Source organism: Salvelinus namaycush, chromosome 25 (genome assembly GCF_016432855.1).
Source record: "Salvelinus namaycush isolate Seneca chromosome 25, SaNama_1.0, whole genome shotgun sequence".
Taxonomy (NCBI): Eukaryota; Metazoa; Chordata; class Actinopteri; order Salmoniformes; family Salmonidae; genus Salvelinus; species Salvelinus namaycush.
Genome location: NC_052331.1, coordinates 5,796,575 through 5,868,663, shown reverse-complemented (window position 1 = coordinate 5,868,663; position 72,089 = coordinate 5,796,575). Strand labels below are relative to the sequence as shown.

Genomic DNA, 72,089 nt, shown 5'->3' with positions numbered 1-72,089 from the left:
TTTCCAGGATACCCGGGCCAGGTCGATTAGAAAGGCCTGCTCGCTGATGTGTTTTAGGGAGCGTTTGACAGTGATGAGGGGTGGTCGTTTGACCGCAGACCCATTATAGATGCAGGCAATGAGGCAGTGATCGCTGAGATCTTGGTTGAAAACAGCAGAGGTGTATTTGGAGGGCAAGTTGGTTAGGATGATATCTATGAGGGTGCCCGTGTTTATGGATTTGGGGTTGTACCTGGTGGGTTCATTGATAATTTGTGTGAAATTGAGGGCATCAAACTTAGATTGTAGGATAGCCGGGGTGTTAAAACCTCTCTGGGATCGTTCGGGACGTGAGCGTCCCACCTCGCCAACAGCCAGTGAAATTGCAGGGCGCCAAATTCAAACAACAGAAATCTCATAATTAAAATTCCTCAAACATACAGGTATTATACACCATTTTAAAGAACTTCTTGTTAACTTCTCTGCGCACGGATCCCCTTTACGGGATCATTTTCCTAAACAACCGCTGAATTGCAGGGCGCAAAATATTACAAAAAATATTTATAATCATGCAATCACAAGTGAAATATACCAAAACACAGCTTAGCTTGTTGTTAATCCACCTATCGTGTCAGATTTTGAAAATATGCTTTACAGAGAAAGAAATCCAAGCTTTTGTGAGTCTATCAATCAATGCTACAACAGCTAGCCCCAAATTAGCATGGTCACGAAAGTCAGAAAAGCAATAAAATGAATCGCTTACCTTTGATAATCTTCGGATGTTTGCACTCACGAGACTCCCAGTTATACAATACATTTTCTTTTGTTCGATAAATATAACTTTTATAACAAAAAAACGCCATTTGGGTTGCTCGTTATGTTCAGAAAACTACAGCCTCGTTCCGGTCCTGAAAGGCAGAAAATTCCCAAATGTATCAGATTAAAAAAATATTACAAAAAATATTTATAATCATGCAATCACAAGTGAAATATACCAAAACACAGCTTAGCTTGTTAATCCACCTATCGTGTCAGATTTTGAAAATATATTTTACAGCGAAAGAAATCCAAGCTTTTGTGAGTGTAGCTTTCAATGCTACAACAGCTTAGCCTTATATTAGCTTGGTTAGCTTGGTCACGAAAGTAAGAAAAGCAATAAAATTAATCGCTTACCTTTGATAATCTTCGGGTGTTTCCACTCACGAGACTCCCAGTTACACAACAAATCTTCTTTTTGTTCGATAAATATTACTTTTTTCACAAAAAAACGCCATTTGAGTTGCGCATTATTTTGAGAAAACAAAAGCCATGTTCCGTTCGACAAATCCCAAAAAGTATCCGAAATGTTCGTAGAAACATTTCAAATGTTTTTTATAAACAACCTCAGGTTGTCTTTAACAAACATAATCGATAATATTTCAACCGGACCATAACCTATTCTTTAAGAGAGAAACGGAAAATGGGGAGCCCCTCTCTCGCGCGCAGGAACTATTCCCAGGACACTTGACTAGTTTTGAAAAAACTCGTTCATTTTTCAAAATAAAAGCCTGAAACTATGTCTAAAGCCTGGTCACAGCCTGAGGAAGCCATTGGAAAAGCAATCTGGTTGATACCCCTTTAAATGCAGGATAGACGGGCCAGTAAACAAAGATTGTTAAAAAAATTTATCACTTCCGGGTTACTTTTTCTCAGGCTTTCGCTTGCAGAATAAGTATTATTTTTCTCACAGACAATATTCTGACAGTTTTGGAAACTTTGGAGTGTTTTCTATCCTAATCTGTAAATTATATGCGTATTCTACGATCTGGGCCAGAGAAAATGTCCGTTTACGTTGGGTAAGTTATAAAAAAATTAAAATAAAAATCTGACCCCTAGCGCTAAGAAGTTAAACTACTTCTGTGCTGGCTTCGAGGTAAACACTGAAACATGCATGAGAGCACCAGCTGCTCCGGCAGACTGAGTGATCACAATCTCCGTAACAGATGTGACTAAGACCTTTAAACAGGTCAACATTCACAAGGCCACAGGGCCAGACGGATTACCAGGACGTGTGCTGCGAGCTTGCTCTGACCAACTGGCAAGTGTCTTCACTGACATTTTCAACCTCTCCCTGTCAGAGTCTGTAATACCAACATGTTTTAAGCAGACCACCATAGTCCCTGTGCCCAAGAACACTAAGGTAACCTGCCGAAATGACTACAGACCTGTAGCACTCACATCTGTAGCCATGAAGTGCTTTGAAAGGCTGGTCATGGCTCACATCAACACCATTACCACGATTTCCTAAACCCACTCCAATTTGCATACCGCCCTAACAGTTCTACAGAGGATGCAATCTCTATTCCCACCTGGACAAAAGGAACACCTATGTGAGAATGCTATTTATTGACTACAGCTCAGCATTCAGCACCATAGTGCCCTCAAAGCTCATCAATAAGCTAAGGACCATGGGACTAAATATCTCACTCTCCAAATGGATCCTTGACTTCTTGACGGGCCGCCTCCAGGTGGTAAGTGTAGGTAACAACACATCCGCAACGCTGATCCTCAACACAGGGGCCCTTCAGGGGTGTGTGTGCTCAGTCCCCTCCTGTACTCCCTGTTCACTCATGACTGCACGGCCAGGCACGACTCCAACACCACGTTTGCTGATGACACAACAGTGGTAGGCCTGATCACCAACAAATAGACAGCCTATAGGGAGGAGGTCAGAGACCTGGCCTTGTGGTGCCAGGGCAACAATCTCTCCCTCAACGTGATCAAGACAAAGGAGATGATTGTGGACTACAGGAAAAGGAGGACAGAGCACGCCCCCATTCTCATCCATGGGGCTGTAGTCGAGCAGGTTGAGAGCTTTAAGTTCCTTGGTGTCCACATCACCAACAAACTAACATGTCCAAGCACACCAAGACAGTCGTAAAGAGGGCACGACAAAACCTATTCCCAAAGAAAATATTCAGATTACAAAGTTATAATTTTCCTAATATAACTTTCAGATATTTTAATATCTGATCACACAGCCATTTTTCCAGCCAAAGAGAGGAGTCACAAAAAGCAGAAATATAGATCAAATTAATCACTAACCTTTGATGATCTTCATCAGATGACACTCATAGGACTTCATGTTACATGTATGTTTTGTTTGGTAAAGTTCATATTTATATCCAAAAATCTGAGTTTACATTGGCGCGTTATGTTCAGTAGTTACAAAACATCCGGTGATTTTGCAGAGAGCCACATCAATTTACAGAAATACTCATAATAAACATTGATAAAAGATACTTCTCCTTAATGCAACCGCTGTATCAGATTTCAAAAAAACTTGACGGAAAAAGCAAACCATGCAATAATCTGAGTACGGCGCTCAGACGACAAAGCAAGCCAAACAGATATCAGCCATGTTGGAGTCAACAGAAATCAGAAATAGCATTATAAATATTCACTTACCTTTGATGATCTTCATCAGAATGCACTCCCAGGAATCCCAGTTCCACAAAAAAAAATTGTTTTGTTCAATAATGTCCATCATTTATGTTCAAATTCCTCCTTGTTGTTCGCGCGTTCAGTACACAACCTAAACTCACGACGCGCGTGCAAGTCCAGCGGAAAGTACGGTTGAAAAGTCCAAAAAGTTATATTACAGTCCGTAGAAACATGTCAAACGAAGTATAGAATCAATCTTTAGGATGTTTTTAACATAAATCTTCAATAATGTTCCAACCGGAGAATTCCTTTGTCTTCAGAAATGCAATGGAACTCAAGCTAACTCTCACATGAACGCGCATGGTCAGCTCGTGGCAGTCTGGGAGAGACCTTACTCAATCCCCTCTCATTCTCCCCCACTTCACAGTAGAGTCATCAAACAGGGTTCTAAAGACTGTTGACATCTAGTGGAAGCCTTAGGAAGTGCAACATTACCCCATTTCCACTGTATCTTAGATAAGCAAAGAGTTGAAAAACTAAAAACCTCAGATTTCCCACTTCCTGGTTAGATTTTTTCTCAGGTTTTTGCCTGCCATATGAGTTCTGTTATACTCATAGACATCATTCAAACAGTTTTAGTATATCCAAATATACTAATAATATGCATATCCTAGCATCTGGGCCTGAGTAGCAGGCAGTTTACTCTGGGCACGCTTTTCATCCGGATGTGAAAATACTGCCCCCTACCCCAAAGAACTTAAACAGTCTAAAATCACATTACATAATTTCACAAATAGTTTCATCTTTACTCATTTATTTTATACAACCATTAGATGTAAGCTTCATAACTGAGACTCTTCTATAAACAGTTTCACAAAACTGTACCAAATGGGCCAGTTCGTAGCTGGATTCTTCACCGACCTTTTATACCTTCTCCAGAACATGAATATTGTTCGGTTGTCAAGTTCTGTGAGGTGGAAGACATTAATTTTTTCTCTATGAAAACTCACTCTCTCTGCTCTGGCCAGGAGAGATTCTACTCCAGGAATTTACGACCTCTCTGACCACAGCAGCCTGAGTGTAGGAGACAGAGAGAGGGGGATTGTGCAGAGGTAGGGGGATGGTGCTAGCTGTGTCCAAAGAGGGCAACGTCATGACAGTTCTTGCCCTCACTCTAGTCTTCTCACATAAATTAGTGAATAGCCTTCTCATAAGACTATGGGTACATTTGAATTCAGTTTTATTGTTCATTTTATTATTTTTTATACAGATTCACTTATATTGACTAAATGAAATTCAGTCACCTTGTCCCTCAATTGTTTGTGGATGATGTCTCCTCCTGGGCAGCTCACAGTAAGGGTCATCGTCGTCTTTTGGTAAGAAGGGAATTTCCCTCACGCTTCATAAAATGCGCCACCGGTGTTCCTCACAGACCCCCACTGGACAGCTCTATAGGTAGAATCAATCATCCTGTTCATTGACGCAAAATTGTTGTGGAAATTCTACACATGGGACACTCGAAGTCAATCTGAAATTAATCATTGTTTAGCTGGAGAGGTCACAGTCAAACTTAGACGCAGTCCCATTAGATCTCTTATAGTGACTACAGACAAGTTACATCGGTTTGGTTCATGCATGTGTCTGGCACACCTATCTCCTATCTTTACTTACGGAACATATTCTGGGCATTTTGCCAGATGGTCCTAAGGAGGGGTTCATGTTGCCCCCCTCAAATCTTTACCAAGCACAGGCAGGAACCAATGATTTTTTCCGCGCGCATGCGCCATCATTCGCATGTTGGTTTTGTTCATCCACACCAGACGTAATCAGGACTGAAACATCAAAACGAACTCTGAACCAACTATATTATGTTGGGGACAGGTTGAAAAGCATTAAACATTAATGGCAATTTAGCTAGCTAGTTTGCTGTTGCTAGCTAATTTGTCCTGGGATATAAACATTGTGTTGTTATTTTACCTGAAATGCACAAGGTCCTCAACTCCAACAATAATCCACAGATAAAACGCTAAACCAAGTTTGTTTCTAATAACCTCTCCTCGTCTTCATCATCTTTGGACTTTATATGCGTGTTGGCAACCAACATTAAGGTGCATTACTACCACCAACTGGAATGGAGTGTGGACCTCAGTTCATCGTTCAATCACCCACGTGGGGTATATGCTCCTAAAAACCAATGAAGAGATGGGAGAGTCGGGACTTGCACCGCATTAAGCCTCACAAATAAAACCAAGTTCTATTTTAGTGCCTGTTGACGCAGACGCACAAGCAGTTTTGATGCAACAACTGAATAACATATGTGTAAATGTATTTTGTGTAAATGTATTTTGCAATGCTCACGCACGTAGCGCAAGTGGTATGGTCGGCATGGCTAAGCTTGTATGTATATTGCCAGTTCTTGCAGTCTAAATGAGACTGACATAAGAGAATGTGATACCAAAAAAAGTTTCATTTTTAAGATGGTCACAATTTTGTAAGAGTATGATTTGGCCAATTTATATATTTACCATACATTTGTAATAATAAAAACTATATTTTCTTATTTAAATGTATGTTAGAAAATATTTTCTAAAACATTTCCAAATACATGTTTGTATATATTCACCCAATATATTGATATATCCATGTGAAAACATATTTTCTAGATTTAGCTAATTTCAACAAAAAAAATAAATGAAATATTACATTTACATATGTTTTCAGACCCTTTACTCAGTACTTTGTTGAAGCACCTTTGGCAGCGATTACAGCTTCAAGTCTTCGTGGGTATGACGCTACAAGCTTGACACACCTGTATTTGGGGAGTTTCTACCATTCTTCTCTGCAGATCCTATCAAGGTCTGTAAGGTTAGATGGGGAGCGTTGCTGTTCAGCTATTTTCAGGTCTTTCCAGAGATATATGATCAGGTTTAAGTCCAGGCTCTGGCTGGGCCACTCAAGGACATTCAGAGAATTGTCCCGAAGCCACTCCTGCGTTGTCTTGGCTGTGTGCTTAGGTTTGTTGACCTGTTGGAAGGTGAACCTTCGCCCAAGTCTGAACCTGAGAGCTCTGGAGCAGGTTTTCATCAAGGATCTCCCTGTACTTTACTCCGTTCATCTTTTCCTCAACCCTGACTAGTCTTCCAGTCCCTGCCACTGAAACACTTCCCCACAGCATGATTCTGCCACCGTACGAATGGTGCCAGGTTTCCTCCAGACATGACGCTGACATTCAGGCCAAAGAGTTTAATCTTGGTTTCATCAGACGTAATCTTTTTTCTCATAGACTGAGAGTCTTTAGGTGCCTTTTGGACATTCCAGGTGACTACCTCATGAAGCTGACTGAGAGAATGCCAATAGTGTGCAAAGCTGTCATCGAGGCACAGGCTACTTTGAAGAATCTCACATGTAAAATATATTTGGATTTGTTTTACACTTTCTTGGTTACTACAAGATTCCATATGTGTTATATGTATATAGTTTTGATGTCTTAAAGAAAAACCCTTGAAGGAGTAGGTGTGTCCAAACTTTTGACTGGTACTGTATATCAGGAAGTAATCACGCTCTCTTCCTGTCAGTTTGTTGGGGTAGAGGGCTTTGTCAATGGGGTCATGGACATGCTGTCGCCCAAATCGTTTCGATGTTTTAGTGCCGATATGCAACATCACCTGCTTCTTCATTGACCTCTCTATGGTAACAAAGGTAAGGGAGTCAGGAGAAGAGGAGAAGGAGTCTGTGAGAAGAGGAGTTTGAAAAAGTTAAGGGGAAGATAGGAAGTGTGAAGAAGGCAGTTATTGGTAGTTATTATTTTGTTACTCTACAAGCCAACACAATCTCAGATTCTTCCTCCACTTCTCTACCCTCTCTCTCTCTCTCTCTCTCTCTCTCTCTCTCTCTCTCTCTCTCTCTCTCTCTCTCTCTCTCTCTCTCTCAATTCAAGGGCTTTATTTGCATAGGAAACATATTTTAACATTGCCAAAGCAAGTGAAGTAGATAATAAACAAAAGCGAATTAAACAATACAAATTAACAGTAAACATGACACTCACAGATATTCTAAATGAATAAAGACATTTCAAATGTCATGTCTCTCTCTGTCTCTGGGAGGGATGTATGTGTTCCAGCTGTTTTACTACTACTCTGCCAGTGGGATGACATTGCTCTGTACGCCATACCCTCTGTACTGCCTTACGGTCGGATGCTGAGCAGTTGCCATACCAGGCAGTGATGCAACCAGTCAGGATGCTCTCGATGATGCAGCTGTATAACTTTTTGAGGATCTGAGGACCCATTCCAAATCTTTTCAGTCTCCTGAGGGGGAATAGCTCTGTTGCTTCCCGCAGTGTGTGTGACGTTTGGTGTGGCGTTCTTTATGTTTCTAATTTGTACACTTAGTTAACAAACAATCTGCCATCTGTCAACGATGGATTTACAGGGGTGGGGTGTTGGACTGATCTTGTTGATCGTGTACATACCCGCTACAAACGGAGTAAATTATGAAAACGCTGCTGGCAGCGGAATCTAATACAGCAGAGAGTTCCTACTACAATGCAACTCAAACACAATGGATGGATGGATGGATGGATGGATGGATATCACAATGGACCATCTAATCCCCAATTGTCTGTGAGTGGATTACAAACCCAAATGTAGAAAACGCGGGGGGGATCAGACAAAGTCTTAAAAAATATAGGCACAAACTTCCCTTACCCACCTACTTGCTGATCAATGCCCAGTCACTGAGTGGGAATGAATACCGGTAGGCCTGTTTGCTGGCGTTTACTGAGACCTAGCTGGATGACAGAGTCCCGGGCAGGAAAGTGGAGCCGGCCGGCTCTGACCGAGCAGACCGTGATCTGACCGTCACAGGGAATGATCACTGCTTGTCAGTGGTGTAAATCGATCCTGGTAAGAGAGGCCCCGGTCATTGAACTGCTTTCTGTGTCACTGCGACCCTACTATCTGCCCCGTGAGTTCCCCCAATTGTTTGTTACCGTTGTGTACATTCAAATGAAAGCTAATATAACAAAGGCATCAGAGATTATTTATAATCTGTCACAGAAACTGGAATCCATGTCCCCGACGCACCCACATTTTTGGGGGGGGATTTTAACAACTGTACTTTGCACAAAGTCCTGCGCACATGCCACCAGTATGTGAAATGTCACACAAGGAAAAATAAAACTCTTGGTTTGTGCTATGGGACCATACCAAATGCGTTCTCTGCCACCACCAGACCTCCCCTGAGGACATCAGACCACAATGTTGTATACCTGTCGGCTCCTGGAGAGGGAGAAACCACAGTTAAAACTACCTCAGGCCAACCTACTGTCGTCTCCTGGAGTTGGAGAAACCACAGTTAAAACTGTCCAGATCTGGAACGACAAGTATGACAGTATCCCTTGTACCCAGGGGTGTTTTGACTGTACTATGTGGGAGGTATTTGAAGAGGGCAGCTCTGATCTTGATGAACTCACAGATGTTGTTTTAGACTATGTAAACTTTTGTGTTGACTCAGTTGTGCCTACTAAAACCTGTAAAATCTTCCCTAACAGTAAGCCTTGGGTATCAACAAATCTAAAATCACTACATAACAGAAAAAGGCAGTTTGTGCTGAGAGTGATAGACAGGCTTTAAGAGATGTACAACGTGAGATCAAAAGACAGATACAGGTGGACAAGGAGGCATACAAGCAAAGGGTGGAGAGGACCCTCTCCTCAGGAAACTCAAGGGTGGCCTGGCAAGGGATTAAATCCATGGCTAGTGCCCCCCACATAGGCAGGGGAAAAACCAGTGCTGACCTTGGGAGACATGAGGGTCAGAACATGGCTAATGAACTGAATGTTTTCTTCTCAAGATTTGAATCAGAAAACTTTCTGTCGGGGGTAAAACAAATGGAAGCATCATTACAAATGTTTGAGAGGGTTATTGTTAAACAGGCTGATGTTTTGAAGTTGTTCAGGGTATGTAACGCACACAAAAGCCCAGGCCCAGACAAAATAAGTGGACATATATTAAAGCACTGTGCTGAACAATTGGCTGGTGTTTTTACAGACATTTTCCAAGCCTCGCTTGACCAGCAAGACGTGCCAGTATTGTGAAAAAACTAAAAAATTATACCAATTCCTAAAGCATCTAATCTCTCTGTACTGAATGACTACCACCCTGTCGCCTTGACATCCTTAGTAATGAAATGCCTTGAGAAAATTGTGAAAAGTCATAATCTCAGAATCAACCAGAAGTTCTTCGACCCATTTCAGTTTGCCTATCAGCCCAGCATAGGAGTTGATGATGCCATTCTTACTCTCCTCAACATGGTCTATAGACATCTAGAGGGTGCCAAATCCCATGTCAGGGATTTGTTTGTTGACTTTTCTTCTGCCTTCAACACAATTCAGCCTTACAATCTGGCACAGAGACTCATTCGGGACTTCTCCTTAGATGGGGGTCTGGTTTTGTGGCTGTTGGACTTCCTGAGTCAACGGTCACAGTGGGTCAAAATTGGTCCCCACGTGTCGGACATACGCAACACCAACACAGGCTCTCCTCAGGGATGTGTTTTGTCCCCACTTCTGTACATTTTGTACACTAATAGTTGTACTAGTTCCCATCCTGACACACCTTGTTAAGTTCGCTGATGACACTGCCTTGATCAGCCTGTTGCATGATGATGAGGAACACCGTGGCCCGGTCCTAAATGACTATGTAGAGTGGTGTGATGAATCAGACGTGGTCCTCAATACCAATAAAACCAAATTGTTGTCCATAGACTTCATGAAGCATACAACACCTACCTCTGCTGTTACATCTGCTCCTTCCACACCCTCTACTGCTCATCCTGGGTCTGCTCATCCTGTGTCTTCTGCTCATCTTCTTCTTGACTGCTAATCCTTTGCCATTCTCCCTCTCTCTGTGTGTGATTGTGTGGGTGGAGACAGGTGTGCTGGAGTCAGAGCAGATCCCCACCAGCTGCAACCTGTTCCATAATCAAGACCTCTGCAAATACTCAGCCCTGCCAGATCGTAGCCTCTGCTTTGTCAGTCTGCGTTTTAGCCATTGGCTCATGCATAGATCCTGTTTTCATGTTGTGCCCGTTTTCCCTTGCCTGATGCTGTTTTTCGCTCCACTAAAGTTCCGTCCGCTCTGACTCTGGTCCCTGTCTCCAACCCCACGTCTCGTCAGTCCTGCCACCCTGCCCAGAACACCCACTCCACTGCTTCCTTGGATTCCACTCTGGACCTACTTACCCAGCCCCAACTCCCCTCACCTCAGCCTCAGAACCTGGCTTCCTGCAACCCTCCCAAGCTTCCCCTGGTCTGCAACCCATATTTCCCCTGTTTTTCAATAAATAACATTGGGTACCTTATCCCAATCTCCTCGTCTGAGTTTGCTCTTGGGTTCATCTATCAGAGGTCAGAACATAGAGATTGTAGAGGAATACAAATATCTGGGTGTCCTCTTGGTCAATAAGCTTCACTGGAGCAAATGTACAGACCTCATCTACAAAAAGAATCAACAGAGAAGGTACTTTCTCAAAAAGCTGGGATCTTTTAATGTTAATTGTACTATACTGACTCTTTTTCAAATATTTCCTTGAGAGTATTTAAACTTTTTGTATTGTTTGGTAATGCCACTGTCAGCCAGATATTGATTGATTGATTGCTGAGAAGGATTATTACCACAGCAAGCAAGGTACTTGGAGTCAAACAGACAGACCTGGATAAGATCTTTAAGGGCCCTCCGCAAGGCTCACAATCATTTTAGACCCAAGCCACCCCCTGTACCTGGACATTGAACTACTCACCTCTGGGCGCAGGTATAGGGCACCCCTCAGCAGGGAAAACAGAACTAGACAATAATTTGTGCCAGGTGTGATATGCTCTTAAATTGCTCGGGCTAATGTTCCTATCGACCAAGTAAGGCCAGCAGGCGTGTCTCTTTTATTGGTATGTAACTGTTACGAAAGTTGTGTTGTCCACTTGTTTTGTATTTAAACGCCACTTTAAATGTGTACATGACACTGCAACAACATTTCCACATGGGGACAATAAAGTCAGTAAAGTATAGGCTTTGTTGTGCCCTCTTCACGACTGCCTTGGTGTGTTTGGATAGTTTGTTGATTTGGACACCAAGGAACTTGAAGCTCTAAACCTGCTCCACTACAGTCCCATAGATGAGAATGGGGGCATGCTCGGTCCTCCTTTTCCTGTCGTCCACAATTTGTCTTGATCACGTTGAGGGAGAGGTTGTTGTCCTTGCACCACACGGCCAGGTTTCTGACCTCCTCCCTATATGCTATCTCATCATTGTTGGTGATCATGCCAACCACTGTTGTGTCATCGGCAAACTTAATGATGGTGTTGGAATCGTGCCTGGCCGTGCAGTCATTAGTAAACAGGGAGTACAGGATGGGAACTGATCACTCACCCTTGAGGGGCCCTCATGTTGAGGATCAGTGTGGCAGATGTGTTGTTACCTACCCTTACCATCTGGGGATGGCTCGTCAGGATGTCCAGGATCCAGTTGCAGAGGGAGGTGTTAAGTCCCAAGGTCCTTAGCGTAGTGATGAGTTTTGAGGGCACAATGGTGTTGAACGCTGAGCGTTCTCACATAGGTGTTCCTTTTATTCAGGTGGGAAAGGGCAGTGTAGAGTGCAATAGAGATTGAATCATCCTTGGATCTGTTGGGGCGGTATGCAAATTGGAGTGGGTCTAGGGTTTCTGGGATAATGGTGTTGATGTGAGCCATAACCAGCCTTTCAAAGCACTTTATGGCTAGAGACATGAGTGCTTCGGGTCGGTAGTCGTTTAGATAGGTTACCTTGTTGTTCTTATGGTCTGCTTGAATCATGCTGATATTAGACTCAGTCAGGGACAGGTTCTCTCCACTGGGATTCTCTGCCTCTAATCCTATTACAGGGGCTGAGTCACTGGCTTACTGGTGCTCTTTCATGCCATCCCTAGGAGGGGTGCGTCACTTGAGTGGGTTGAGTTACTGACGTGATCTTCCTGTCTGGGTTGGCGCCCCCCCTTGGTTTGTGCTGTGGTGGAGATCTTTGTGGGCTATACTCGGCCTTGTCTCAGGATTGTAAGTTGGTGGTTGAAGATATCCCTCTAGTGGTGCGAGGGCTGTGCTTTGGCAAACTGGGTGGGGTTATATACTTCCTGTTTGGCCCTGTCCGGGGGTATCATCGGATAGGGCCACAGTGTCTCCTGACCCCTCCTGTCTCAGCCTCCAGTATTTATGCTGCAGTCGTTTATGTGTCGGGGGGCTAGGGTCAGTTTGTTATATCTGGAGTACTTCTCCTGTCTTATCCGGTGTCCTGTGTGAATTTAAGTATGCTCTCTCTAATTCTCTCCTTCTCTCTTTCTTTCTCTCTCTCGGAGGACCTGAGCCCTAGGACCATGCGTCAGGACTACCGGGCATGATGACTCCTTGCTGTCCCCAGTCCACCTGGCCTTGCTGCTGGTCCAGTTTCAACTGTTCTGCCTGCGGCTATGGAACCCTGACCTGTCCACCGGACGTGCTACCTGTCCCAGACCTGCTCTTTCAACTCTCTAGAGACCGCAGGAGCGGTAGAGATACTCTTAACTTCTTTGGGCTGCAGGGGCAGTATTGAGTAGCTTGGATAAAAGGTGCCCATTTCAAACGACCTCGTACTCAATTCTTGCTCGTACAATATGCATATTATTATTACTATTGGATAGAAAACACTCTCAAGTTTCTAAAACCGTTTGAATTATATCTGTGAGTAAAACAGAACTCATTTTGCAGCAAACTTCCTGTCAGAAAGTGACAAATCTGAAATCGAGGCTCTGTTCCAGGGCCTCCCTATAAATGTGCTTGAAATCTATTAGTATACATGCACTTCATACGCCTTCCACTAGATGTCAATAGGCTGTGAGAAGTGAAATGGGGTTTCTAGGTATTTCTATGGTCAAAAGAGAGAGCTTGGAATGACATGACCCCCGAATTCCTTTGTTCAGGAAGCGCATAAAGGTCATCAGTATTGGCTTCTGAAAAGCATTCGCTATAGACGTCTAATATCTCTGGCTTTGATTTTATTTGATAAATGTGATAATATCATCGTAAAGTATGTTTTTTCAATATAGTTTTATCCGATTATTGAATTTTTTTCGGGAGTTTAGGCGTGTTGCGTTCTCTGCGTTTGGTGACGATGGACAGCTTAGCGCCACTTGGCTAGTTTTGCTTGCTAATTCGAGAGGGAAAAAGGCCATTCTAAAACCAAACAACGATTGTTCTGGACAAAGGACCCCTTGTACAACATTCTGATGGAAGATCATCAAAAGTAGGACCCATTTATGATGTTATTTCATATATCTGTCGAACATGTTTACTATTAGTTTGCGCCCAGATTTTGGGCGCTCTCTCGCTATAACGTAAGCTGCATGTCGTACTGAAGTTATGTTTAGAATTCTAACACGGCGATTGCATTAAGAACTAGTGTATCTATCATTTCCTATACAACATGTATTTTTTAGTAAAGTTTATGAATAGTTATTTGGTCAGAATAGGTGAGTGTCAGAAATATATCCGGACATTCTGGGAAAAAGATGCTAAGTTTTTACAATGTATAACCACGGATTTCAGCTCTAAATATGCACATTTTCGAACAAACCATATATGTATTGTGTAATATGATGTTATAGGACTGTCATCTGATGAAGTTTATGAAGGTTAGTGAAATAATTAATATCTTTTGCTGGTTTTGTCGCTATCGCTACTGTTGCCTTGAATCAATGTAGCTGTGTGGTTGGCTATTGTAGTAAGCTAATATAATGCTATATTGTGTTTTCGCTGTAAAACACTTAAAGAATCGGAAATATTGGCTGGATTCACAAGATGTTTGTCTTTCATTTGCTGTACACCATGTATTTTTCATAAATGTTTTATGATGAGTATTTAGGTATTTCAATTTGGTCTCTGTAATTGTTCTAGCTGCTTCGGTGCTATTTCCGATTGTAGCTGCAATGTAAAACTATGATTTATACCTCAAATATGCAAATTTTTCGAACAAAACATAGATTTATTGTATAACATGTTATAAGACTGTCATCTGATGAAGTTGTTTCTTGGTTAGTTTGGTTGGTTCTTGGTTAGTTTGGTTGGTTTTGTGCATGCTACCTGTGCTGTGAAAAATGTCTGTGCTTTTTTGTATTTGGTGGTGAGCTAACATAAATATACGTGGTGTTTTCGCTGTAAAACATTTAAAAAATCGGACATGTTGGCTGGATTCACAAGATCTTTATCTTTCATTTGCTGTATTGGACTTGTTAATGTGTGAAAGTTAAATATTTCAAAAAAATATCTTTTGAATTTCGCGCCCTGCACTTGGACGGGCTGTTGTCATATTGAGCCCGACACCGGCCTGCAGCCATAAAAGGTTAATGATCAGCTATGAAAAGCCAACTGACATTTACTCCTGAGGTGCTGACTTGCTACACCCTCTAAGTACTGTGACTATTATTTTTTGACCATGCTGGTCATTTATGAACATTTGAACATCTTGGCCATGTTCTGTTATAATCTCCACCCGGCACAGCCAGAAGAGGACTGGCCACCCCTCATAGCCTGGTTCCTCTCTAGGTTTCTTCCTAGGTTTTGGCCTTTCTAGGGAGTTTTTCCTAGCCGCCATGCTTCTACACCAGCATTGCTTGCTGTTTGGGGTTTTAGGCTGGGTTTCTGTACAGCACTTCGAGATATTAGCTGATGTACGAAGGGCTATATAAAATAAACTTGATTTGAGGTTGGAAATGTCAGCGAAGGCACTTGCCAGTTGGTCAGGACATGCTCGGAGTACATGTCCTTGTAATCCGTCTGGCCCTGTGGCCTTGTGAATGTTGACCTGTTTAAAGGTGTTACATCGGCTATGGAGAGCGTGATCACAAATTCATCCTGAACAGCTGATGCTCTCATGCATGTTTCAGTGTTCCTTGCCTCGGAGTGAGCATAGAAGTAATTTAGCTTGTCTGGTAGGCTTGTGTCACTGGGAAGCTCTTGGCTGTGCTTCCCTTTGTAGTCTGTAATAGTTTGCAAGCCCTGCCACATCTGACTAGCGTTGGAGCCGGTGTAGTACGATTCAATCTTAGTCCGGTATTGATGCTTTGCCTGTTTGATGGTTCGTCGGAGGGCATAGCAGGATTTCTTATAAGCTTCCGGGTTAGAGTCCCGCTCCTTGAAAGCGGCAGCTCTACCCTTTAGCTCAGTGCGGATGTTGCTTGTAATCCATGGCTTCTGGTTGTGGTATGTACGTACAGTCACTGTGGGGACGATGTCATCGATGCACTTATTGATGAAGCCAGTGACTGATGTGGTGTACTCCTCAACGCCATCAGAAGAATACCGGAACATATTCCACTCTCTGCAAAAACGTTCTGTAGCTTAGCATCTGCTTCATCTGACCACTTTTTTTTTTGACCGAGTAACTGGTGCTTCTTGCTTTAGTTTTTTCTTGTAAGCAGGAATCAGGAGGACAGAATTGTGGTCAGATTTCCCAAATGGAGGGGGAGGGAGAGCTTTGTATGTGTCTCTGTGTGTGGAGTAAAGGCGGTCTAGAGTTTCTTTCCCTCTGGTTGCACATTTAACATGCTGGGAGAAATTAGATAAAATGGATTTAAGTTTCCCTGCATTAAGTCCCCGGCCACTAGGAGCGCTGACTCTGGATGAGTGTCTTCCTGTTTGCTTGTGGCAGTATACAGTTCATTGAGTGTGGTCTTGTGCCAGCATCGGTTTGTGGTGGTAAATAGACAGCTACAAAGAATTTAGATGAAAACTCTCTTGTTAAATAGTGTTGTCTACAGCTTATCATGAGATACTCTAACTCAGGCGAGCAAAACCTTGACACTTCCTTATATTTCTTGCAACAGCTGTTGTTTACAAATACACATAGCCCGCCATCCCTTGTCTTACCAGAGGCGGCTCTTCTATCCCGCTGAAAAAGAGTAAAACCCGCCAGCTGTATGTTATTCATGTCATCGTTGTTATGAAGGATCGGGAGACAGGTGCAGGAATGGGTAATGAAGGCTTTTTATTTACAGCGTGCCATGTAAAGGCACAGGGACAAAGACCAAAGAAATACGTATACAGAACACAGGGTAGAAACCCAAACACAAGTGCAAGGAGTACCTCGAATAAATAACACTAGCGCACAATGATTATCACACGGGACGAGACCCGTACTCATTTGCGTATTCCACATCGGCACGAAAACCAAAACAACAAGGCACAGGTACTCACACGACCAACGGACATTGTAACAATAATCGACAGGACAATGGTTAACAAAGGGAACACTTATACAATTACTAACCAATGGGAATAGGGGCCAGATGTGTGTAATGGCAGTTCCGGAGGGATCCGTGACAGTTGTCCAGCCACGACTCAGTGAAACATAAGATATTACAGTTATTAATGTCCCGTTGGTAGGATATACGTGCTCGTAGGTCATCTATTTTATTATCCAATGATTTTACGTTGGCTAATAGGACCGATGGTAAAGGCTGATTACCCAGTCACCGTCGGATCCTTACAAGGCACCCAGACCTACATCCCCGATATCTCTATGTCTTTCTCCCTTGAATGATGGGGATGAGGGCCTTGTCGGGTGTCTGGAGTAAATCCTTCGCATCCGACTCGTTAAAGAAAAAATCTTCCAGTATGGGGTGAGTAATTGCTGTCCTGATATCTAGAAGATCTTTTCGGTCTTAAGAGAATGTGGAAGAAACTTTATGTACAAAATAAGTTATAAATGACGCGAAAACTCACAATTGCAATCCAGTAGCCACACAATCCTTCATTTTCTCTCTTTCCCTCCTTTGATCTGGGCTTCAGTGCTGTCTGGTCCTGTCTCATTTTGTGATTGTGATGTCAAACACATTTGCAATATCTTGCCCCCATATCTCATCTCTTACCACTGTGTCTCTCCCTTTCTCCTCTCTCCTGTGTGTGCGTGTTTGTCATTCCTTCCTGTGTAAGTGATTTTGTGGGGCTGTTCAGAGCTGCTGACCCAGTCTTTGTATTAACCCAACAGTCCCTGCTAATGGTATTGAATTAATGTTACTGATCCCAAGCTGATAAACACATCTGTCTACTGTACTGTAGATGTGAGCGTTTATTTGTGTGAGCACGTGTGTGAGCTTGTGTCTGCGTGCGTGTGTGCATGCGACTTAGGAAGAGATGTACTGTTCTCTGTGTTTTCTGTGTTTGTGTTCCCCTTTGACTCTGAGCTCAACCTGTCACCCAACTGCCATTTTCTATCCTCCCTCACCTTTCAAACTGTAAAGAAACTTCCCTCTGTAAAATCAAAAAAACAAAGCACCACCACTTCCAGTGTAACTAACTAGGAGGGAGAGAGAAATGTGTCTTAACGCCAAGCCAAGAGAGAAGCAATAAAATACAAGATGGAAACACTTTATTCTTTAGTCTCTTTATTTAAATAGACAATATTATGTATTTATACAACGGGTGGGTCTAATCCTGAATGCTGATTGGTTAAAACCGCATTCTAGCCGGTGTCTATTCCACAAGTTACCATAGGCTAAATCTAAGACGTTAATAAGGCTATTTACTCTGTTCTGTCTGACTGTGCAATACACTCTCATCAGCCCAGCCAGGCACTTTAAGAACTTGATCTCCACAATAAAAAGCATCTAGACATTATCTCGCATTTCTTTGAGACTAACATTTAGTTTCAAAAGCAGAGATTTGTATAAACCTTACGGTCTGTCCGGCATTTGCAACATTGTTCAATATTCAAATTCAATCTCCAGCTGTCCCATAGTGATGAACGTGTCGAGACGAGACAGACAGACAGGCAGCGTTTCTCAGCCAGTCGAAGTCATGAATCAACTGGCATCATTTGTATGGATATATACAAAAATGTACATTGAAAAAAGTGCAGCTAGTTTGCAGTCTTTCCAGATTCAGTATGAAGTGATTGTGTTAGCTGTGTTGTTGGCTAGCTCCTCTGAACAACAGGGTCCTGACGAGTGAGCACATTTTCTATGGCAGGCGAAATCGCACCTCCTTAGCTCATTGTTATAGATGTATCCAAATAAATGTCACTAGAAAACAGTTTAAACATATGCAGGTGTGGCTACTTTGCTGTTATTCTGGCTGCACTTTTTGACGTGACTAAGTTAGCCGTAGTTGTCTAGCTAGCAGGCAAGGGATAAGAATGTTACCAGCCAGTATGGCAATGGAACATTTAGAACAAACAACTGGGTCGCATCCATAGATACAGAACCAAAAGACTGAACGACTAGGTTGCATCTCTGGCAACCGAACCGATAGAACGATCAACCATTTGGCTTGGGTAAAACTCTAGATTTGTGTCGGGACTATATTTTGTGTAAGGATGAAATAGAATTAATAAATGTATGAAAATATCTCAATCATTATTTGAATATGTTGGTCACCCGTTGTATAAGAGTGACAATGCCCTCGAAGCTGGTGTTTGGAGGATATATTGGCACGGTTGACTGGCCCCTGACACCCGTGCAAATATATCCTCCAAACTCCAGCTTTGAGGGTATTATCACTTAAACAAATATATGTATTTGCAGATACTCTCAAAGCTCAATCACTGACGGTTACTATCAGAGAGTCACACATTCATAGCCTGGTCTCAGATCGGTATGGTCTTGAACCAACCATGTCATGATTAGTCAGGAGAGATGTTTAAAGCACATAAAGATATGATCTGGGACCAGGCTAAAACATTTACATGTACATTTTAGTCATTTAGCAGACACTCATATCCAGAGCAACTGCAGGAGCAATTTGGGTAAAGTGCCTTGCTCAAGGACACAACAACAGATGTTTCACCTAGTTTGCAATGTGAAACTAATGATGAAACTTGTAGGAATTTTTTTGGGAGAGAATAAAGAGTGCAGCTATGCTTCAGAAGTGTATTCAATCATACAAGTGCTGAATATGAAACAGATACGCACAATAAATCACACAATAGATCTGCTCATTTTACTGACGTTTATTTAGCCATGTACTCAGAAACAAGAATTTTTACTTTAAGATATTGGAGTGTGTTCGATCAATGCTAGAATTTTACAAGTCGTATTCAATGTATTCAAAGTAGATTAACTTCATGACATGACATGAACAATTTAGTAAAATGTTCAAAATGCACATTAACATGAATTATTCACATCCTCTTTAGAAAAATACAGAAAGATACAAAGAGATTAGCTCTATAACAGTGTTCAAACTAGGGGAGAACTATACTCCCTTTGGCATTGATTTGACCTTGAAATACATGATGATGTATAGATGTGGCTCAAAGCTACGTGATGCCAACCTGGACTCAGTGGTACAAAATGTAAATCTGTCTCCCGTCATTTAGTATGATATGTTACGAATTCCAATTTGTTGTGGCTTACGTTAGCTAGGCTAGGGGTTAGGGGAAGGATGCTACCTTGTTTCAAAGTAGCTAACATGTAGTAAGTAGTTGCTAATGAACTAAAATGCGAAAGTTGTCAGTGATTTGATAGAAACACCTTTGGATAACAGACTGAGTAGCTGCTAGTCATACTCATTCAGTGGATATTGAACTACCATGTTTCTGTCTTAGGATGATTTACATAATTTTCCACATCATTATGATTACATTATCAGCAGTGAGGCTTAAGAAATAACCCAGTGTATGTTTTCCCCTTTGCAATGAAACCATATAACCCTAGCTTATGAGAGACAGAGGACTTAGCTAGAGCTAATTTTATTAAAGCAATTGTAATTTACATGAACATTTTAGTCATTTAGCAGACACTGTTATACAGAGCAACTGACCATTAGTGCATTCATCTTAAGATAGCTATGTGGGACAACCACATATCTCAGTCATAGTAAGTACATTTTTCCTCAATAAAGCAGCTACCAGCAAAGTCAGTGCTAGAAGGGGAAAAAGGGCAAGTGTGAGTGTTAGTTCATGAAAGGCAAGGGTGTTATATTTATATATACAGTACCAGTCTAAAGTTTGGACACACTTACTCATTCAAGGGTTTTTCTTTATTTTTTACAACACAACTGATTGGATCAAATGTATGAAGAATGAAATAAATTACACAAATTAACTTTTAACAAGGCACAACTGTTAATTGAAATGCATTCCAGGTGACTACCTCATGAAGCTGGTTGAGAGAATGCCAAGAGTGTGCCATCAAGGCAAAGGGTGGCTACTTTGAAGAAATTCAAATTGAAAATATATTTTGATTTGTTTAACACTTTTTTGGTTACTACATGATTCCCTATATGTTATTTCATAGTTTTGATGTCTTAACTATTATTCTACAATGTAGAAAATAGTAAAAATTAAGAAAAAGCCTTGAATGAGTAGGTGTGTCCAAACTTGTGACTGGTACTGTGTGTGTATACGTGTACATATATATGGGAGAAGGCCCCTGAGGTACAGGACATACTACTGTCTGGGTCACACTGGCCCCAGGAGGAATGGATTAAATAGGATGAGGGAGATGGGTATGGGGGAAGTGAGTATGGGGGAAGTGACTAGACTACACATCTCAGGTGGCTGACAAATAATTAGGGGAGTCTTATAGTTTTATTTCGGGGAAGAATTTTGTGTTCAGTTATTAAACATTACATGAATGGGGAACTGCCTTGGTCCAACCGGCCACACACACACGCACACGCACACGCACACACACACACACACACACACACACACACACACACACACACACACACACACACACACACACGGTGGTGGTGCATTCTCTTTCACCAGAGAGGGAAGAGGTGAGGGGAACCAATGGGAAGCCAGGCAGCGAAAGGCGAAGTGACGAGAGGAGGAGAAGGAGGAAGGTGGAGCAGAAGAGGAACAAAGTGACCTCTGTTGGTTACATCTTGGTAGTGCAGGTCAGGTCCTAATAGAAGAGGAGATATCAGAAGTGTCAGAAGGAACATAAGATATGATTCTGTGACTATATGAATGAATCCATTCCTAAGAAATAATAACAAGAAAGTAGCTCATAAAGTCCGCTCCACTCACCAGAGCATACTCGTAGATGATGGGTACGTCTGAGGCCCCATGCAGTCGGAGGCTGTGTAGCACCGCGTCGTGGATCGTAGTGAACACACAGCTCTTAGGGATGGACTCAGAGAAGAAGCCTGCACTCGATAACTGCTCCACCACACAGACTGGAGGAAAGACAAATCAGGTTAGACAATACACACGTGAACCACAAACACACACACAGACAACACAAGCTAAGGCCAGAGTGACGAGCCTGAATTACCACACATACCAGTGGCGGTCGGTGCCGTTTAAGAAGAGGGATGGCGATAATTTTTTTATGAGCATGGCCTAACAGTGTTTATATTACAGCATATTGGATGACTGTCATTCATATTCTATTCACCCAGCGAAACATAACATTGATAGTTTTAGGCTACTACATGATACTCAAATGTTTCCTATACCCATCATGGGGTTGATACAACCTAGCATATGAATGAACTTTTACAACGTAGGTGCACAGGTTGAGAGAAATTTTAGTAATCAAGGTAACAGACATTGACACATTCAATACCGCCTTACACACTCTTGCCAGCATCTAGCTGATCTGGAGCGTAATCATTAGTCCAACAGTTGCAAATTATAGTTTTAATTGCAGAAATTCAGGTATGTTTACAATTGGCTCATTCATCCTCCCTCCTCTTCTCTTTAACTATTCCCCAGGTCGTTGCTGTAAATGAGAATGTGTTCTCAGTCAACTTATCTGGTAAAATAAAATAAATGTTTCTCTGTTCGCATCTACGCGCTTTCCTCCTCTCACCTTTCCCTTCGCATGTGGACTTCAGTAACAACACATCAGCTGTCTAAAACCAGGAGATAAAATCTTTCCAAGCCAAACCTTAATATAATAACCACTAACCTCTACACACAGCCTACATTGTTGTCACCATATTAATGTGAGTCTGGAAGTCGAGTTTACAGTCTAACCAGACACCTAGGTATTTGTAGTTGTCCACATATTCTAATTCAGAACCGTCCAGAGTAGTGATGCTGGACGGGCGGGTAGGTGTGGGGAGCGATCGGTTGAAGAGCATGCATTTAGTTTTACTTGCATTTAAGAGCAGTTGGAGGCCACAAATGGAGAGTTGTAGGGCATTGAAGCTCGTCTGGAGGTTAGTTAACACAGTGTCCAAAGAAGGGCCAGATACAAAATGGTGTCGTCTGCGTAGAGGTTGATCAGAGACTCACCAGCAGCAAGAGCGACATCATTGTTGTATACAAAGAAAAGTCGTCCCGAGGATTGAACCTTGTGGCACCCCCATGACCAGCTCTGAAACCAGATTGCATAGCGGGGAAGGTACGGTGGGATTCTAAATGGTCGGTGATCTGTTTGTTAAGTTGGCTTTCGAAGACCTTAGAAAGGCAGGGTAGGATAGATATAAGTCTGTAACAGTTTGGGTCTAGAGTGTCTCCCCCTTGGAAGAGGGGGATGACCGTGTCAGCTTTCCAATCTTTGGGGATCTCAGATGATACGGAAGAGTGAGGAAGGCACTTTTAAAGAATAACCAGGCATCCTCTACTGACGGGATGTCAATATCCTTCCAGGATACCCGGGCCAGGTCGATTAGAAAGGCCTGCTCGCTGAAGTGTTTTAGGGAGTGCTTGACACTGATAAGGTGTGGTCGTTTGACCATTATGAACACTGGCGATCACTGAGATCCTGGTCGAAGACAGGGGAGGTGTATTTGGAAGGCAGGTTGGTTAGGATGATATCTATGAGGGTGCCCGTGTTTACGAATTTGGGGTTGTGCCTGGTAGGTTCATTGATAATTTGTGTGAGATTGAGGGCATCAAGCTTAGATTGTAGAATGGCCGGGGTGGTAAGCATGTCACAGTTTAGGTCACCTAACAGCACGAGCTCTGAAGATAGATGAGAGGCAATCAATTCACATATGGTGTCCAGGGCACAGCTGGGGGCAGAAGGTGGTCTATAGCAAGCAACAATGTAGAGAGACTTGTTTCTGGGAAGGTGGATTTTTAACTGTAGAAGCTCAAATTGTTTGGGTACAGACCTGGATAGTAAGACAGAACTCTGCAGGCTATCTCTGCAGTAGTTTGCAACTCCGCCCCCTTTGGCAGTTCTATCTTGTCGGAAAATGTTAGAGTTAGGGATCGAAATTTCAGGGTTTTTGGTAGCCTTCCTAAGCCAGGATTCAGACACGGCTAGGACATCCGGGTTGGCAGTGTGCTAAAGCAGTTAACTTCTTTGGGCTGCAAGCCCGAAGCCGGGCACAATATGACAACAGCCACTTCAAGTGCAGGGCGCGAAATTCAAAATATATTTTTTAGAAATATTTAACTTTCACACATTAACAAGTCCAATACAGCATATGAAAGATAAACATCTTGTGAATCCAGCCAACATGTCCGATTTTTTAAATGTTTTACAGCAAAACACCACATATATTTATGTTAGCTCACCACCAAATACAAAAAAGGACAGACATTTTTCACAGCACAGGTAGCATGCACAAAGCCAACCTAACTAACCAAGAACCAACCAAACTAACCAAGAAACAACTTCATCAGATGACAGTCTTATAACATGTTATACAATAAATCTATGTTTTGTTCGAAAAATTTGCATATTTGAGGTATAAATCAGTTTTACATTGCAGCTACCATCACAGCTACCGTCACAAATAGGACCGAAGCAGCCAGAGTAATTACAGACACCAACGTCAAATACCTAAATACTCATCATAAAACATTTCTGAAAAATCGATGGTGTACAGCAAATTAAAGACAAACATCTTGTGAATCCAGCCAATATTTCCGATTTTTTAAGTGTTTTACAGCGAACACACAATATAGCATTATATTAGCTTACTACAATAGCCTACCACACTACCGCATTCATTCATCAAGGCACGTTAGCGATAGCAATAGGCACGTTAGCGATAGCGAATAAACCAGCAAAAGATATATAATTTTTGACTAACCTTGATAAGCTTCATCAGATGACAGTCCTATAACATCAGGTTATACATACACTTATGTTTTGTTCGAAAATGTGCATATTTAGAGCTGAAATCAGTGGTTATACATTGTGCTAACGTAGCATCTTTTCCCCACAACGTCCGGATATTTTTCTGACACTTTTTCTGACACACATATTCTGACCAAAAAACTATTCATAAACATAACTAAAAAATACATGTTGTATAGGAAATGATAGATACACTAGTTCTTAATGCAATCGCCGTGTTAGAATTCTAAAAATAACTTCATTACGATATGCAGTTTACGTTATGGCGAGAGCGTGCCCAAAACCTGGCCGCAAACTACTAGTTCACATGTACAACAGATATATGAAATAACATCATAAAATGGGTCCTACTTTTGCTGATCTTCCATCAGAATGTTGTACAAGGGGTCCTTTGTCCAGAACAATCGTTGTTTGGATTTAGAATGTCCTCTTCTCCAGTCAATTAGCACGGAAAGCTAGCAAAGTGGCGCGAAGCTCTCCTTCCTGAACATACGCAGACAAAGCAACACGCCTAACGTCCCGAAAAAAATTCAATAATCTAATAAAACTATATTGAAAAAACATACTTTACGATGATATTGTCACATGTATCAAATAAAATCAAAGCCGGAGATATTAGTCGTTTATAACGACAGCTTATCAGAAGGCAAATCCAGGTCCCTTCACGCGCTCTCCAGAAAACAGGAAACTGGTGACACGTCATGCAAAGAGCTTTTATTCGACCCCAGATCAAGTAATTCACTCCATTTCTTCTCTCCCTGCCTGTCGACATCTAGTGGAAGACGTATGAAGTGCATGTATACTGATATATATCAAGGACATTTTTAGGCAGGCCCTAGAACAGAGCATCGATTTCAGATTTTCCACTTCCTGTCAGAAAGTTTGCTGCAAAATGAGTTCTGTTTTACTCACAGATATAATTCAAACGGTTTTAGAAACTAGAGAGTGTTTTCTATCCAATAGTAATAATAATATGCATATTGTACGAGCAAGAACGAGGCCGTTTGAAATGGGCACCTTTTATCCGGCTACTCAATACTGCCCCTGCAGCCCAAACAGGTTAATTGGCAAAATTGGTATAGTAGCCCAAGAAATTGGCTGATGGACCTCTTCATCTAACAGTCCGACATGCTCTAGACAGCTAGTGGGCCGCGGCTAGCAGGCTAGCAGATTTGAAAAAAAACCTCTGGCGGATTACATTGGTAGTCCAGTCGTGATGAAACGGCGGGGCTCCGTATCCGCAGTAAAAGGGGTCCAGGCCAATTGGCAAAATAGGCAATGTAGACCAAGGATTGGCTAATGGACCTCTTCAGCTAGCATGGGAGATGGGACTAGAATAGGCTAGCTCCAGGCTAATTGGTGCTTGCTACGGGACAAAGACATTAGCCAGGAGGAGCCAGGAGGATAGCAGCTAGCTAGCTGCGATGATCCAGGTGAAAAGGTTCAGAGCTTGCGGTAGGAATCCGGAAATATGAAGAAGAAGTCCAATATGCTCTGGGTTGAAGCGCGCTGTGCAGACTTGCAGGAGTTGTCTGGGTTAAAGGTTAGCTGATGACCGCTAGCAGTGGCTAGCTGACTACTAGCTAGTAGCACGTTAGCTGGATAGCTTCTGTTGTGGGTTCCGGTTCTAAAGTAAAGAAAATAGCAGATACATACCACATTGGGTGAGGGAGTTGCAGGAGAGTATGTTGAAACTGAGGTTTCAGAAAAGAAAAAATATATAAAAATATATATACACGGGACACAACAAGACGAAGACAAAGCTGCCTGACTGCTACGCCGTCTTGGATTCCCCCTAACATAGCACCCCTCTCTGATTGAGTTTGAGCCGGGTGTTTGAGTAGGCTAAACTAGCTAGCTGCATTCGCTAGCTAAGTAAGTGAAAGTAAAAAATGTAAAGTCTAAATATCTCTCTCTTTCTCGCTTCTCCTTCACATCTTAATTAATTAATTTGTTCAAAACTGTACAACTATTGTCTTTCTCACTCTTCGAGTCAACTACTCACCACATTTTATACACTGCTAGCTAGCTGTAGCTTATGCTTTCAGTACTACGTTCATTCTCTGGACAACATGTCAGTTCATACTGCAAGAACTCTGATAGGTTGGAGGATGTCCTCCGAAGTTGTTATAATTACTGTGTAAGTCTATGGAAAGGGGTGAGAACCACATGCCTCCTAGGTTTTGTATTGAAGTCAATGTACTCAGAGGAGGACGGAAACTACGCTACAGAGTGCTGTTGAATATACTGTAGACCTTCATTGCAAAACATTGTGGTTTATTAAATGATTTGGTGACGTGAATATATTTAGTATAGTTTAGAACTTCACTGAGAACTTCACTGAAGAGGATGGTCCTCCCCTTCCTCCTCTGAGTAGCCTCCACTGACACATACTCACCTTGGCATCCAGTTAAATAAATGTCAATGTCGATCTTTCTGTAGTTTAGGAATATCTGCAAAAAAAGAAAGTGAGAGACAGAGAAGGTCAGAAAATAAGTCAATTTTTCTCTCAGGGACTGTTTTTGTTAAACAGTTTGATTTATCTTGTTTTTCTCTTCCATCCCACCTCCTCTTTCTATCTGTGCCTCTTTTATGTACATAGGGTACATACAAATATAATTTAGGCCTGCCAACTCACATAACACAAGACCTTTGTTTGTTTTGAGCACAAGGCCACACAGGAGAACGACTGCAAACAATGTTACATAAGAGACTAAACTAATAATAACACATTTCTGAAAACATCTGTTAACCTAACCTCTCTTTCTCTCTCTCCCTCTCACTTTCCTTGTCTCCTCTTCATCCCCTTTGCACTCAAACCCCACTCCTTCATCACCATTGTTCAAAAACAGACACTCTTACGTTTTTCAGCGTCTTCACAGTGGCCGTGTCAGCAAAGTTGGTTGTGGATAGGTCCAGGATGATGGTGTGTGTGTTGTTGACGGAGGTCCTCCCCATCTCTCCTTCTTCTCCGGTACTGGACGTCTGTGTTATGTGATCATCGCCATGAATACCAGTTTTAGAGTCCTGGTCGAACCCGTTACCTTGCTGCTCAAAGGCCCAGTTCACCTTAGATTGACAGATTGACAGAGTTTCAATCTTTACTCTGCTCTGATAAAATACAAATTTCAAAAGCATTATGGGCTAGCCTAGGTGCACCTGGAGGTTGTACTGAAGCTCTAAATTTAGCACAGCGGTAGATTTATGTAAACTGAAAAATTTCGATATGGAGCCACCCTAGATTTGGCCCATGGGGGAACGTGGCAGCAATTTTTAAAAATAGCCGTATACGATAACACTATTTTACAATTCAGAAGGTCTATTTTGAGAAAAACACACAGATTTATCTAGCATGAAAACATTTAGATATGGAGCCACCACAGATTTGGACTACGTAACATTGCAAAAATCTGAAACTTTCTGTCCAAAATTGATGCAGGAAAATGAATCCATGCATTTGTCACTTATAGGTTAGACTACTGCAATGCTCCACTTTCCGGCTACCCAGATAAAGCACTAAATAAACCTCAGTTAGTGCTTAAACGGCAGCAAGAATCTAGACTAGAACCTAAAAATTGTATCATATTACCCCAGTGCTAGCATCTCTACACTGGCTTCATGTTAAGGCTAGGGCTGATTTCAAGGTTTTACTGCTAACCTACAAAGCAATAAATGGGCTTGCTCCTACCTACCTTTACGATTTGGTCCTGCTGTACATACCTACACATACGCTACGGTCACAAGACGCAGGCCTCCTAACTGTCCCGAGAATTTCTAAGCGAACAGCTGGAGGCAGGGCATTTTTATGGAAGTGTCTGCCTATCCATGTGAGAGAAGCAGACTCGGTCTCGACCTTTTAGTCTTTATTTAAGACTAATTTCTTCAGTAGGTCTTATGATTTAGTGTAGTTTGCCCCAGGAGTGTGAAGGTGAACGGAAAGTCACTGTAGCAACGAACCGTCCTTGCTGTCTCTGCTTGGCCGGTTTCCCTCTCTCCACTGAGATTCTCTGCCTCAAACCCTATTACAGAGTCACTGGCATAGTGGTGCTCTTACATACAATCCCTAGGAGGGGTGCGTCACTTGAGTGGGTTGAGTCACAGATGTGATCTTCTTGTCCTGGTTGGCGCCCCCCTCTTGGGTTCGTTCCGTGGGGGAGATCTTCGTGGGCTATCCTCGGTCTTGTCTCAGGATAGTAAGTTGGTGGTTGAAGATATCCCTCAGGTGGTGTAGAGTTGTTCTTTGGCAAAGTGGGTGGAGTTATATCCTGTTTGTTTGGCCCTGTCCGGGGGTATCGTCAGACGGGGGCACAGTGTCTCCCTACCCTTCCTGTCTCAGCCTCCAGTATTTATGCTGCAACAGTTTGTGTCGGGGGCAAGGGTCAGTCTGTTATATCTGGAGTATTTATCCTGTCTTATCTGGTGTCCTGTGTGAATTTAAGTATGCTCTCTAAAATTATCTCTCTTTTTCTTTCTTTATTTCTTTCTTTCTTTCTCTCGGAGGACCTGAGCCCAAGGACCATGCCTCAGGACTACCTGGCCTGATGACTCCTTGCTGTCCCCAGTCCACCTGGTGGTGCTGCTGTTCCAGTTTCAACTGTTCTGCCTGCGACTATGGAACCCAGGCCTGTTCACCGGACGTGCTACCTTGTCCCAGACCTGCTGTTTTCAACTCTAGAGACAGCAAGAGCGGAAGAGATACTCTGAATGATCGGCTATGAAAAGCCAACTGACATTTAGGTGCTGACCTGTTGCACCCTCTGTGATTATTATTATTTGACCCTGCTGGTCATCTATGAACATTTGAACATCTTGGCCATGTTCTGTTATAATCTCCACCCGGCACAGCCAGAAGACCACTGGCCACCCCTCATAGCCTGGTTCCTCTCTAGGTTTCTTCCTAGGTTCCGGAATTTCTAGGGAGTTTTTCCTTAAACACCGTGCTTCTACACCTGCATTGCTTGCTGGGTTTTAAGCTGGGTTTCTGTACAGCACTTTGTGACATCAGCTGATGTAAGGGCTCTATACATCAAATCAAATCAAATCAAATTTTATTTGTCACATACACATGGTTAGCAGATGTTAATGCGAGTGTAGCGAAATGCTTGTGCTTCTAGTTCCGACAATGCAGTAATAACCAACAAGTAATCTAACCTAACAATTCCACAACTACTACCTTATACACACAAGTGTAAAGGGATAAAGAATATGTACATAAAGATATATGAATGAGTGATGGTACAGAACGGCATAGGCAAGATGCATTAGATGGTATAGAGTACAGTATATACATATGAGATGAGTAATGTAGGGTATGTAAACATAAAGTGGCATAGTTTAAAGTGGCTAGTGATACATGTATTACATAAAGATGGCAAGATGCAGTAGATGATATAGAGTACAGTATATACATATACATATGAGATGAGTAATGTAGGGTATGTAAACATTATATTAAGTGGCATTGTTTAAAGTGGCTAGTGGTACATTTTTACATAATTTCCATCAATTCCCATTATTAAAGTGGCTGGAGTTGAGTCAGTATGTTGGCAGCGGCCGCTAAATGTTAGTGGTGGATGTTTAACAGTCTGATGGCCTTGAGATAGAAGCTGTTTTTCAGTCTCTCGGTCCCTGCTTTGATGCACCTGTACTGACCTCGCCTTCTGGATGATAGCGGGGTGAACAGGCAGTGGCTTGGGTGGTTGTTGTCCTTGATGATCTTTATGGCCTTCCTGTGACATCGGGTGGTGTAGGTGTCCTGGAGGGCAGGTAGTTTGCCCCCGGTGATGCGTTGTGCAGACCTCACTACCCTCTGGAGAGCCTTACGGTTGTGGGCGGAGCAGTTGCCGTACCAGGCGGTGATACAGCCCGACAGGATGCTCTCGATTGTGCATCTGTAGAAGTTTGTGAGTGCTTTTGGTGACAAGCCGAATTTCTTCAGCCTCCTGAGTTTGAAGAGGCGCTGCTGCGCCTTCTTCACAACGCTGTCTGTGTGGGTGGACCAATTCAGTTTGTCCGTGATGTGTACACCGAGGAACTTTCCACCTTCTCCACTACTGACCCGTCGATGTGGATAGGGGGGTGCTCCCTCTGCTGTTTCCTGAAGTCCACAATCATCTCCTTTGTTTTGTTGACGTTGAGTGTGAGGTTATTTTCCTGACACCACACTCCGAGGGCCCTCACCTCCTCCCTGTAGGCCGTCTCGTCATTGTTGGTAATCAAGCCTACCACTGTAGTGTCATCCGCAAACTTGATGATTGAGTTGGAGGCGTGCATGGCCACGCAGTCGTGGGTGAACAGGGAGTACAGGAGAGGGCTCAGAACGCACCCTTGTGGGGCCCCAGTGTTGAGGATCAGCGGGGTGGAGATGTTGTTACCTACCCTCACCACCTGGGGGCGGCCCGTCAGGAAGTCCAGGACCCAGTTGCACAGGGCGGGGTCGAGACCCAGGGTCTCGAGCTTGATGACGAGTTTGGAGGGTACTATGGTGTTAAATGCTGAGCTGTAGTCGATGAACAGCATTCTCACATAGGTATTCCTCTTGTCCAGATGGGTTAGGGCAGTGTGCAGTGTGGTTGCGATTGCGTCGTCTGTGGACCTATTGGGTCGGTAAGCAAATTGGAGTGGGTCTAGGGTGTCCGGTAGGGTGGAGGTGATATGGTCCTTGACTAGTCTCTCAAAGCACTTCATGATGACATAAAAAAACTAAATACTGCATATTTTCCAAGGAACGCGAAGCAAGGCGGCCATCTTGGTCGGCGCCGGAAGTGTACATTTGATTGATTGATTGGACCCTGGGGGCTGTGGCGGTCATCTTACAAAAAGGCCACTGTCAGTAATACAATGTTAGATAAACACACCAAATTTGGCACAGAGGAAGATGCATGTATCCTGTAAAGATTTAGATATAGACCCATCATAGATCTGGCCCTTGGATCGTGACAGACATTTTACTAAAAGGTTGCAGACTGTAGCACTACTTTACTAACCTTTAATCTACAAAAAGTTATTGCCTATACTTCTTTGATGTATTTTTGGCCTATACTTCTTGCCCTGGATCCCCTGAAAATCAAAAACTGTATCAGTAACACAGTATATTACAGTAGGCCAAATTGTAGAATAAATACATTTTCTGAGATGAATGCAGTGGAGGTGAGTTAAAACACACTCATAACACCAACTTCGGCCAAACACAGAATAATATTTTGGATTACTGGTTAAGACGTTTGGTCCCGGAGCGGGAGACCGGGGTTCACGTCCTACCACATGAGGTATTTAACAAATGGCCACTAAAGCTACTTTAGAAAATATCCCAGCCAATGAGGTGGAATAGTTCACAATTGGTGTGAACTATTATCTCAGGTTATGTTTCAGTCAGATATGTGCCTGTCAAGCATATTTTAATTTCAACCAGTTTTTCTAATTCCAGCTGATTATAATGGACTGCAATTGGAAGAAATTCAAGTCTATAACAGAGTTTAGTCTGACATGGATTTAGCTGGTAACTGTTGATTTGAGACAGCATCAGGTAAAGGTGTATTTCAGGCACCCTCATGGACCTCTAAAATCATAATTCAAAAAATAATGACAGGGTCAGTGGAGCCATACACAGAATAGAAAGACATGAGTACAGCATCAAAAGCCCTGACACTAACCAGCTAATTTACTAGTGGTTACTAATCAAAATAAACTCCTGGCCTTTTTAGTGTTCATAAATCTAGCTCCGTTTCTTTTATATATGATGTCTCAATCTCTAAATCTTTCCAGGGTACATTAATCTACCTTTGTGCCAATTGTGGTGCTTTTATCTCAAGAAAGGCCCTCAGAAGTGTAACATTTTATTACCGACAGTGGCCATTTGTAAGATGGCCACCATTGCCCCCAGGTGCCAAATGTGTGGTGGCTCTACCTCTGTGCCAGATTTGGTGTGTTTATCTCAAAACAATCTGTTTAAAATGTAAAATATTGTTGCCATATGCTGCCATTTAGAAAAATGTCTGCCACACCCCAGGGGACAAATCTGGTGTGGCTCCATATCTGAATCTTTCCAGGGTACATACATCTACACAATTGTTTTGCTTAAATGCCTCACTATACTGTAGTACATCACACTACACACCTGTCCGTTGATGGGTGGGTCAACTAGGGCAATGGCTGTCTGGTTCAATTTCAGGTCTGGGGAACCTTTCTCTACATCCCCCTTGTCATCTAGATGGACTGTACTGTTGGGTAGGTGTCCATTCACACCATCCTGTGAAGGGAATATAAATAAGATCACTAACAGTATCATTTTTTGTGTGTCTTTGTTAGAAAATACACTACAGTTCAAAGTTTGTGGTCACTTAGAAATGTCCTTGTTTTTTAAAGTGTTATGAATTTTATGAATAATGACTAAATGATGTATACATTTAACGTAGAACTATAACTAACAGAATTCTACCCTGTCACTATATGATTGTATGAAATGTATTATAATCATACATTTATAAATCTGACGTGTGTAGTTTTAGGGTGAATTAGAACAATGACTTTTTGTTCCTTTTTAGTATGTAAGCAGGGTGCAAGTGTGAAACAAATGATAAGAGGAGCTATCAACAGACAAGCTGTACTACTGTGTTCCTTTCAGGACATAATGTCCCCACCCAGGGAGGGGAGAGACATTGGGCTTGTAGTAGATTGTATAAGAGGTGGCAGACAATGTATGAGAAGGAGAAGACTTGTGAACTATATTGTCATTGTTGTCACACCCTGGCCTTAGTTATCTTTGTTTTCATTATTATTTTAGTTAGGTCAGGGTGTGACATGGGGAAGTTTGTGTGTTTTTGTATTGTCTAGGGTGTTGTATGGTTTAGGGGGTTTAGTAGAGTAGATGGTTTAGTGTTCAGTGTAGGTGTCTAGGAAAGTCTATGGTTGCCTGAATTGGGTCTCAATTAGAGACAGCTGGTTATGGTTGTCTCTGATTGGGAGCCATATTTAAGGCAACCATAGGCTTTAGCTGTTTTGTGGGTAATTGTCTATGTGTAGTGTTTGTGTCAGCACTATTTGTATTTATAGCTTCACGGTCGTCTGTTTGTTGTTTTGTTTCATTTTTTCCTTCTTATAATAAAGAGAAGATGTATTTTTCACGTGCTGCGCCTTGGTCCTCTCTCTCTCCTATAGACGATCGTGACAGAATTACCCACCAACATCGGACCAAGCAGCGTAAATCAAGGCAGAGTGGCTGGAAGCCCGAGAGGCTCCCCCAAAAATTTATTGGGGGAGGGCACACGGGGAGTGTGGCTGGGTCAAGTGGGAGAATTGAGCCAGTTCCCCGTGCTTACCATCAGGAGCAGTTGGCTAAACTAAGGTATGAGTCGGAGAATGTGGAGGAGTTATTGGACAGATTGGAGGAAAGTGAAAGGATGGGAGATTATGAGACATTTGAGGAGTTGTTGGTGTTATTGGAGGAGAGCGAAGAGAGAGAGATGTTGATATGGGGGAGCATACAACCAGGTAAGGTTGGGAAGCCTCCTGTGCGTCTCCTGAGCCCTGTACGCACTGTTCCTTCTCCCCGCACTCTTCCTGAGGTGCGTGCCCTCAGCCCGGTACCACCAGTAACGGTACCACGCACCAGGCCTATAGTGCGCCTCGAGAGTCCAGTGTGCCCTGTTCCTCCTCCACGCACTAACCCTGTGGTGCGTGTCTCCAGCCCATTACCACCAGTGCCTACACCACGCACCAAGCCTCCTGTGTGTCTCCAGGGTCCAGTATGCCCTGTTCCTCCTCCCCGCACTAGCCCTGAGATGCGTGTCCCCAGCCCGGTACCACCAGTTCCGGCACCACGCACTAGGCCTAATGTGCGTCTCCAGGGTCCAGTATGCCCTGTTCCTCCTCCCCGCACTAGCCCTGAGATGCGTGTCCCCAGCCCGGTACCACCAGTTCCGGCACCACGCACTAGGCCAAATGTGCGTCTCCAGGGTCCAGTATGCACTGTTCCTTCTCCCCGTACTCGCCCTGATGTGCGTGCCCTCAGCCCGGTACCACCAGTGCCGGTACCACGCACCAGGCCTATAGTACGCTTTGAGAGTTCAGTGTGCCCTGTTGTTGTTCCCCGCACTAGCCTGAAGGTGCGTGTCCTTAGCCCGGTGCCTCCAGTTCCGGCACCACGCACCAGGCCTACAGTGCGCCTCATCCGGCCAGAGCCATCCGTCTCCCCAGCGCCATCTGAGCCATCCGTCTCCCCAGCGCCATCTGAGCCATCCGTCTCCCCAGCGCCATCTGAGCCATCCGTCTCCCCAGCGCCATCTGAGCCATCCGTCTGCCCAGTGCCGTCTGAGCCATCCGTCTGTCCCGAGCCATTAGAGCCGCCCGTCTGTCCCGAGCCGTCAGAGCCGTTAGTCAGTCAGGAGCCGCTAGAGCCATTCGTCAGTCAGGAGCCGCTAGAGCCATTCGTCAGTCAGGATCTGCCAGAGCCGCCAACCAGACAGGATCTGCCAGAGCCGCCAACCAGACAGGATCTGCCAGAGCCGCCAACCAGACAGGATCTGCCAGAGCCGCCAACCAGACAGGATCTGCCAGAGCCGTCAGCCAGCCATGAGCAGCCAGATCCGTCAGCCAGCCATGAGCAGCCAGATCCGTCAGCCAGCCATGAGCAGCCAGATCCGTCAGCCAGCCATGAGCAGCCAGATCCGTCAGCCAGCCATGAGCAGCCAGATCCGTCAGCCAGCCATGAGCAGCCAGATCCGTCAGCCAGCCATGAGCAGCCAGATCCGTCAGCCAGCCATGAGCAGCCAGATCCGTCAGCCAGCCATGAGCCGTCCAGCCAGGATCCGCCAGAGCCGTCCAGCCAGGATTCGCCAGAGCCGTCCAGCCAGGATTCGCCAGAGCCGTCCAGCCAGGATTCGCCAGAGCCAGCCAGCCAGGATCCGCCAGCCAGCCAGGATCCGCCAGAGCCAGCCAGCCAGGATCCGCCATTCAGTCCGGTGCTGCCCTTCAGTCCGGTGCTGTCCCTCAGTCCGGAGCTGCCCCTTATCCTGGTGCTGCCCCTTATCCTGGTGCTGCCCCTTATCCTGGTGCTGCCCCTTATCCTGGTGCTGCCCCTTATCCTGGTGCTGCCCCTTAGTCCGGTGCTGCCCCTTAGTCCGGTGCTGCCCCTTAGTCCGGTGCTGCCACTTAGTCCGGTGCTGCCCCTTATTCCAGTGGGGTTAAGAAAGCGGGTAGTGACTATGGTGGGGTGGGGACCACGACCAGTGCCAGAGCCGCCACCGTGGACAGACGCCCACCCAGACCCTCCCCTAGACTTTATGCTGGTGCGCCCGGAGTTCGCACCTTAAGGGGGGGGTTATGTCACACCCTGGCCTTAGTTATCTTTGTTTTCATTATTATTTTAGTTAGGTCAGGGTGTGACATGGGGAAGTTTGTGTGTTTTTGTATTGTCTAGGGTGTTGTATGGTTTAGGGGGTTTAGTAGAGTAGATGGTTTAGTGTTCAGTGTAGGTGTCTAGGAAAGTCTATGGTTGCCTGAATTGGGTCTCAATTAGAGACAGCTGGTTATGGTTGTCTCTGATTGGGAGCCATATTTAAGGCAACCATAGGCTTTAGCTGTTTTGTGGGTAATTGTCTGTGTAGTGTTTGTGTCAGCACTATTTGTATTTATAGCTTCACGGTCGTCTGTTTGTTGTTTTGTTTCATTTTTTCCTTCTTATAATAAAGAGAAGATGTATTTTTCATGCGCTGCGCCTTGGTCCTCTCTCTCTCCTATAGACGATCGTGACAATTGTTTTAGAGGAGGAGGGACAGTTATGATGAAATGAGAGGTATATAAACCAATGTACATGTAAGGATGGGCAGAGCTCTCATAAATAAACATTCTGATTATTGTAGACTGGCCTCTGTCTGTTTCATTTCAACAAGAACCTTACAAATTCTTGGTAACAGACCGAGTAGTTTAATTGAAGTTCAGTTTATGAACATTGAGAACATAATTATCATATCATAAAGAAAAGCACATTTTTCGTCCATTAAAGTAACATCAAATTTATCAGAAATAAAGTGTAGACATTGTTAATGTTGTAAATGACTAATGTAGCTAGAAACGGATGATTTTTTATGGAATATCTACATAGGCGTACAGAGGCCCATTTATCAGCAACCATCTCTCCTGTGTTCCAATGGCACGTTGTGTTAGCTTATCCAAGTTCATCATTTTAAAAGGCTAATTGAGCATTAGAAAACCCTTTTGCAATTATGTTAGCACAGCTGAAAACTGTCCTGATTAAAGAAGCATTAAAACTGGTCTTTTTTAGACTAGTTGAGTATCTGGAGCATCAGAATTTGTGGGTTCGATTACAGGCTCAAAATGACCAGAAACAAAGACCTTTCTTCTGAAGCTCGTCCATCTATTCTTGTTCTGAGAAATGAAGGCTACTCCATGTGAGAAATTGCCAAGAAACTGAAGATCTCGTACAACGCTGTGTACTACTCCCATCACAGAACAGCACAAACTGGCTCTAAGCAGAATAGAAAGAGGAGTGGGAGGCCCCGGTGCACAACTGAGCAAGAGGACAAGTACATTAGAGTGTCTAGTTTGAGAAACAGATGCCTCACATGTCCTCAACTGGCAGCTTCATTAAATAGTGAAGAGGCAACTCCGGGATGCTGGCCTTCTCGGCAGAGTTCCTCTGGTGTCTGTTCTTTTGCCTATCTTAATCATTTATTTTTATAGGCCAGTCTGAGATATGGCTTTTTCTTTGCAACTCTGACTAGAAGGCCATCATCCCGGAGTTGCTTCTTCATTGTTGACGTTGACCGGTGTTTTGGGGGTACTATTTAATGAAGCTGCCAGTGACCTCAAACTTTTGAAGGGTTGTGTGTTGGACGTGTGTGTATTATACCTGTTTTTTTCCCTCCTTTTTGGCTTTGTTTTTTTCTTTCTTATCTTTCCTCTTTTCTTCAGTGTCTCTTTTCTTCTTCTTCATCAGCAGCATTCCAATGTCAATTCCACTCTGTGTAAGAAAATGAAACTGTGCGCTTGAGATAATGAGAGAAAGCAATTCAGAGAAAGAGGGCTTTTGAGAGAATGACACAGAAACACTAGTGATGCGTGGGTCAGCTGTTTGTTCACCCGCACCCACAATTGCTGATAACACATTTTCAATGACAGGGGTGTGTCAGGTAATATTTGTGCTATTTTCACAGTGGAAATTATGAGCGCAATAGGTGGAAGTGGCACAAAACGACTGTTTTAATTAATTAATAAATACATTGTAGGTGTGACGAGGGCATGGCCACTCACTGGCCAATCAACATGTTTCATGACCTCATGCCGTGTCCACGTCCTATCGGAGTTATCAGAAGCTTCTAGTTACCAATGGGAAATTTCACTTGAATGACCCCTAATGCAAGTCAGAATAACAAGTGGGAAACTCTGAGAGAATGTTGTTACCCGAGTTGCCGAGTTGTGACGTTTCACCACTGACTTTTTACTCTTTCAACCAAAAGATGACAACAAATTCCTTATCAATATGAATAATAAAGCTAGTCTGACCATATTGTAAATGTTAAGCAAGCTAGCTAACTTAATTATTAGCAATGTTAGCAAGCTTATCAAGCTATCCAAAATCTTATTGGTTGAAGAATTGTTCAGAGTTCAGAAGCACTTGAACACATCCACATCAGACTTACGACTTCCCACGAGCAAGTGAAGCCAGCCTAATATGTCATGCCGTTGTCTCAAGTTCATTGACAGTCTTTGCGTTGTCATCAACTCTGAAAATTCCTAGTAGAACCCTTCAACCAAAGAACCATATGCGCATTTTACTTTCTTCCAATGAGCACTGATTTTGTATCTTATTATTACTGGAATGTTCAGAGTTCTCGACTGACATGAATGTATTGTTCATTTAACTTATTTACCTTTCTGCTCTTTTGCACACCAGTATTTCTACTTGCACATCATCATCTGCACATCTATCACTACAGTGTTAATTTGCTAAATTGTAATTACTTGCTATTACCTTACCTCCTCACGCCATTTGACCACACTGTATATAGACTTTTTTTTTTTTATTGTGTTATTGACTGTACGCTTGTTTATTCCATCTGTAACTCTGTGTTGTTGTTTGTGTCGGACTGCTTTGCTTTATCTTGACCAGGTCGCAGTTGTAAATGAGAACTTGTTCTCAACTAGCCTACCTGGTTAAATAAAGGTGAAAAAAGAATATATATATATCAATCCTATAGAAGATTTGTGAGCAGAACTGAAAAAGCGTATGCGAGCAAGGAGGCCTAAAAACCTGACTCAGTTACATCAGCTCTGTCAGGAGGAATGGACCAAAATTCATCCAACTTATCGTGGGAAGCTTGTGGAAGTTTACCCGAAACGTTTGACACAAGTTAAACAATTTAAAGGCAATGCTACCAAATACTAACTTCTGACCCACTGGGAAAGTGACGAAAGAAATAAAAGCTGAAATAAATCATTCTCTCTACTATTATTCTGACATTTCACATTCTTAAAATAAAGTGGTGATCCTATCTGACCTAAGACAGGGAATTTACTCTGATTAAATGTCAGGAATTGTGAAAAACTGAGAATAAAGGTATTTGGCTAAGGTATATGTAAACTTCAGACTTCGACTGTATGTAAACGCAGCAAAAAAAGAAATGTCCTCTAACTGTCAACTGTGTTTATTTTCAGCAAACTTAACTTCTCTAGGATAGGGGGCAGCATTTTCACTTTTGGATAAATAGCGTGCCCAATTTCAACTTCCTTCTACTCATCCCCAGAATATAAGATATGCATATTATTAGTAAATTTGGATAGAAAACACAGAAGTTTCTAAAACTGTTTGAATCATGTCTGTAAGTATAACAGAACTTATGTAGCAGGCAAAACCCAGAGGACTAACCATTATTTTTTTTATTTTTTTTAGGTCACTGTCTGTTCAATGAGGTTTCATTGGAATACTGGATTTCTAATCACCCTGTTTTCAGTTCCTACCGCTTCCACTGGATGTCACCAGTCTTTGGAAATAGGTTGAGGTTATTCCTTTGTGCAATGAAGAAGTAAGGCCACCTGGAAACAGTGTAATGTCATGTGTACTGTTTGAGAGTTGCGCAAGACTAGAAAAGTAGCGTTAGTTTGTTGATCTCCTGTATTGAAAACAGATAGACCCGTCTTCAATTTGATCGATTATTAACGTTTACAAATACCTTAAGTTGTATTACAAAAGTAGTTTGAAATGTTTTGGCAAAGTTTAGAGGTCATTTTTTAGATATTTTGTAGTGACGTTGCGCAAATTGGAAGCTGTTTTTTTCTGGATCAAACGCGCCAAATAAATGGACAATTTGGATATATATGGACGGAATTCATCGAACAAAAGGACTATTTGTGATGTTTATGGGACATATTGGAGTGCCAACAAAAGAATCTCGTCAAAGGTAAGGCATGATTTATATTTTATTTCTGCGTTTTGTGTCGTGCCTGCAGTGTTGAAATATGCTACACTCTCTTTGTTTACTGTTGTGCTATCATCAGATAATAGCATCTTATGCTTTCGTCGAAAAGCCTTTTTGAAATCTGACACGGTGGCTGGATTCACAACGAGTGTAGCTTTAATTTGGTATCTTACATGTGTGATTTAATGAAAGTTTGATTTTATATCATTTTTTTAAATTTGGCGCTCTACATTTTCCCTGGCTATTGGCCAAGTGGGACGCTACCATCCCACATATCCCAGAGAGGTTTTAACATGTGTAAATATTTGTATGAACATAACAAGATTCAACAACTGAGTCATAAACTGTTCCATAGACATGTGACTAACAGAAATTGAATAATGTGTCCCTGAACAAAGGTGGGTTCGAATTCAAAAGTAACAGTCAGTATCTAGTGTGGCCACCAGCTGCATGTATTTGGCTAAGGTGTATGTAAACTTCCGACTTTAAACATATACAGGGGGGTGCCGGTACAGAGTCAATGTGCGGGGGCACCGGTTAGTTGAGGTAGTATTTACATGTAGGTAGATTTAATTAAAGTGACGTAGATGACAAAAGAGAGCGGCAGTGGTGTGGAGATGGGGGGGGCAATGCAAATAGTCTGGGTAGCCATTTGATTAGATGTTCAGGAGTCTTATGGCTTGGGGATAGAAGCTGTTTAGAAGCCTCTTGGACCTAGACTTGGCACTCCGGTACCGCTTGCCGTGTGGTAGCAGGGAGAACATTCTATGACTAGGGTGGCTGGAGTCTTTGACAATTTTTAGGGCCTTCCTCTGACACCGCCTGGTATAGAGGTCCAGGATGGCAGGAAGCTTGGCCCCAGTGATGTACTGAGCTGTTAGCACTACCCTCTGTCGTGCTTTGAGGTCAGAGGCTGAGCAGTTGCAATACCAGGCTGTGATGCAACCAGTCAGGATGCTCTCGATGGTGCAGCGTGGATCTGACGACCCACGCCAAAACTTTTTAGTCTCCTGAGGGGGAATAGGTTTTGTCGTGCCCGCTTCACAGCTGTCATGGTGTGCTTGGACCATGTTAGTTTGTTGGTGATGTGAACACCAAGGAACTTGAAGCTCTCAACCTGCTCCACTACAACCCTGTCAATGAGAATGGGGGTGTGCTCGGTCCTCTTTTTCGTGTAGTCCACAATCATCTCCTTTGTCTTAACTTGCATTTAACTAATTTAGCAGACATTCTTATCCAGAGTGACTTACAGGATCAATTAGGGTTGCATGCCTTGCTCATGAGCACATCGTCAGATTTTTTACCAAGTTTGATCTGGGATTCGAACCAGCAAATCTTAAGCGCTAGGATACTTGCTTATGGTGTGTATGTAATATCAAGACTCTGGATGATTCATATCGATGTGCTGCTACCGTCTCTTATAAACGAAAATAACTTCTGGACATCAGAACTGGGATTACTCAACACGAACTGGAAGAATCTTTTTCCTTTAACGATGAGAAAGATATACTGCTCTCCCGGGAACAGGCCTAGATCCCCGTCATTTGCGTGATGAAAAAACGGAGGAAAAGAGGACGCAGATCGGGCTGCCTTTTGAGAATCCATAGGCGAGCGAGTAAACTCCCACTACCATCAATTCTACTTGCTAACATGCAATCATTGGAAAATGAAATTGATTACCTAAGTTTACGATTATCCTACCAATGGGACACTACCCCAAGCCATAAGACTATTGAACAATTGTTTATTATCTTTGCATAGTCACTTCACCCCTACCTACACGTACGAATGACCTCTAACCTGGACCCCCGCACACTGACTTGCTACTGGTACCCCCTGTATATAGCCTCGCTAATGTTATGTTATTGTGTTACTTTTTATTAATTTTTTTACTTTAGTTTATTTGGTAAATATTTTATTAACTCTTCTTGAACTGCACTGTTGGTCAAGGGCTTGTAAGTAAGCATTTCACGGTAAGGTCTACACTTGCATTCGGTGCATGTGACAAAAAAGTTTGATTTGATCGACTACACAACTACTCCATATCACCAAAATGTTCCAAAACGGAGATATGGTTCTTCAGTTGAAGGGTTTCATTGTGGATTGATACTACAGTTTATTAAATAGGCTACGAGTAATAACAACTGTAAAGGTGTGACCAATAATGCCCTTGTAGTCAAGCAAGTTTCTAATTGGCTAATTGTACTAATCATGTGACTACTGATGTGTGTATTTAAAGTAACTGCCCAGTGTTTACAGATTTCCATGAGATATGACCTATAATTAATTACAATATTAGTGTAATAAATTTCCTTCAGAATTGTTTTAATTAAGTATGTTAAGAAGCAGATTTTCTGTGTAGGAATGGTGTGGGCTTATACCGGTCATAGAAAATCGCACTACCTTCTCCTGCAGTGCATCCAGGTATAGCTGAGCGTTGGTATAGTACATTGTGGTGGAGGAACTGAAGATAGTGATACCTGGTATCTCTTTTGCCTGTGGGACAAACCAACACACAAACAGGGGACTTCAATAGATGGTCATCTAAAAACTGTTTTAAATCTCACTGTTGAATAACCCACTCACACCCACCTAATTACATATTACAGTTCTGTTTTTTTGCTTTGATTTTATTTTCAAAAGTATGTGATGAATTTCCCAAACTCTTAGTACAAAAATCCAAACTGGTAACACTTGTAACATGGACAGTCTTGCATTCAAAACCTTTCATTGTGATTTAACCTTGTTTGTTCACCACACAACCACTGAAATTGTTGCATGACTCAACAATGAGGTGGTACGCTCATGGGGATGGCAATCATAAATCTTTCACCTGTATTGTAATGATGTATTGTATTTTACAGTAATGTATTGTATTTGTATTGTAGTAGTCCTGTACATGGCTCAGTTTGTAAGAGCATGGCACTAGCAACACCAGAGTTGTGGGTTTGATTCCAACTGTGGTCACATACCAAAAATGTTGTTATTTTGGACAAAAGTGTCTGCTACGTAATTGATTTAATTTAATTTTAGTAAAGCAGTGTGAACTCTGCATTGCATTGTGAAAGGCAATTACTTAATATAAACATGTGTTTCAATGTGAGACATGTATTTCTAGATGAAACACTGATTAAGTTTGGTGAAAAAGGGACTGTATGATTTTGTGTTGTAGTTGGTCAGTTGAAAATGTACTTAGAGTTTTTGAAACAACTACCTTTTTGATGATCTGTTTTGAGTTTTGTACTAAAAGTTGTGAAAATGTACCGAATACTTGTAAAAATTGCACTAAAGCGATACAAAAAACCTGTAAACTCCTCCGTCTCACCTCCTCATATGTGTCTGTATCCAGGTAGAGCTCAGTCCCAGGAACATGCCCCAGGATAGAGTACCGCGGCCTGGGAGAGAGAGAGCGCGCACGAGAGAGAGAACAGATGTTATCTACTTTATGAAGAAAGAGGAAGAAAGAATCGGGACCAATAGGGTCGCCCCATAAATTATAATAATACGAGTACAGATTTTTGTATGGGACAATATATAACATTTATGTATGGGACAATATATAACATTTATGTATGGGACAATATATAACATTTTTGTATGGGACAATATATAACATTTATGTATGGGAAAATACATAACATTTATGTATGGGACAATATATAACATTTTTGTATGGACAATATATAACATTTTTGTATGGGACAATATATAACATTTTTGAGAAAGATATTTACTAGTTTATTTTCTTTTCGGTAAGAGATTAAAATGTAATGAAGGTTATTTTTTGATGTAAAAATCTAAATGTACCGATTCGAAGGTTGTATCATCATATTTGGGGTGGGGTCGCGAGATATTACTGCGAAAAAAATGGGGTACCCGCTGAAAAAGTTTGAATACCACTGTTTTAGAAGGTAAATCTCTCTTTTATATTATCTCTCTATTACTCTCTCTTATAACAAAACAAAGCAAACAAACACGTGAGCTCATGCACACACACACATATACACTTTTAAAATTGTATAAACTGCCTTAATTTTGCTGGACCCCTGGAAGAGTAGCTGCTGCCGAGGCAGCTAATGGGGATCCATAATAAATACAAATAAAATACACTCAGACTCACAGTTGTGTTCTGAAGATGACAGTGAGCATAGCGAAGCCGATGGATGCAGCCAGGCCAAGGTCCAGGTTCAGCAAAATAGTACACACCAGAGTTACCAACCACACCAGCTAGGGGACAGCAGAGACACAGGTAATCAATATGGGGAATACCCAGGAATCAGGGTTTCCCAAACCCCATTTGAGTCATATACATTAATCTCAAGTTAGGATGCATGTTTTAGTGTATAGATTGTGTTGCGATCTAAGGCACTACATTTCAGTGTACAAGGCGTCACTACAGACCCTGGTTCAAATCCAGGCTAAATCACATCTGGCTGGGGTTTGGAGTCCATAGGGTGGCACACAATTGGCCCAGCGTCGCCAGGGTTTGGCCAGGGTAAGCCGTCATTGTAAATAAGATATTAATAATGTTACAACCGGAGAAATCCTTTGTCTGTAGAAAAGCCATGGAGCGAGAGCTACCCCTCACGTGAACAAACGTCAGAGTTTGTGCCACTGCCAGACCACTCACTCAAAGAGCACTTATGAGCCGCTCCTTTACAGTCGAAGCCTCAAACAAGTTTCTAAAGATGGTTGACATCTAGTGGAAGCCTTAGGATGTGCAAAATGACCCCATAGACACTGTGTATTCGATAGGCCAAGCTTCAAAAAACTACAAACCTCAGATTTCCCACTTCCTGGTTGGATTTTTCTCAGGTTTTCACCTGCCATATGAGTTATGTTATACTCACAGACATCATTCAAACAATTTTAGAAACTTCAGAGTGTTTTCTATCCAATACTACTAAGAACATGCACATATTCGCATCTGGGACTGAGTAGGAGGCAGTTTACTCTGGGCACGCTTTTCATCCAAAAGTGAAAATGCTGCCCCCTATCCCAAACAGGTTAACTGACTTGTCTAGTTAAATAAAGTTAGAATAAATACAAAATAAAAGTTCTCACCAGTTCGACCTTATTGCTCTTCCAGAGTGCAGGAATGTCTTTAAACTGCATAAAAAGGCCTTTCAGGTTCACAAGCACTATACAGGCCAGGACAGCCTAGGAGACACACAAACACTCATCAGATCAGTGTTGTCTGTGTTTGGCTGGCGTGGAGGTGATGGAGAGATAGATACCTTGGGTAGCTCCTCAAACAGTGTCCCCAGTTGCAGAATGAAGATCAGCACAAGTACTGAAGAAATCAGCCCCACAACCTGACAACATGTACAAACACACACATCAGTTAGTGTGTACGTTTGTGTAAATATTAGCAAGTGTAGATACGTGTATCTGCATGCATGAGTGTATGTCTGTGTGTGTTACCTGTGTCTTGCCCCCAGTGCTATCCTGGAGGAGGGTACGGGACGGAGAAGCAGCAGCAGCGTGGCATTGAAAGAATCCTCCCACTACGTTACAGAGACCAATAGCCACCATCTCCTGGAAAGAGAGAAAGAAGACCAAGAGAGTGAAAGAGAGGGGGGAGATTAGAGGAATGCAGAGGCTCAATTACATTGGGGTTTATTTACTTGTGGCCACCCCCAGTAAATAAGTCATAGTGCTTATTCAGTGGTATATTCAGTATTTGGTGTACTTCTCCTTTATACTTGACTGAGCAGAGTGTGTCGGCCATTAAACATTCAGGACAAGAGCTGTAAGCTGGTACAGACACTGTGTGTTCCCTTCCTGTCTCACTCTTTCAGAGCAAAGCAACCCCAAGCACATGCCTCTGTTGGTCTGCCTGCATGCCAGTGTGTGTGTGTGTGTGTTTGTACGTGCATGTCCCACCTGGTTGCTGTCCACCTTGTAGCCGTGTTTTTGGCCGAAGATTTTTCCCAAGGAGATGTTAAGGGAATATCCCACTATGCCTACTACGAATGCATCACCAACTACCGAACCCCACATACTAACGTCGGGTGACCTGGGAGGCTGTAGTCTAAGGATAGAGAGGAAAGGGAGATGGGGAGAAGACAGGAGTGGAGAGAAAGGGAGAGAAGGAGAGGGAGAGATTCAAGTGGACAGGGGGAGGAAGGGATAGAAGAGAATTATGTGGTTCAAAGACACTGTAAAAATGTATCTCATTGATTACTGCCTCGTCCAGACCCTCCTCCTTGCCCAACACATCCCCTTGATTATTGCTGCTGGTAACAAGTGTTGAAACATGTACACAAACAAATAATTACATTGGGGTTTAATTGTGTATCAATGCACAGGCTATGTTATGATGGCTCAAAGTAACCTAAATGATAAACAAAGTGATAAAGGACCAATAGGCTACCTGAGGTAAAGCATTGTTATGAAGAAAATGATTTGATACTTGAAAGAATTAAATGATCAATTTACACCAGTGACAATGATCAAGCTTATGAATACTGTCTCCTCCATTCAGATAAGCTGCCTACAACAGCTGCTATTGAGCAGTAGCAGTAGCCACTTTCTACTGTAGCTTTTGTCTTTGGCAGTCCTGCAATCTGAAGACCATGCAGAATCAGCTAAAACTAATGTCCAAAACTGCCTTAGCAAATCTTGATGAAACAGGTTGACATTTACAGGCTGTTGATAATTGTTTCACTGTCACCTGTTAAGAAATCAGTATGGCTTGTTAAACAAGTCAATAGACAATTAAAAACAAGACTGTACAACAAAACACCATACTGCAAGGACGCTCCTAAGGATATTTAATAATCATAATAATGAATTACATATAAAATAGGATTTTTTATTATTGAGTTGTAGAGGAAATAAATGCGTATATTATGAGACTGTGCTTAGATACAAATGTAAGAGGAGACACTAAATGAAAGCAGGAAAACTGCTCAAGCGTTTGGTTTAACTGTCACTGATGACTGCCTGACCAACACCCGATGCTTCTTCATGAGTGGAGCGTCGTAGCCAAGCCATTTTTTGGGGTAAGGATGCTCCACTGTAGGCTTCTTGTCAAAGAAGTGGTAGGAGCACACGAAGGGATGTTTTGGTGATTTCTTTAGGTTCAACGCTTTGAGCCAAAACCGCAGTCTCCGCGTCTTTAGGAGGTGGATGCAGGTCGTATGGGGCTCCACAGGTACATTCAGATCGACGTAGAGGTTGGTGTTCAAAACATTGCTGTAAAAACTGCCTCCTCTTCATCCAATTGTTGAGACAGCCTCGTACTGAACATATGTTTGTCATGTTGACCAATTTTAGGATTTTGTGCGGTTCTGTCAGTGTAAAACTATCAAGCTCTCAACTAAAAGTACCACTTTTGCATGTGCCAGCGTCGCACGAATGTTGCCGGAAATAGAAACACAATTGCAACTAACTCGCCGCGATAACTGTGACGTTCCAGAACAAGGCGAATAGGATGACTCTCTCCCAATGAACTACACCATATCATCACTCTTCCTCTCTTCTCCTGTGGACTCAACTGATCTTAGAACACCCCACCCATCAACCCACAAACACTAACGCACAAACCCACACTCATAAACACTCACCCTTTGGGGATCTGTCCGACGACGGCCACTTTGTATTGGCTGCGCAGTTTGCAGTAGTAAGAGATAAGTGTTGCTACTATGATCTGTAACACACACATAGACACATATAAGTTACCATGCTCACAAAAACACAACATCGCCTGTCCTGTTGTGTACATGTGCATTTTTGAGTAAATCATTATTTCAGACCTTTGTGGCTTTGCTGTGTTTGGAATCCATGCACAAATACAGGCCGATTATTTAACATAACTAATGACTTCACCATATTTTAATGGATCAATGTGACTGACTAGGCAAACACACACATGCACACAGAGAAACACATACACTCCTATTGATGAAATTACAAAATGATGTGAAAATATGGAACATTAAACTGAAAATAAGGTTAACCACATTCTGGCCTTACTCTCCTATCAGGCCATGGGGACAGGTTGCCCTCTAGTGGTTTTCACTAGACGTGTTGTTCAAGAGACCAAAAGAGAGAGAGAGGAATGAGGAGCAAAAGACTAGAGGATGATTGTATGACAAATAAACAGAAACACACAGAGAGGTGTTAGGTGTAGAGCAGGGTTTCCCAAACTTGGTCCACGTGTTTGTTTTTGCCCTAGCACTACACAGCTGATTCAAATAACCAAAGTTGGTTCACCCTGGTGTAGAGGACTTACCGTTATGAGTTCTATAGGAACAGGCACAGGCATTTTCTTGTCATAGTAAATGTTGAGTTCTTTGACCGCTATGAGGACCGCCAAGGCCACTAGAGTTACCACCACGGCCGCAATGTTAGTCTCTGGCAGATGTCTACAGATATCTATTAGGAGCTAGAGAGGGAGAGAGAAGAGAGAGAGAGAAGAGAGAGAGAAGAGAAGACAGAGAGAAGAGAATAGATAGGGATAGAGAGAGAGAGAGAGAGAGAGAGAGAGAGAGAGAAGGGAGAGAGAGAAGAGAACAGAGAGATAGAGAGAGAGAAGAGAAGACAGAGAGAAGAGAATAGATAGAGAGAGAGAGAGAGAGAGAGAGAGAGTGTGTTTCTGCATACATGCAGTAGTTGGAAAACATTTATAACTTTTGTAAGTGTGAATCATCTGTTTCTGTGTGTGGATGTGTTGTGTGCACTCACATAGACTTGAGACAGCGGTCCGGAGAAGCGTCTAGTGCGGATCCCAAAGAGGTTTGGGAGTTGGGAAAGTACCACCTGTATACCTGCTCCTGTCATGTAACCACGTACCAGGGGATCCGACAGAAACGTCACCACAAAACCAAACCGAATCATGCCCAGCAGAAACAGAAAGATCCCACTCAGTATAGTGGTGCTGGCTGCTATCTGTACTCTGAGGGCATCGCGGGCTACTACATCTATAACTTCAGTCCCATTTGTTCCATTTAGAATCATGAAGGCACTGTTTGGGGCCAGTCTCTCTGTCGTGGTGCCTATCATGATGCTGGTCACAGAAAATGTGCCTAAGGGAACACACACACATTACACACACACAAGATTATATTAGTGAATTTATTAGCATATTCCTTTGACCAAATGATATTAAAACATTCAAATTCTCTCTCTTTCTCCTTCCCCCCTTCAACGCTCTGTCTTGCCTACGGAGATGTGTTTGGAGGTGCCAAAGATGCAGTACATGAGTACAGGGTAGAAGGAAGTGTAGAGGCCATACACTGGGGGCACAGAGGCCAGGAGAGCATAGGCCAAACCTGGGGAAACATTACAGAAATGTCAGTCTTCATAGTCTTCACAAAATAGATAGTTATCATATAGTATTCTCAGCCCAAAGAGATGCAACACTAACTTGAGATCAACTTGTGTAAATCAGGCTTTCACATACCTCAAGCATTGGTATCAATGAAAGATTTACATGTGGTTACATGCAGTGACTTAAAGTAACTAAGTACTCAGTGTAAAGTACTACTTAAGTAATTTATATGGGTAGGCCTATCTGTACTTTAATATTTCTATTTGTCGCAACTTTTACTTTTACTCAACTACATTCCTAAAGAAAATAATGTACTTTTTAAACATTTTCCTTCACCTCCAAAAGAACTGGCTACATTTTGAATGCTTAGCAGGACATGAAAACGGTCCAATTTATTCACTTATCAAGAGAACATCCTTGGTCATCCCTACTGCCTCAGATCTGGCGAAATCACTAAACACAAATGCTTCAATTGTAAATTATGTCAGATTGTTGGTGTTTTTTTTATGCTGCTGTCTGGTTGGCTTAATATAAGCTTTTAACTGTACTTCTACTCAAGTATAACAATTGGTACTTTTGAACTTACAGTAAGTACATTTTAAAATAAATAGTTTAGACTTTTACTCAAGTAGTATTTTACTGGTTACCTTTCACTTTCACTTTTACATTTTCTATACATTTTGGTCAGGTACGACGATTTAGTACTTTTTCCACCATGTGTTGTTGATTTCAAGTTAGGATTGGACCCTGTGTGTTCAAACAGTAGAGGTGGTACAGACCCATAGGCAGGTGCATGATGCCAACGCTTATGCCAGATATGAGGTCTCCCAGTGCGTCTTGTCTCAATGAGTAACGAGGCAGCCATGACAGGATAGGTACAAAGCTCAGCACAGAATGCTTCAGCTTGGGCACTGAACACCTGAGACCAGGGGGAAGAGTTGGAGTGGTGGAGAGGTGGAAAAGTGGAGAAAAGAATAATACATTTTTGTTATCCATTTGTGACAACAGATATTTGTCTGCTGTGTGTTGAAGTTGGTGGATAGGGCATGCAGGCAACTCAGCTCCTTGAGTGCCACAGTGAGTGCAGGGTTTTGTTCCATTCCATCTCTTACACTTCTAATTAAACTAACCAGGAGTCTTACAGCTAGTCTGGAACATAAGACAGCACACACTGTGGCCATTCAGGACCAGGTTTCATCTCCTTTAGTGGCACATAGAGCCAGGTAACCCTGTGCCATAGGGTTGTAGGTAAAATCGAGGGAGTAAGCCTACATAGGATTTAGAAAAGTGGCGAAATAAGGCAATTCAAATAAATGTTCTATCACATTGACAATATTCTTTTGGGGAAGCACAATTGATTCTAAGTTTGAGCATATCAAATTTTTAATAAGATGTTTACGCTCAGATTTTGAATAAATCACTTGCGCTAATCGCTGTTTGAAGTCTACAATGTAGGGGGGAGGTTCAAAGTCAGGGTTCCCCAACTGGCGGCCTTCTGGCCGAATTTGTCCCACAGAGGTTTTATTTGGTCCCCAAAATTGTCTTATGTCATTGGACACAAAAGACTGTAAAAACACCAGGAAATCAGCTCCAAGTGATTTACATTTTTGAAATCTGCTCCCAAGTATTCCCACTGATAGTAGAGTGACATGATTGTATAAAAATGCAAGAAAGTTTTGAAATTAAAATGTTTTAGTCAAATAGAATATCTGTTTGGGATTCTTGCGGTCAATTTGACTTGTAATTATGTTCCGGCCCCCCAACCATCCGCCTAGTTGATGATCGGTGTTCTAAGGGTTGCGCTACATGGTGATGAACTTAGAGATCAGCCAATTATAACCAGCAACTGTTTTTGCAGCTCCTGCCATAGACTCCTGGTCAAGTCCCATTCTGAGGCATTGTGAATCCAGACATCTTGACAGAGGAAGAGTCGGCTGGTAGACAAGACTATTACTTTTTAAAAACAGTAAATAGCCTAAAGTTACTGCTATCTTACAAACGAATGTAACTGTGTTTATTAGTGTGCTTGCTGAAGGCAAGAACACTCTAGATTTCTTACATAGTCTTATTAGGTGTGCTTGCTGAAGGAAAAGTACAACTTTAGATTTCTATCTTAGTCTTATAATTCTAAATAAAGTTTGCTTTGCTACCACACCCACAACGGAAGCACAATAATGCGGCATCACATTAGTGTAAACCAAGACTGTTCTCGGGCAGGCCCTGGTTGTAGCTAGATTTGTTTAAGTAACCGGGGTTAACTTTTACTAACCTTAACATAATTCTCCTAACCTGCCACATTATTATCCTAACCAACCACATTAACTATTCTAACCTGTAGCGTAAGTTCTCCAATCAAAAAGTCACTGCTGCTAGTCAAAACTGGCAGACCTGGCCTGAGAACAGACTTGGTTCCACTAATGCGATACAGCCACAATCATGTCCTCGGATTCGCAGGTGGACACGTTAGAACAGACTCAGGGTCTGTTTCTGTGGCAGCAAAAATGCTAAAAGACTCATGGTTAGTGTAATTTTGGGTGAAACTAGCAACTGACAGTAAAAACAAGACTTCTCAACACAGAGGTTGAAACATTCATACGATACAACATACGATTTGTTTAACAATTTTAGAAGAAAATATAATGTCTACGTTGCACAGTAATATTGCCATCGCTAACATACTCATCATTTATTTTAGGTATGAGAAACTCTTCATGATTCCTTAGAAAATGTTATGAAATCTGAAGACACATTGCGTTAACACATTAAACCGATCATATTTAGTCTTTCAAACATTAAAGGTGCAATATGCAGAAATCGCTACGCCATTTCCTTGTTACTAAAATTAGAATAGAGTTTATGTGGCACAATGAACCATGTATAGTGTAGAGAATCATTGAACCATCTAAACTGCTGTGAAATACCTTTTCAATAACCAAAAATATTGTATTTTCAGCTGTTTGAAGCTGCTATGCAAAACCGAAAGTAAAAGACGCAAAAACGAAACTTTAGAACGGGAAGCATCGAAATAGCGCACATAGAATAGATCGACCGCGTCTTAGACTTGCGTTCAACACGAATGACAGATCTAACTCACGTTTCTATGTGATTTGGTCAAGTCGCTCAAAATGTTACATATTACAGCTTTAACTTCCACACAGGTGTGTGAATCGTCTTTCTTTGCCTTTTTAGTGCAATAAACGTTATGGTTTCTTTAACACAGAAGAAGTCGCTGTTAAGCCTGAATTGGCATACCCAAAACCAACGAGGAAGTCTGCAGTGTTGAGAGCGGTTGGATGAAACCAATCAGTACGCCAAGAAAAATTCTCAAACGTGCAATCCCGCTCTTAATTTTATTATTTTTGACTCACCATAAGTTCTGTGATAGATTGCTTGCATTCCAATTTTTATACTGTGTGTACTTTTTTAACTAAAACCAATAAAGATTTGCAAAACGTAGCCCTTTCCACTCACATTCCCTGTCATCCTGTATACGGGTTGAAAATGGCACATTTTGTCATTGATAAGTGCATAAATTGAAACGCAGTGGCTGTACAGTAACATCTTATGCATGACGTAGAAATTAAAGTTCTCCACTTTACAGCGCTGTATGAATTTTTAACTGACAGCTGTTATAAACTTGAGGACAGTGCAACAAGAAGATGCCCCTATTCCTCACACTAATTGGACTACTTTTGCACATTTGTTGTTGTCTGAGTGAGGGAAATGCTGTACATTGAGAAGAGTCGATGTGTTCTAAAAGATGAGACATTGAGGATTCTAATAAAGACCGTGTTGATGTCATACAATCAAACCACACACCCATGAGTCCAAATGTCTACGTCACATTTACATATTTGAAAACTCATGTAATTTACACTATCAACGTTTATGATTGTTATGTTTAATCCACAGATGCAAGGATGTTATTCACTGGGTTGTCCTGAACCGAATGAGCATTTGTTTGTCGTATTGTGAATACAATTTGCTGCGGAACACGTACCTGAATGCACTCATGACTCCATTCTATGTGCACAAAAATGACAATCTGTTTCTCTGAAATGCCTTTTGAAAGTCTACCACTGGAAGATTGTATTTTAAAACTTAGCTAGCCATGTCCGCAATAGAATAAGCTTTAAAATGATTCCCATGTGACCCAGCTCATGCAGCGTGACAACTCCTTTGCATAGAGTTGTCAGGCTGTTGATTGTTGTATGTGGAATGTTGTCCCACTCCTCTTCAATGGCTGTGCGAAGTTGCAGGAAGTGGAACATGGTATCGCACACATCAATCCAGAGCATCCTAAACATGCTCAATGGATGACATGTCTGGTGAGTATGCAAGCCATAGAATAACTGGGACATGTTCAGCTTCCACGAATTGTGTACAGATCCTTGCGACATGGGGCGTCCATTATCATGCTGAAACATGAGATGATGGCAGCGAATGAATGGCAAGACAATGGGCCTCAGGATCTCGTCATGGTATCTCTGTGCATTCAAATTGACATGAATAAAATGCAATTGTGATCGTTGTTCGTAGCTTAGAACTTGGTGAGGACGATGAGCAAGCAGATTACCAACCCTGAGACAGTTTCTGACAGTTTGTGCAGAAATTCTTTGGTTGTGCAAACCCAAACCCACAGCTGTCTGGGTGGTTGGTCTCAGATGTCATGACGTGGGCCTTTCTGGGTAGAGCTAGTTCCCCCCCCCCCCCCCTCTCTCTCTCCCCTACACCCAGGTTTTGTTATCTCAGGTCGTAAATGCCTGGAGGAGACTCTCTCCCTCTGGCCATGCAGAAAGAGACACATAGCGAGAACAAAGGATTTCACATTGCGAACTCCTAAATCCCCAACATGGGGATTTGATACAAAATGTCCACTTGTGAGAAGGTGGGGATGTCCAACCTTCAGATCACGTAATAATAATTACAGAGAATTTATTTGATAAAATAACAGTCTTCACTTTAATGATGCCAAAGACATGACACAGACGATCCCTCAGGTGAAGAAGCCAGGTGAGGAGGTCCTGGGCTGGCGTGTATACACGTGGTCTGTGGTTGTGAGGCCTGTTGAATGTACAAATTCTCTAAAACTACATTGGAGGTGGCTTATTCAGTAGTAGAGAAATGAACATTCAAATCTGGCAACAGCGTTGGTGGAAATTCCTGCAGTCTACCTGCCAATTGCACACTCCATCAAAACTTTGTGTTGTGGGACAAAGCTGGACATTTTAGAGTGGCCTTTTATTGTCCCCAGCATGAGTTGCACCTGTGTAATAATCATTCTGTTTAATCAGCTTCTTGATATGCCACAACTGTCAGGTGCATGGATTATCTTGGCCAAGGAGAAACACTCATTAACAGCGATGTAAACAATTTTGTGCAAAATATTTTAGAGAAATATTATTATTGTGCTTCTGGAACATTTCTGCAATCTTTTATTTCAGCTCATGAAACACTTTACATGTTGCATTTATATTTTTGTTCAGTACCCACTCAAAAAGACAGCCAAAAGTTTGTTAAATTCCCAATGTGTCACTGTGCTTTTAACCATTTTAATGCACAACAAAGTTCTGTGCAGATTATTAAAGCAAATGTGATCTCCACAGACCTGCAACATGTGCATGCTATCTTGAACATGCACGCTTTCTAAGATTACATAGGAGGACATTTATAGTTACAGTAAACTTCAAGACAAATATGTCCATGGATGTCTTTCTAATTTTAAGGTTGAATAAATACTGTTACAATAGTAAGATAGTGTTAACTTTAGGCTATTTACCTGTATTGCAAAATGTTTATTGAAACCATTATAAAGCTTCACTTACCTTTGCTGATCTTCATCGGAATGCACTCCCAGGACTCCCACAAGAAATGTTCATTTTGTTCGGTAATGTCCATCATTTATGTCCAAATAGCTATTTTTGTTAGCGTGTTTGGTAAACAAATCCAAAGTCAGGAAACGCATTCACTAAAAGCAGAGGAAATGTCAAAAAGTTCCGTAACAGTCAGTAGAAACATGTCAAACGATGTATTGAATCAATCTTTAGAATGTTTAACGTTCCAACCAGAGAATTACATTGACTTCAGATGTGCGATGGAACAGAGCTCCCTCTCATGTGAACGCGCATGGTCAGAGCATTGTCAGGTCATGATAGACCTGACTAATTCCTGTCTCCTTCGGCCCCACTTCACAGTAAAGGCATCAGACACGATTCTACAGACTGTTGACATCTAGTGGAAGCCGTAGGAAGTGCAAAATCATCCATATCCCACTGTGTATTCAATAGGTTGAAAATCTACCAACCTCAGAATTCCCACTTCCTGTTTGGATTTTTTCTCAGGTTTTTGCCTGCCATATGAGTTATTTTATACTCACAGACATCATTCAAACAGTTTTAGAAACGTCGGAGTGTTTTCTATCCAATAGAAATAATAATATGCATATATTAGCAACTGCGACTGTGGAGCAGGCAGTTTATTATGGGCACCTGTCACGAACCGGCTCAGAGCCCGTAACAAAAGGGAGACAACGTGGAGATAAGGAGTAACAAAATATATTTATTAAATAAAGTAACCTAAATGCCATTAACAATGGTGTGTGTAATCAGTAATCAGTAGTGTAAGTGAGTGTTTTGGCATGCATGAATGTGATAATGCGGTGTGTTGAAAGGTGCTAAAGCAAACAACCAAAATGTCACAAAAAACCACAGCAAAATCTATAAAGGTGTCTGCATGGAGAGAGTCTCCTCCATGAACGGGGAAGTGGTGCATTTATCCTGGGAGACACCGGGCCCAGGTGTTTCCCATGTATCTGATGACCCTCCCAACTCCGCCCACCGACATCCTAATAAAGAAACAAGAACAAAAAGAGAACACAGCAGACAGAGTGGGAGGGTCGTCACACACCTCTGGGCACCTTTCATCCAAGCTACTCAATACTGCCCATGCAGCCATAATAAGTGTTAAGGGCTTGTACTGTAAATAAGCATTTCATGTATCTGGTTGAGAGAATGCCAAGAGTGTGCAAAGATGTCATCAAGGCAAAGGGTGGTTACTTTGAAGAATCTCATATTAAATATATTTTCATTTGTTTAACACTTTTTAGGTTACTACATGATTCCATATGTGTTATTTCATAGTTTTGAGGTCTTCACTATTATTCTACAATGTAAAAAATGGAAAGATAAAGAAAAACCCTTGAATGAGTAGGTTTGTCCAAACTTTTGACTGGTACTGCAAACAAAAAATATTAACTCAACATGTAAATAAAGTGTTGTTCCCATGTTTCTTGATTTGAAATAAAAGATTCCAGAAATGTTAGATATGCAATAAAAGCGTATTTCTCTCAAATGTTTTGCACAAATTCTTTTAAATCTCTGTTAGTGAGAAATGTATCCTTTGCCAAGATAATCCATCCACCTGACAGGTGTGGCATTTCAAGAAGCTGAACAAACAGCATGATCATTACACAGGTGCACCTTGTGCTGGGGACATTACAAAGATACTATAAATTGTGCAGTTTTGTCACACAACACAATTGCACAGGTGTCTCAAGTTTTGAGGGAGCGTGTAAATGGCATGTTCACTGCAGGAATGTCCAACAGAGCTGTTGCCAGAGAATTTAATGTTAATTTCTCTACAATAATTTTATGTTCATTTCTCGACAACAAGCTGCTTCCAAGGTCGTTTTAAAGAATGTGGCAATACATCCAACCAGACTAAAAACAGCAGACCACATGTAACCATGCCAGCCCAGGACCTCCACATCCAGCTTTGTTACCTGAAGAATCGTCTGAGAGCAGCCACCAGGACAGCTGATGAAACTGAGGAGTTTTTCAGTCTGGAATAAAGCCTTTTTGTGGGGGAAAAACTCATTCTAATTGGCTGGGTCTGGCTCCCAATTGGGTGGGGAGCAAGACTCTCCATCGCCCCTACGCAATCATGTGAAATTCATAGACTAAGGCCTAATTAAATTATTTCAACTGTAACTCAGAAAAATCTTGATATTGGTGCAGTGGCTTCTTCATTGCTGAGTGGCCTTTCAGGTTATGTTGATATAGGACTCGTTTTACTGTGGATATAGATACTTTTGTACCTGTTTCCTTCAGCATCTTCACAAGGTCCTTTTCTGTTGTTCTGGAATTGATTTGCACTTCTCGCACCAAAGTACGTTCTTCTGTAGGAGACAGAACGCGTCTCCTTCCTGAGCGGTATGACGGCTGCGTGGTCCCATGGTGTTTAAAACCTCTCTAGGTAGCGTCCCACCTGGTCAACATCTGGTGAAATTGTCAGACAATATCTTCTTTAAGTAAATCAATTAAACCTTTTAATGCATTTGCAGACAGAAGTTGACAATGGAAACACAGTGCGTAGGTTTCAGAGTAAGTTCTGCTCCCCACCAAAGGGCACAGCTGATTTTATACATGTGGTCACTCCCTAGTGGTATGATCACCTAGGTCAATGTATGTGTGTATCAATAAGCCGAGGTTACCTAATATTACAGTAGCTTCTCTGAATTTATTAGCATTATCCACTGTAACATACGTCTCTTAATCTAGTTTCGGTCTGGCTCAGACCTAGCCTGCAAGCACACTCTCGCAACAGCCAAGGCTTAACCATAAAAACTAATATAGATAGCTTGTGCAACATATAGTGGCAGAGTTTTTAGACACATAGCAACAGTATCTCATTATAAGGCCTGCAGCAAAACATATGAATCTTAAGGTCCCCTTATTCAATAATGGGTCTTTGGGACCAACCCACTACAACGTGAATTCAACCTATTACTAATGTGAAATCAACCAAAGCTTGAAACCCTAAGCCCATTTTCAAATTTCTTGTTGAACCCTGGTTTGAATTGAAATGATAGCTGTTGAAGACATGGGCCTAAAAAGCATAATTGATGATATATGATTGATAAAGTATATTTACTTTTCATTTGCTCTGTTAAATCTACCCTTTGAAATGACTTTGATTGCAATAGTGAATGTATTGAGTTTTTAAGTGGAGACACATTTATGCAACTTTATTTGCACATTTATTTGTCTATGTTGAAAATTGGTTACCATGACATACTAATCCCGTTGTTGAAATGTCACCCTCTAAATATCAGTCTACATTGATTACTTTTTCAAATCCAATGTATTTTACTAAGTTCCACATCACAATACGTTGACAAATTACATTGAAACAACGTTGATTCAACCAGTTTGTGCCCAGTGGGATGTTACTATCTTACCTGAGGGAATCTTTCACCCGCTCCTTCAGGAGAGGTCTGGTGGAGTGAGTCCGTCTTCTGGCCAACTCGTCCAAGCAAAGCTTGTTCATAACATCCCTCTCCACGTAAAACTCCCCAGCCCTCTGCTCCTCAACTCCCATGGCTGTCTTCCAACACTGAATGTCTGTCTGTTTATTGCTTTGTGTGTCTCTCTCTTTTCTTTCTTTCTGTCTATGTCTCTTTGTCTGTCCTTCTAGTCTGAAACAATGTGCAGAAGAGAAACCTCTTGTTCCAAAACAACAGAGGTCTCACAATTATCAACAAACTGTCAAACACCCTGATAAGAGGTACAAAAACAAGAAGCTACTCTATGTTCCAAGCTAGTCTGAGTGTACTCCTGGCTGTGTCTTTGTTTGTATCTCAGTCGGACCTTCTTCATTTCTGGGTGCAGGACAATCCCTGGTATTCTGGTTCTAACAGAGACTTAGCTGACTGATTCGGTCTCGGATAAGGACATTGAGATTTGTGGTTAAAATATCTTCAGGTGTGATATATTGCAAAAAGGGAAAGGAGTGGCTGTTTATGTCAAAACAACACACTTGGCTTCATGTTGTCTAAATATTGCTCTTCCCAAGAAAATTAGCGGGTTATAGAAAAGCCAAATACACCCAAATACACCGTTATTTGTTGTTGGGATTTACCACTGTGATTAGTGAAAACAGAGGATGGATCAACAACATTGCAGTTAGTTACAGTATGGGATCTTACTTTGAGACAGGAAAATAATCCTGCAGCAACAGGAAATGTGAATTATTATGTGGAGTGTAATAAATTGACATTTTCGTAGATGTTGATTCATTTTTCGTAAGGGAAAATCAAGTCTGAAATTGGAAAGTGAAAATTACATACTTCAGAAGATTTTTTCGACCTTAAACACACCACACGTTTTATGTCAGGGTGATCAAACTAATAACGGCTAATGTAATAACTTTTCTAAATGTAATAACTTTTCTAAATGTAATAACGTTTCAATATTGTTAATAATAAAACTGGTTTATGTAATAACTTGCCAGTAAATATAATAAAACGTTGAAAGGCTGATATAACAACTTTTTTTTCTGTAAATGTAATAAGTTATACCAGTAGTTATTACCTTAACCGGTGAGTAACAACTGTTTTGATGAATAAGGTAATAACTTCAACCGATGTAATAAAATACAAAAATCAATGTTTTAACGTACTATTTCCCTCAATTTGATATAAATAACACCACCAACAAGCTGTCATGACCTGTCCCTTTCTGGGTGTAGATTGTGGCTTCCCCCTCTCCCACACACAGGCTATGTTATCTCAGGTCGTACATTCCTGGGGGAGACTCACTCCCCCTTTTCATGCAGAGAGAGACCACAGAGTGAACAAAGGATTTCACGTGGCCGAACTCCTAAATCCCCAAAATGGGAAAATGAAACTTTTTGTCCACTTGTGAGAATCTGGGAAGGGTCCGTGGACACTTAACTTAAATTGGGCAGGTGGGACACTGGCGTGTGAAATTGCAGAGCGCCAAATTCAAAATACAGAAATAGTCAAATTAAACATTCATAAAAATAGAAGTGTTAAACATCGGTTTAAAGATGACCTTCTTGTTAATCCAGCCGCTGTGTCAGATTTCAAAAAGGCTTTATGGCGAAAGCATACCATGCAATTATCTGAGGACAGCGCCCCGCCGACAAAAGCATACAAACATTTTACAACCAAGTAAAGGAATTACAAAAGTCAGAAAGAGTGATAAAAATTAATCACTTATCTTTGATGATCTTCATATGTTTGCACTCTCAAGAGTCCCTGTTACACAATACATGTTTGTATTGTTTGAAGTCCCTCTTTACGTCCCAAAAACGCAGGTTTTTTGGTGTGTTTTTTTCAGTAATCCACTGGCCCAAAGGCGGTCACAACATGCAGACGAATACATCCTAATAGTACCAGTAAAGTTCATCGAAACATGTCAAACGATGTTTATAATTAATCCTCAGGTTGTCTATTGTCTAAATAATTGATAATATTTCAACCGGACAATAGCGTCTTCAATAGAAGTAAAAAGAACGAAGGGCGTGCTCTCGGTCACGCGCACAAAGATGCTCTGCTTCATTCTGCATGCCACTTACAAACTGGTCTCATTCTTCCTCATTTTTCAGAATACAAGCCTGAAACAATGTCTAAAGACTGTTGACATCTAGTGGAAGCCATAGGAACTGCAATTTGGGTCCTATCCAAATACATACTGTATAGGCATTCAATAGAAAAGTACCCAAATCAAAAATATCCCACTTCCTGGATGGGTTTTCCTCAGGTTTTCGCCTACTATATCAGTTCTGTTATACTCACAGACATTATTTTAACAATTTTGGAAACTTCAGAGTGTTTTCTATCCAATACTAGCACGCATTTGCATATCCTTGCTTCTGGGCCTGAGTAACAGACAGTTTACATTGGGCACCGCATTCATCTAAAATTAAAAATACAGCCCCTTACCCAAGAGAGGTTAAGGGACAGTTATGTTGAGTGTGTTTCATTTGGTTACCTCATGAAGGACAGGAAATACATAACTATATCTCTATGTGTGTACATTTCTCAATTATGGAGTTTGCATCTAATTCTTGTATAAAATGAATGAGTAAAGATACAACTATTTGTGAAATGATGTAATGTGATTTTAACCTTTAATTTTGAGAGAATTGTATTCCCTGCGAAGGTTAACTAGTCAGCAGCCATGCCCCCGTGAGCACAGACATGATCTGGCGTCATTGAACCGCCCTGTTCTACTGTTATGAATAAAAGCCCCTCCTAAGAAAATCCTCTTCAGACTAAGCAAACCCACAGTGTGAGCTATGATTGTGAATAGTTAAGACCACGCATACCTCGGTGTAAGCTGAGGTGGCACAGTTTTGAGTACCAAGACTAGAAAACCATACCACGAAGAGCATTGGCTACACGACTGGAAATGGTTAAACTCTGAGACTATCGATCCCTACAGAATAAGAGCAAATCTTAAATACTAATTACTAGTCTGCAGCTACCGACAACTGCTGAAACATCTATTCTATGAGAATATTTCTGAATGGTACTTTGAAGTGTCCATTCTAACCACGAAAGACTTTGATCTTCAGGGAAATAGAAAGAGAGAGAGACTCGGAAGAACTCTCCAGCAGAAGGACCGGATTCCAACAGAGAAGACAACAATGACATACACCGTAAATATGTACTTGCAATTATTCTTGAATGAGCGGCTGTTCATGTGCGAAGGATTAACATTTCAATGTATATAATTCTAGACTGTGTAATGAATGAATTTTGTCTTTCCCGCTTATTCTCAGTCCACACCCCCTTCCCTTTGTCCAACAAGCCGTCGTATCGGTTTAGCTCACTAGAGAATCTTCCCTATCATTGTTAGTAAGCAATATCTACTGTTATTTTGTTTATGCATTTCTGTGATTATTTAGTTATTTAGTAAATAAATTATTATGCAAATTGGTGTATGGATGATTTATAGTAAAGGCTTGGTTCGTGCAGATAACCAAAAATTTATGACGTTCAGATGAGACTGACGTGAGGTAAAGAATAATTTATTAATAGAAGACTAATTGATCAGACATTAAACTATCTGAAGAGTTATATTCGGAAAAGTATAACTTTGTAATCTGAAGATTTTCCGTGGTGCCCGACTTCTGGTTAGTTAAAGTTACATGATTAGTTTAATCACGTAATAATAATTACAGAGAATTGATTTGATAAAATAACAGTCTTCACCTTTAATGACACAACTAAGCAAACTCATGCACATCATACGTTTTTCACAATCCCTGACATTTATTATTCCTAGTAAATAATTCCCTGTCTTAGCTCAGTTAGGATCACCACTTTATTTTAAGAATGTGAAATGTCAGAATAATAGTAGACAGAATGTTAAAGAATATGATATCAGATCAGTTGTCGTCTGAGACATTATTATTGATGATAGGATGACAAACTGTATCTTGGAAAGTCTACACGTTCTAGTTATCAGGTTCACATGGAATTTTTGTGCAATTTAAATGTTTAAATATGAAACTATGTGTGAAAAGATTAAATTTTAGCTTCTAAATGAGAGAATTGGTTTTTATATGTGAACTAGGCTCAACACAGTGGCCCCATGTGAACAGACATTTGTTGTAAACTATTAACCTGTTTGGGCTGCAAGCCCGACACCGCCCACACTATGACAACATCCAGCTCAAAGTGCAGGGCGCGACATTCAAAAGCTAGTTTTTAAAAATATTTAACTTTCACACATTAACAAGTCCAAGACACCAGATGAAAGATAAACTTCTTGTGAATCAAACCAACATGTCCGATTTTTAAAATGTTTTACAGGGAAGACAAAATATGTAAATCTATTAGCTAACCACGTTAGCAAATGACACCACTTTTCTAACTGCATCAGTTTCTTACTCCATCAGGTGCTATCACAAATTCGACCAAATAAAGATATAAATAGCCACTAACCAAGAAACAAATTCATCAGATGACAGTCTGATAACATATTTATTGTATAGCATATTTTTTTTCGAAAAATGTGCATATTTCAGGTATAAATCATATTTTACATTTCAGCTACAAATCAGAAAGTGCACCGAAAGCAGCCATAATATTTACAGACACCAACAGACACCAACGTCAAATAGCTTATTACTCATCATAAAACATTTCCGAAAAATATATAGTTTGCAGCAATTGAAAGATAGGCAACTTGTGATTCCAAACAATATTTCCGATTTATTAAATGTTTTACAGCGAAAACAAAATGTATCGCTATATTAGCGTAGCCACAATAGAGAGACACATTTGGGCGCCCACGACCCGTTCACATGCACGACAGATATATGAAATAACATCATAAAATGAGTCTTACTTTGGCTGATCTTTCATCAGAATGTTGAAACAGGCGTCCTCTGTCCAGATGAGTCGTTGTTTCGTTTCAGAATGAGAAATATCCCTGTTAATTTACCATTTCCAGTAGCCGTGGCCCAACGTAAACACAGTCATACGACGGAACACGGCAAAACTCCCGAATAAAGTTTCAATAATCTGATTAAACTATATTGAAAAAACATACATTACGATGATATGGTCACATATATCCAAAAAAATTCGAGCCGGAGACGTTAGCCGTTCGTTAGGAAGGCAAAACAGAAGTCCATCCCACTTCCTTCAGAATACCGGAAGTTGGCGCTCAGGTCAAAGAAATAGGTTTTTTTCCACCACAGACCAAGAGGAGCAAAAAAAATTCTTCTCTGACATCCTCTTTACACCAATAGGAAGGCGTATAGACTGTCAGCAGACTCGTAGGTGTTAAGACCATGTATAGGCATCAGATTGAAAAGAGCATAGATTTCTGACATTTCACTTCCTGGTCAGGAAAAGTGCTGCAGAAGGACTTGTGTTTCACTCAGAGAAATAATTCCAACTGTTTTAGAAACTAGAAAGTGTTTTCTATCCAAAAAGAATAATAATATTCATATTGTACAAGCAAGATTTGAGAAGGAGGCTGTTTGAAATGGGCACGATTTCACTGGCTACTCAACACTTTGCCTTGCAGCCATAAGAAGTTAAACACGCCCTTCTCTCCACCACTATATAAGCCCTATACGAAAATGTAACATTTGTGTTTTCGAGGACGTGAGGACAACGGTCCATACGTTAAAAGGGCTAATATCAAACTACAGAGAAATATAAGTCTCCTGCTTCAGTGATTTTTGTAATTCGTTCCAGTCACTGGCAGCAGACAACTGGAAGGAAAGGCGTCCAAAGGAGGTGTTGGCTTTGGGGATGACCAGTGAGATATACCTGCTGGAGCGCATGCTATGGGTGGGTGTTGTTATCGTGACCAGTGAGCTGAGGTAAGGCTGAGCTTTACCTAGCAAGACCTATAGATGACCTGGAGCCAGTAGGTCTGGCGACGAATATGTAGCGAGGGCCAGCCGACTAGAGCATACAGGTTGCAGTGGTGGGTGGTATAAGGGACTTTGGTAACAAAACAGATGGCACTGTGGTAGACTGCATCCAGTTTGCTGAGTACAGTATTGGAAACTATTTTGTAGATGACATCGCCGAAGTCGAGGATCGATAGGATAGTCAGTTTTACTAGGGTAAGTTTGGCGACGTGAGTGAAGGAGGCTTTTTTGCGAAATAGAAAGCCGATTCTAGATTTGATTTTGGATTGGAGATGTTTAATATGGGTCTGGAAGGAGAGTTTACAGTCTAGCCAGACACCTAGGTATTTGTAGTTGTCCACATATTCTTGGTCAGAACCATCCAGGGTAGTGATGCTTGTCGGGCAGGTGGTTGCGGGCAGCAAACGGTTGATAAGCATGCATTTGGTTTTACTAGCATTTAAGAGCAGTTGGAGGCCACGGAAGTAGGGTTGTATGGCATTGAAGCTCGTTTGGAGGTTAGTTAACTCAAAAAGCGTTGAGGCCTAGACGCCATCTTGTTTCTGGTCTAACAGCCCATTATGCCAAACATATGCTCACCAAGTTTCGTCTTCAAAGTCTTTTCCGTTTAGGAGAAATGGCCATGTCATGATTGGTGATGTTTTGTACATTTGCAATAAGAATCCATCTGGTGGAATTACAGGGACAGCGGAAAAATTACCAAAATTTGAACATTTTATAAAACGGAAACCGAATGTCCGAGAGACTTTGTTCCATGACTTCCCGGAAGATCTGGCCCTGGTGCACATCCCTCCGCCGTCGGCAAATTTGAAAAACATTTGCAGACGTCTAGTAAGGGACCGTACATTAGAGATTCTCATCGATCATACAGCAAATGCCGAAAAGTGCCCTTCATGTATGTAAACGATCCATCAAGCCTGCTCCGAATAGCAGGGGTTCAGATTTGAGGCTGGTAACATACATAGGGTGAACAAGCATTACGTCCTGGAAGTGTAGTTTCAGCATGAGTCTACTGTAGCGGTTGTTGTTTTGCTGGTGACGTACTTCGTACTTTTGCTGGCGACGTTATTTCGACCGCGGTGGGTATTGTTATCATGGTTTCATGGTAGCAATCGTTGTTGTGCGTCATATCTCAACGCTCCAATACCTGTTAATGCACCCTCTAACTGGTGTGATTGCTCTTGTTCAAACTTCAAACCCAAGATTTTTTTTGTCAAAAAGCCAAGAGGAGAAGCCAAGCCTTGGCTTTGTTGACCAGGAGGCGCCATATTACTCTGTGCCGAATGGCCAAGATGAGAAGACTGAAGGACACCTGAGAGAGGAAAAGTCTGAAACCTTCTGTCTTCTTCACTCCTTTGTGTACCGAGCTCCGGTTGTGAGCTAGGTTACTTGGTTAGGTAGTCACGCTGTAGCCATAGGCAGGAATCACAGGGGGGCGGGGGGGACACACGACCCCCCCATCCTGGGAAAAATGAAAAATATGATTTGTCCCCCACAATATATCACTGTGGACATAACTATGTAATTTCAATAATATTAATAATACGCAATGAAAGCACTTGTGCTGATTATAGACATTTAATAGCATGTTTTTAAGTTTCAAAAGATTGCGATACCCCGCCTCACAATGGTTTGATCCACTGCCTCCCACCCCCCAGCCCTCAGCAGTGGCACATGATGCAGGAACTGTGCATGTGTGGGAATCTGACAGAGCCTGCTGTTGGTGGCTGACCTCCAATAAGTCCTTCAAGCAAAGAATATGTTAGACATTTCTTTAATTCTATCACTCAATACAAGAAGACACATTTATAACCGTCACCAGTCTTCATTTTCGCTGCATTAAATCACAGGTCACTCTCTATGTCAGCTAGTTAGCTGATGTTTGCTAGCTAGCTACAGTAACATCAACCAGTGTTTGCAGCTATTTGAATTTGAGTCAATGAGAGAAGCTAGAAATGCAATGTAGTGTTCCTTATCTGGCAAGGTAACAGAGAGTTTGTGTCTACCGTCTGAAAGGCACTCAATGCACGTAACTAACGTGTGGTTAATCCAGTCAATCGCACCATGGCGATGTTGTTTTATGTTGGCAGGGTTCACACACACAATAGCTGAATTTGCACAGCTAGCGAGCAAACTAAAGCAAACATTAGCTAGCAAGCTAGCTAGTACCTATTCCATTTATGTGGCATCGTCAAAGATGGAATCTTTGCTATCATCAGTTTATTCCAAGATCAGCATGCAGCTGTAGTGCTTCGAAGTCCCTGTGATAAGATTAGAGAGAAACTGAACTCCAAACTGAACAGAACTACACTCTCTTATACCATTGTCTTAACCTTTTACGGGGGCAGCCCGACACCGGTACACTTATGACAACATCCAGCTCAAAGTGCAGGGCGCGAAATTCAAAATCTATTTTTTTTAAATATTTAACTTTCACACATTAACAAGTCCAAGACACCAGATGAAAGGTGCACATCTTGTGAATGAAGCCAACATGTCCGATTTTTAAAATGTTTTACAGGGAAGACAAAATATGTAAATCTATTAGCTAACCACGTTAGCAAAAGACACAACTTTTTCTAACTCCATCAGTTTCTTACTCCATCAGGTGCTATCACAAATTCGACCAAATAAAGATATAAATAGCCACTAACCAAGAAACAAATTCATCAGATGACAGTCTGATAACATATTTATTGTATAGCATATGTTTTGTTCGAAAAATTTGCATATTTCATGTATAAACCATAGTTTACATTTCAGCTACAATCCGAAATTGCACCGAAAGCAGACAGAATATTTACAGACACCAACGTCAAATAGCTAATTACTCATCATAAAACATTTCTGAAAAATACATAGTCTGCAGCAATTGAAAGACAGGCATCTTGTGATTCCAAACAATATTTCCGATTTATTAAATGTTTTACAGCGCAAACAAAATGTATCGCTATATTAGCGTAGCTACAATAGACAGAAATAATTGGGCGCCCACGGCCAGTTCACATGCACGACAGATATATGAAATAACATCATAAAATGGGTCTTACTTTTGCTGATCTTTCATCAGAATGTTGAAGAACGTGTCCTCTGTCCAGATGAGTCGTTGTTTCGATTCAGAATGGCAAATGTCCCTCTTCAATTAGCATTGGCACTAGCCGAGTGGCATAAATTTCTCCAACGTAAACACAGTCAGAGGACGGAACACGGCAAAACTCCCGAATAAAGTTTCAATAATCTGATTAAACTATATTGAAAAAACATACATTACGATGATATGGTCACATGTATCAAAAAAAAATCGAGCCGGAGACGTTAGCCGTTCGTTACCAAGGCAAAACAGAAATCAATCCCACTTCCTTCAGAGTACCGGAAGTGGACCGTCACGTCAAAGAAATAGGTTTTTTTCCACCACAGACCAAGAGGAGCAAAAAAAATTCTTCTCTGACATCCTCTTTACACCAATAGGAAGGCGTATAGAGTGTCAGCAGACTCCTAAGTGTTAAGACCATGTATAGGCATCAAGTTGAAAAGAGCATCGATTTCTGACATTTCACTTCCTGGTCAGGAAAAGTGCTGCAGAAGGACTTCTGTTTCACTCAGAGAAATAATTCCAACTCTTTTAGAAACTAGAAAGTGTTTTCTATCCAAAAAGAATAATAATATTCATATTGTACGAGCAAGATTTGAGTAGGAGGCTGTTTGAAATGGGCACGATTTCACTGGCTACTCAACACTTTGCCTTGCAGCCATAAGAAGTTAAATATCTTTAATGGTCTTGTTGCAAAAGCTAAATTGTCGCTAGGGGACTTTGAAGAACCTGTGTGCCAATCTTGGAGTAAACTGACGATAGCACAGATTTAAGCAAACACCACAGAAACGGAATTGGTGCTCGCTAGCTCTGCAAATTCAGCTATTGTTGGAAGCCAGCCAATATGAAACATAAACTATATTAAAATTACAAAAGGTTGCAGCATAAATGGTGAACATACAGCTGCTGTCAACCCTTGTCACTGAAATCCGTTTCACATTTGCTAGCTGACGAGCTAGCTACCTTTTAGATCGATGCCCATCTAGAATGATAGAAGATGATAGAAGCCCATCTCCTACTGTAAATAACCTGCACACTGTGTGTGTGTACCCACCCAGCCAAGTAGAAAAATGGCAGAAAAAAGAAGGACAACAGAGTATTTTTCAATACACCAAAACGCAAAGTAAGAACCCCAGTACCCTAATATCTCAAGGACTAGTTGATAAAATGTTCATCAGAAAGAAGTGAAATGCTAATGGAAATGTTTCACAATGATGTCATTAGGCAGAGCAGGCAACAGATGGCACACAGACAGCAGAGTTGGGGACAGATATGCAGGGACAGACTGGCAGAGACAGGGAGTCTCAGGTAAGTTTGTTGAGTCTTTGTTTGGCAACGTTATGAAAGGTTCTCTCTTTTTTAGACTTGGAAAATAGGGACATAATTGGAAAATGCCATGGATACCCTCACGCTCAACTTAAACTTGTGACTGAACTAAGATTTGTTTACCGGGTACCGGTAGTTAGGAGTATGGCAAACACCTTATATATTTTCTAGGAGACAGACTGTGAGTCAGTGAGGGTGGTGAAAGGGAAAGAGCCAGGGAGAGAGACTTCAGAGGACAGTGTCACAGCCACGGCAGGACCAGGTGTCAACCTTGTTGCCAGCAGCACCAGTATAGAGGACAGTGATACAGCATTGTCCAGTTACCTCAGTGATGGCACAAAACCATATCAGCAACACCCGCAATGTATTGAACCACAAACTCTTGCCAACAGAGGGTTGACGTTTCAAGAGAGATTGTTTCACGATTTCCCCTGGCTACATTATAATCCATCAATAAAAGAAGTGTTGAGTTTTCACGGGTAGCCAAGGGTTTTCAAGCCAGCCATTTTTGGCTAAAGAGCAGATGCTGCCTTCATTAGTGCAGGATTTAGGAACTGGAGAAAAGCCATTGAAAAATTCCCAGCACATCAGAACTGCCAAACCCAACGCCCCTTTGTAACTGTAACAGCACACCAGCTAAATCCAATCAGTGCCCAGTTATCCAGCGCATGAGGTGAACAACAGAAATTACGAAAACTACCTTGCACTGTATGAGAAAGCAACAACATTGATTGACGCCATTGAATCCATTGAGACACTCAAGACGATTTGCTGGCAAAGCAGTGGATCACTACAGGGCAGAATTTTTTTAAGTGTTGGATGGTGTGGAGGTTCTGTTTGGGGACCGTTTTGACTAGGACAGTCCTGCAAAAGTTGGAAAGAGCGCTTCTCACGGGGGAGTTAGATGAGTCTCTAGATCAGTACCCTGAGCTGAACATAGATTCTCTTTCAGTGCAGTTGCCTCTCTTCTGCAACAAATACCCCTGTAGCAGCAGTGGAGAGGCAGCAGAGGTCCTCAGGAGGCTTCCAGTGGAGGTACTTGTTTGACCAAGTTGAGGTGCCAGTGTCTTCATGTGAGACTGAGAGGAGTTTCAGTGCACTCCGCAGGGCTACGGGCTAGCCAGGGCCAAGAGACACTGAACGGCATAGTTGTCTGTAATGTACATAAAGACAGTCTGGACAGTCTCAAGAGGGAACATATCTGCCAGCAATTTGTTGGATCCATTGAAACCCGAAAACATATGTTTGGTTATTTTGTTCAGTAGTGTGTATAGCAGTGGTTCTCAACCTTTTTGGGATACTGGAACCACTGCATATTTTGAGGCAAGGCGAGCAAGGTTTTGAGTGGTCTATTTTATTTTTAAAGTTACTGGAATCCTTGTGGTGCTGAATACGTTCATTACACTTTTTATTTCACGGACCCCTTGCAATTACACCAGGGACCCCAAGGGGTCCACATACCCCTGTTTGAGAACCCCTGGTGTATAGTATGATATGGTATTTTGTTTAGTAGTTTTCAGTTTTTAGTACATGACAGTACACTTACAAATTATTTATTTTGTTATTTTATTTAAAATTGCATATTTTGGGTGACATACTTGTCCATAGCTGTTTGAAGAACACTGACTGAACAATAAGTATTTTTGAAGGATATTTTGGTTGATTTATTTTGTTTGTACATTGAAGTAGTTATTTCTCTTTTAGGACTGTACTTATTTTTAATGTTTTGTTATTGTAAAGCTTTTGTAGTACACTCAGGCCAGTGGCACATATTTAATGACTATATAAATGTATCAGAAAACGTTTCAGAAAAAGGTCAATTCAATACGGAGACCAACTTTGTGATGCTTGTCAATGAAGATTATTTTAGATGAGATCACACCATGTTCATTGTATTTAAGAAAATGGCACACATACACAATGTAAAGTACCATTGCCACCTACTGGCCTTTCTTGGTATTGCTGGTTGTAAATACAAATTCCTGTGTTCATACTGGACTGATAAGGAACACTGCTATAACTATTATTAGTAGTAGTACTATAATGATTTAAACATTTGAACAAGTCGGGACAACACTTCAGTCATCTACTGTACCTATCAATTATCCAGTAGTAGTAATTATGGTTCCTCAATATTCATTTAACATATTACAATGTTGGCTATGTGTTACAGCACTACTTTTGTTGTCCCCCTCAGGAATTGCTCTTGAGAACATTTAATTTAATTGTCCCCTCCAAAATTGATATCAGATTTTTGCCCCTGGTACAAATAAATATTGAATTTGTATTTATTTTGGATCCCCATTAGCTATCCTGTTTGTTAGGCCCTGTCCGAGGGTATCGTCGGATGAGGCCACAGTGTCTCCTGACCACTCCTGTCTCAGCCTCCAGTATTTATGCTGCAGTAGTTTATGTGTCGGGGGGCTAGGGCCAGTGGTGTCCTGTGTGAATTGAAGTATGCTCATTCTAACTCAATCTCTCTTTCTCTCTTGGAGGACCATGCCTCAGGACTACCTGGCCTGATGACTCCTTGCTGTCCCCAGTCCACCTGGTCGTGCCGCTGCTCCAGTTTCAACTGTTCTGCCTGCGGCTATGGAACCCTGACCTGTTCACCGGACGTGCTACCTGTCCCAGACCTGCTGTTTTCAACTCTCTAGAGACAGCAGGAGTGGTAGAGCTACTCTTAATGATCGGCTATGAAAAGCCAACTGACATTTATTTACTCCTGAGGTGCTGACCTGTTGCACCCTTCGACAACTACTGTGATTATTATTATTTGACCATGCTGGTCACCTATGAACATTTGAACATCTTGGCCATGTTCTGTTATAATCTCCACCCAGCACAGCCAGAAGAGGACTGGCCACCCCTCATAGCCTGGTTCCTCTCTAGGTTTCTTCCTAGTTTCTGGCCTTTCTAGGGAGTTTTTCCTAGCCACCGTGCTTCTACACCTGCATTGCTTGCTGTTTGGGGTTTTAGGCTGGGTTTCTGTACAGCACTTTGAGATATCAGCTGATGTAAGAAGGCTCTATAAATACATTTGATTTGATTTCACGCTGCTGCTACTCTCTGTTTATTATCTATGCATATTCACTTTAACTCTACCTACATGTACATATTACCTCAATTATCTTGACTAACCTGTGCCCCCGCATATTGACTCTGTACTTTAATCCCCTGTATATAGCCTTGCTACTGTTATTTTACTGCTGCCTCTTAATTATTTGTTATTTAAATGTTTTACTTATCTATTTTTACTGAATACTTCTTTTTCTTAAAGCTGCATTGTTGGTTAAGGGCTCG

At 41.8% G+C, this 72,089-nt stretch overlaps 1 protein-coding gene across 1 annotated transcript; it reads right to left on the bottom strand.

The window, feature by feature from the left end:
• Positions 1–20,764: 20,764 nt before the first annotated feature.
• On the bottom strand, positions 20,765–58,543 carry LOC120020076 (solute carrier family 26 member 6-like). Its single transcript, XM_038963511.1, has 19 exons — positions 58,404–58,543; positions 49,945–50,084; positions 49,056–49,166; positions 48,580–48,920; positions 48,128–48,280; positions 47,460–47,542; positions 45,775–45,922; positions 45,313–45,426; positions 45,126–45,203; positions 44,953–45,048; positions 44,009–44,115; positions 43,214–43,283; positions 42,292–42,384; positions 37,323–37,433; positions 32,571–32,702; positions 27,317–27,523; positions 26,853–26,907; positions 21,439–21,587; positions 20,765–21,313 (listed from the first exon to the last, which is right to left on the bottom strand). Exons 1-19 carry the CDS (start codon positions 58,541–58,543, stop codon positions 21,287–21,289), a joined length of 2,355 nt encoding a protein of 784 aa, XP_038819439.1. The 3' UTR covers positions 20,765–21,286.
• Positions 58,544–72,089: the final 13,546 nt, after the last annotated feature.

What these genes read in the sequence shown, in the direction of transcription:
- LOC120020076 (XM_038963511.1), bottom strand. Translation starts at nt 58,543, where the DNA reads ATGGGAGTTGAGGAGCAGAGGGCTGGGGAGTTTTACGTGGAGAGGGAT. An exon ending in GACCGCTGTCTCAAGTCTAT is followed by an intron (nt 48,281 to 48,579) that starts GTGAGTGCACAC and finishes CTCCCTCTCTAG; the next exon opens with CTCCTAATAGATATCTGTAG. An exon ending in TTATTTAACTGGATGCCAAG is followed by an intron (nt 21,588 to 26,852) that starts GTGAGTATGTGT and finishes TCTTTCCTCCAG; the next exon opens with TCTGTGTGGTGGAGCAGTTA.